The sequence below is a fragment of the Nicotiana tabacum genome, chromosome 18 (assembly GCF_000715075.1).
Source record: "Nicotiana tabacum cultivar K326 chromosome 18, ASM71507v2, whole genome shotgun sequence".
Taxonomy (NCBI): domain Eukaryota; kingdom Viridiplantae; phylum Streptophyta; class Magnoliopsida; order Solanales; family Solanaceae; genus Nicotiana; species Nicotiana tabacum.
The window spans coordinates 7,129,392-7,201,480 of record NC_134097.1 but is presented as its reverse complement, the minus strand read 5'-3'; the positions used below and the strand labels follow the sequence as shown (position 1 = coordinate 7,201,480).

The 72,089-nt window shown below is 37.6% G+C and overlaps 3 protein-coding genes across 3 annotated transcripts; 2 read left to right on the top strand and 1 right to left on the bottom strand.

The window, feature by feature from the left end:
- Positions 1-34,732: 34,732 nt before the first annotated feature.
- LOC107760978 (mediator of RNA polymerase II transcription subunit 10b-like) lies at positions 34,733-35,191 on the bottom strand. Its single transcript, XM_016579129.2, has one exon. It carries the CDS (start codon positions 35,189-35,191, stop codon positions 34,733-34,735), a length of 459 nt encoding a protein of 152 aa, XP_016434615.2.
- An 845-nt stretch (positions 35,192-36,036) lies between these two features.
- LOC107760979 (pentatricopeptide repeat-containing protein At1g50270-like) lies at positions 36,037-37,781 on the top strand. The gene has a single exon (XM_016579130.2). The coding sequence runs from the start codon at positions 36,181-36,183 to the stop codon at positions 37,600-37,602; it is 1,422 nt and encodes a 473-aa protein (XP_016434616.1). The 5' UTR covers positions 36,037-36,180; the 3' UTR covers positions 37,603-37,781.
- A 2,075-nt stretch (positions 37,782-39,856) lies between these two features.
- Positions 39,857-41,873, top strand: LOC142172404 (uncharacterized). Its single transcript, XM_075236010.1, has 3 exons — positions 39,857-39,946; positions 40,827-41,684; positions 41,820-41,873. The coding sequence occupies exons 1-3, from the start codon at positions 39,857-39,859 to the stop codon at positions 41,871-41,873; spliced, it is 1,002 nt and encodes a 333-aa protein (XP_075092111.1).
- The last annotated feature ends 30,216 nt before the right edge of the window (positions 41,874-72,089 follow it).

Below are 72,089 nucleotides of genomic sequence, written 5' to 3'. Positions count from 1 at the left end.
TCACTTCGACCCCGGCCAACTCAGCAAACTTGGTGAGCTGAGCAGGGCAAATGCCAAAGTAACGAAATAATTCCTCCGCCAACAGAAGGAGGAGAGAGAATAGCCGACTTAGAAGGGGTAGGCATAGAGGGCGCAATACCTAGGACAATGGACTTGCATTGTATCCCACCCGACCGGGATCAACTCGACGTGATTAGGAAGGCCAAATTTAGCCTTAAGCTCCGCCAATTCCTTCACCGTCATCACTGACTGAAAGGCTCCAAGTTCTGCATCTGGTGATTTGGTGAAATCGGATCTGGAGTCAGGGTTGTGTGAGATTATCTCTTCCACTAATGGGAGGTTTTATCTTCAATGGTGGCAGGAATACTTTCCTCATGGGAGGGGAAAACCAATACCAATGGAGCAATACAACTCCCCTCGCCAGCCTCAGAAGGTACGTTAGATATGATTCAATGTAATGGAGGAGGATAACAAGCAAAAAGGAATTACCAACAATGTAAGTCCCTTAAACAAGGAGTAAAAAGTGTTCTGCAGAGAAGATGAAGGAGAGACTATTGCTTAAAGAGAAGGAAGAATTTGGAAATGTTTCAAAACCAACAGACCTTCCCCTATTTATAAGGTTTGAGAGGCACCCGAATCGAAACGGCAGGTCATAATTGGCATGGAAATCGAAACGACAGAGCCAATCAAGGGTCACACCTAAACCGATGCAATACGTGGGGAAACGGCGTCAATATGACGCATGGTATCATAATGTCACTTCTTATCTTGGACTAGATGGCTCTAACAGACTTCCTGGGTAATTCAAAAAATTCAAAATATGCGGACCTCAGAAGGCCACGTAGCCATATCTCCACGACCATGACCTCAGCCAACTCTATAAAATCGAATTATGAACGACATTGTCCGTTCATCGACCTCGTCCGCAGGAATGACCTCGATAAGTGGAGGGACAAACTGTATGGGTTAAAATCTATCTTTAGTCGAAATGGTATTAGTAAAACGTTTCTGGGATGTCACGCGTTGAAGCAATCTAATAATCAGCGAAGGCCGCGGTCGAAGAGTCAGCAAGACCGAAGTCGAGGAGTTATCATCGAGGTCGAGGTCGAGCACCCTTAACAAAGTTGTAACTGCTAGTTTCGAGATAGGATACAAAAGAGAATATTCTAGTGAATTTCTCTACACTTGTAATGTTAGGGTTTTAGGAACATGTTCCCTATAAATAGAAAGAGACACAATGATAGGGGACATGTGATGTTCATTTGTAAAAATATACTTTGACTTGAGAAAGAGAATCGAATCTCCTGGCAAATATACAAATATTACATTTTCACTAAGATTCTTGCCAACACTTTTTCACTAGATTCGAGAATAACTCAAATATTCAAAATATTGTCCATCACTCATCATTGTCAGAAAAAACATTAACTAATTCCATTTTTTTTGGGATCACTCATTCGTTCTATTTATTTAAATATCATTTATTGTTATTCATTGATATTGAATATTACTTTATTGTCTTTGATTCCTAGAATATTTATTGCATACTACCACCGCTATCCGAATATATTTAAATAGTATTTGTGGCATTTTTAAGAACTCAGTCCTAGGAATATTATTGTTAGCTAAGATTAACCCTCATTTATATAAATTTAATTATTTGAACCAAGATCTATATTTTTTGGTCAAACATCTACTATGTTACAAACTTACTAGAAGTATTAAAAACATATGTGTGTATGAAAAAAAATATCTAACTCCATCATTTGTCATCTTTAGTCAATATGCTCCTCTTATGAGTGTGATTGTTACCGAATTTAGGCGTAACACCTTGATCTATTTAAAGGTGAAATTAGGATTTGAATCTTATAAGTTTAGATTTTTAATCAGTTTGAGCTATTGAATTCAAAATTAAGAATTTGTGTATATTAAATAATTTTTTTAGACAAATATAGGATTAAATATAGGATTTGAACCAAAACTACTGAATTCGGCTGAAGTCGCAATCGCAAGACTAGCTCCTCCTCTGGATCTACTTATATGTCTCACGACATTGAAATTTCCTAAAACTAAGATATTATGTTAGCTTCACTTTCTTTCGGAGATAGATCTAAAATTTATATTTGATGAATTCAATCTCACACATTGTAATCATTGTACTTTAAAAATTACGAATTTAAAACTCTATTTGTTAAAGAATTAGTATTTTCTTACATATAAATATTAAGTTTGATTGAACCCATAAACAATACACTATATTTGCTGCTGATTCTCTCGTTGAGAAAGAAAAATCACATTCTATTGGATGTTTTCAAATAAAAAATGAGACCGAGCACGAGATATCTTTTTGTCCACCTTTTTTTTTAAAATTAACTTTTATTCATATAGTTATTTATTTATAGAATTAACATTATTTATACACATTATTTAAAATTTAACTACGTAATTGTCTACTCTTAACCATAATTAAAAGTTTAGGGGATAGCCATTTGGAGATGGTAACATTATATTGAGCCTATAATTCTTTTTCCAAATAATATTTCTTTTGCCTCGAGTTTTGGCAGGTAAAATATAAATCATAAATTTTCATCTAGTTTAACTACTTTTGACTTTAACTTAGAAAGTATAGGTCCTCCACTTCTTTCCAATTCCTAATTTATTTATAATTGTTAATCAAAATTAATCATTAGTAGATCAAGACATGTGAAAGATCATGTGTGAACAAATTAAAAAGACCTTGGTGACTCCTCAGCACACACTGATAAAATAAAATTCATGTCGTTTTCTCTCCTCCATATGAAAATACCAAATGTCTTCCATATTATACCTAATTCATATGAATATACTATCATCAAAGGGATTGTGGTTTGTATATGACCCCTCTATTTGCTCATTATTAATTAAGGGGTCTTTTGGTCTGAAAATAAGTTATACTAGAATTAGTTATGATGAGATTAATTATATTAAAATTAATTATATTGGGATGAATTATTATGATTATTTTTCATTGACTGTTAGATATGTTTAATTAATCTTGCGATTGTCAATTTTACTAATTTATTTTGGTATTACTATTCCACCATCTGGCAGGTCCAGTAGTATATCTTATCATAGGATTAGTAACCAAACAAGGGATAAAGCGGTACTAAATTTTTATCGTGGTATTATTTTTGCTTATTCATCATACAAAATGACTCCTAACGGTTTCGAGTTTGAACTTTGAGAACCGCTATTTCTTTTAATAGATGTTACCCACTATGAGTTTGGATTAGTTGGGACTCCAATGTGGATAAGCGACAATGAATAGTAAACAAAAGAAAAAAACATATAGAATATACAAAAGGCGTTTACCGGACGGGTTGGATTGGGCTGGCCATGGAAAAAAACAACCCATTTGGTTAGTGGGACGGGCTGGTTAGTGGGCTGGGATATTCAGGGTTATGTTGGGCCCGTCCAGGTTCGGGTTTATCGGGTTCGGACCGGGCCGAGTTAATTATTAATTTTTTTAGTGTATTTATGTTTCCCTGTTCAATATAATTGATACTTAAGTATTTGCAAACTTTTAAATAATAAAATAAGTATTTTACGGCATAAAATTAAACTATTAAACTTTAAAGTTTTAAATTTGAAATTTAAAATTTAAAATTTAAAATTAAGTGGCTACATAAAGTTATTTAATAAGACCAATATGTTATGATCAAACTTCAAATGCTTTCATTTCATATTTTCATTGCATAATAATACTTCAAATTAACTAGTCTAATAAACTAACACATTAAGCTTAAATAATTCTAATAAATTCAAAATAACACAGATTGGCTCAAATGAACTTAAATACGAATTCCTAGAGGACAATCAGGACAACTCTTGATATGCCTCCTTAAACCAAATGTGCCCTCTCACTTTCGACGAATATTAAAGATTTGACCGTAGTTCTTGCAATCTACTTTGCGGACTTCTTCATTTTCTTCTACCATCTCAAAGTGTTTCCAAACATGTGAGCACACTCTAGAAGCACGAGGCATGATTTAACTTGAACCTAACAAAAATGGTAACCACACTTCACTTGATAATTGTAATTTTGTAGTGGCTATCATAAATAATTGATAAAACTTGAAATATTAATTACTTGAGAACTTGAGAGCAATAATCAAGAAGGAATTGAGACTTCAGAGAAAATTAGAGTAGAATAATAGAGCAAGTTGTGAGACAAAATGAAGAAGAGGAGTGGAGGGACTATTTTATTAACGGGGTAGGCCGAAATAGCTAAATTTGTAAAAATAAAATGGTTGTTGCCCAACGATCATTTTTGAATTGGACCGTTGGCAACAGTCAAAAAAAAAAATTCCAACAGAAACCGAGCTAGAACCTAGTAAAAACCCGTGAACGGGTTATCGAACTAGCCGGATTCTGGTGCATCGGTAGCCAAAAATAGCCCGACCCCGTCCGGCACAACCCCTACCCTAGCCAACCAGTACCCCCTTATCAGATTGGGCTGACGGGCTAAATCGGGTCGTGTCGTTAATGGGCTAGTCCGACCCTTTTAACACCCTTAGAAATTAGAATAGTACTAATTTCCAATTTAAGCAATAAAAAAGCTCCCATTACTTTTGCATTTTCTTAATTTAGAAGCAAAAAGCAGGATTTAAGAAATTTCCTATGCCAAGTGCCAACTCATTTCAGACATTGTTACAAAATATAAATGGTGGGCTCTTTTATTTCACCGAGTCATAATTTTCTCAACACAACTCCCCCCCCCCCCCCCCCCCAAAACCAATCCCCTACCCCCCAGAATGGACTCAAGATGTGCAATTCTATGTGAAGTTTTACTAGCAATCTTGCTTCCTCCTCTTGGTGTTTGCCTCCGCCATGGTTGCTGCACTGTAAGATCTCCCTTTTCTCTTCTATTTATCCAAAAAATTGCAAAAAGATTCAATTTTTTGTAATTTTTTTAAAATACTTTGATTTGGACGATTGTTATATAGAATGAACTGAAAAGGGTATTTGTGATTTGGTCAATTGTTTTAGGGGATTCAGTCATGTTTTTTTTAATTTTTTTTTTGCAATTTTATCCAAGTATGAAAAAAAATCATTTTTTTTGTATATTTTATTTAAAAACTTTGATTTGGTGATTGTTTTTGGGGATGAACTGAAAAGGGTGTTTGAGAAATGAGTCAATGATCTAGGGGATTTAGTGATTTTTTTTTTTTTGGTTGTAATTTATCTAAATTATGAAAAAGATTCCATCATTTTGCATTTTTTTTTAAAAACTTTGATTTGGGTGATTGATTTAGGGGATGAACTGAAAAGGGTATTTGAGAAATGTATCAATTATTTAGGGGATTTAGTGATTTTTTTTAATTTTTAATTTTGTAATTTTTTGCAGGTGGAGTTCTTGATTTGCTTGGTGTTGACCATATTGGGCTATGTTCCTGGAATTATCTATGCTCTCTATGCTATCCTTTGTGTTGACCGTGAACCACCATATGATCATTATCGCGATCTTGCTTAAAAAATTCTATTTTTCTAAATCTTTTTCATTTGCCTTGTTGAATACACCATTTCAGATTGTGTTGTTGTTGTCTTGTTTCAGCTTGTATTTTACTTCTTTGCTTGTAATTTAGACTTGAACTTTGGATGAATTGTACCCTATGTCACTTGTTCTGAAATCTGAATCAACTGTTGCAGTTTTAATTTATGGGTTAGTCCCCTTATTGCAGTTTCTTTCTTTCCTTGAGCCGAAGGTCTATCGGAAATAATGTCTTTAACTTCACAAGTAGGGGTACAAGTAGGGGTAAGGTGTGTGTACATACTACTCTAGATTTGTTGTTGTTGTTGGTCCCTTTATTGCCTTTTGTTTTGAGGTATTTGTTTGATTTCTCATTGTTTTGATCAGTTCTTAGTGTCAATCTGTTGGAATTAGGGGTACATAAAAGATTCTATTTTGGTTTGGAGAGAGATCAATGTCCTATTTAGATAAGCTCCTAATTATAGTAATTGATTTAGTTAGTTATTTGCTTTGTGATTTAGTGATCTCAAATTACGACTTTTAATACAATAGCAACAACAACAACAACCCAGTATAATCTCACTAGTGGGGTCTGGGGAGGGTAGTGTGTACGCAGACCTTACCCCTACCATGAGGTAGAGAGGCTGTTTCCAATAGACTCTCAGCATCCTTCCCTCCAAGAACTCCGCACCTTACTCTTAGGGTGACTCGAACTCACAACCTCTTGGTTGGAAGTGGAGGTTGCTTACCATCAGAGCAACCCCTCTTGTCTAAAATTGGTGGTGTCTCCTAAAAATGGAAATTATGAGCAGAAGTAGGGTACATAAATAGTTATGTATAAAGTAATTCTTGAAACTTCGATTAATTATAAAGGAAAAAGTGCAGTTTTGAGCAGAGTGTCTGCCGGAAACAACCTCTTTACCTTCACAAGGTAAGGGTAAAGTCTGCGAATATATTATCATACCACACTTGTGGGAATACACTAGGTATGTTGTTGTTGTCGAAGAAAAGATAGAGTTTTGACTAACCAAATATCCAATATAGAGCTATTTCAAACAAATTGAGTATATGAACTTTTTAGAGAAAGAATAATTCACTGATCAGCTAGACGTTGATGCGTCTAGATTCTGAGCCTTGACTCAGATATAGTGTGCTTTATAACTTCATAAAATTAGTCTACATTGATGATGATCACATGGTTTCTCTATTAGTTTTAATCTACTTCGCGCGGACTCTACAAATGCTATTCGCGCTCGTGTCGGGTCCTCCAAAAATAAACTATTTTTGGAGGATCCGACACGCACCCATCGATATTTTCGGAGAGTTTATGTTTATTCTTGAGGAGCCTAGTAAAATGTAATTTAAGCTCGTGCGTCCAGGATTGTCAATTTAAAGATTTAGCTAGAGTTTTAAGGAGTTTCATAACAGTTTAGGCTCAATATCAAATAGCATTGTGATTTGCAAGGATTGTCAATTTAAAGATTTAGCTAGAGTTTTAAGGAGTTTCATAACAGTTTAGGCTCGATATCAGATAGTATTGTGATTTGCAATTTAGGCTCATGCATTAAAGAATGTCAACTTGCATCTTTTTATTTAGATAGAGATTTGGTGAGCTCTTTATGAGCTATAATTTCACTCGTCACATATCATCTTCATCAACGTTGCAGCATGATTCCTAAAGTTTTGGATTAATTCCTCTCCCAAGATAGAACGATACATTTTTGTAATACTGACAATAAAAATTACAAAACTTTAATGAGCTCAACAAATAACAGCAAATCAACTGATACTTTTGTTATTCCCGGTCAATATTCCTGTATTTGTAAATATTAATTCTGCAAAATATAAGTTAACGTAATGAAACAATAATAATAAATTCGAGCCCACTGAATTCACAGTGTTTCCTTAAGGAATTTAATCCCCTCCTAGTACCCAAGGTAATGGATTATTTCCTCCCAGGATAGAACGAATAACACACTGGTGTAGCGGTACTTCAAACCCCAGTGTTTCGGCGAACACAAAGTTCGGTAGCAAATCACACTTACAGTTGCTTTGTTTGAAGTTAAAAACAATGCAGAACGAAGGAGTATATACTCAGAAAAACGTATGGAAGTTCTGAGAGGAAGGAATGCAATGTATAGCCAATTTGTTGAGCGAATTGTATGTTGAGTTTTTTGTATCTCTTCAACATTTGCTGCTCATATATATAGCAGCCAAGAAGGAGTGCAAGACCAAACGTCCACCCTTCATGGTGGAACAAGCATTACATGTTTGTGGAGCAAGCACTTCATGTTTGTGGAGCAAGCACTTCATGGTGGGAAGACCATTATCCGGCTGCCAAATTATCAATACACGGATTGGAAAATATCCGTTTACAAATACGGATAATCTTACGTTAATATTTACTATTAACAAATAAATTTGGTCCAAAAAATTAATCAATCAATCGATCATTTGACCAAATCCAAATCCAAATCCAAATCCGAAGCCGAAGCCGAAGCCGAAGCCGAAGCCGTAGCCATAGCCGAAGCCGAGCCGAGCGAGCGACGACGACGACGACGCGAGGCTTGCTTTCTTCTTAACTCTTTAAGAGCTACAAGAAAAGCAATTATATATATACCCACCAAAAATGTCTTCCACTTCCAATATGGGACAATGTCTCATTGTTAAGAGGGGAAACTTAAAATTTTACTCAAAATTTCATTTTCCCTCCATTTCCCATTCACCCTCATTTTAAGAATATTACATCTTAAAATAAAACCTCAACAATCCCCCACATGAATGGGGAATGGCTATATCACGGAAGTATGCATGAAAAACTGTGTGATTTACAAGCAAGGATTAATTGCATCTGGATAAGTAGGTTTCCCTTTGAACTTTCCGTAGTAAACTTATGTCGGATATACTCGGTCAATCGGTAGATTTGATATCTTTGAACCGTCGATCTTTGGTGTATACCTAGACAACCATAAGTCACACAATCAACCCTTAACCGTCTTTGGTTCTCATTGTTGTGTTCGTTTCAGCCATGAACACCGCCTGGTTTCATAAGTGCGTAGAAAACTGGCCTTACAAAGTTCTCCTTGAAGCGGCTCACACTTCACACTTAAATAGGTGATTCCTAAACGTGTCATCCTGTAGATACACTATTTGATATACCCCGTATCAAATTTAGAAATTATTAAAAAGCCTTAATGCTTTATCCTTGGTACTGAACATTGTCTCATCACGAGAATGGACTAAAATTTTATTTGACAATGTTGAACCGTCATTAATGACTTTGTTTGATCTCTTTGAACCTAGATCTTGGGATCTCCAGTCTTCTAGGTAGAGTTACCGCCACAATGACTTGTTCTCGGCCATAGCCCCATTCCCCTTGATGATTTCTCAACTACCTCTCTAGTTAGGCCTTTTGTAAGTGGATCCGACACATTATCACTTGACTTTACATAGTCAATTGTGATAATTCCTCTAGAGAGTAATTGCCTAACGGTTTTATGTCTTCGTCGTATATGACGAGATTTACCGCTATACATGACGCTCCCAGCCCTTCCAATTGCCGCTTGACTATCACAATGTATGCATATTGGTGCCAACGGTTTGGGCCAAAATGGAATGTCTTCCAAGAAATTCCGGAGCCATTCAGCTTCTTCACCGGCTTTATCTAAGGCTATGAATTCAGCCTCCATTGTAGAGCGGGCAATACATGTTTGTTTGGACGACTTCCAAGATACCGCTCCTCCACTAATAGTGAATACATATCCACTCGTGGACTTAGAATCAGTTGAACCGGTGATCCAATTTGCATCACAGTATCCCTCAATCACCGCAGGGAAATTACTGTAGTGCAATTCAAAGTTCTGGGTATGTTCTAAATATCCCAAAACTCGTTTCATTGCCATCCAATGAGATTGGCCTGGATTGCTCGTATATCGACTCAGTTTACTTATAGCACAAGCTATGTCTGGTCGTGTACAATTCATGATATACATTAAGCATCCCAATACACGAGCATAATCCAATTGTGATATGCTTTGGCCTTTGTTCTTTGCTAATGCAAGATTCACGTCAATTGGAGTCTTTGCAACTTTAAAGCCCAAGTGCTTGAATTTTTCAAGTACTGTCTTAATATAATGAGATTGTGACAATGCCAGACCTTGAGGAGTCTTATTGATCTTAATTCCCAGAATTAAATCAGCAACTCCCAAGTCTTTCATATCAAACTTGCTATTGAGCATACGCTTAGTAGCATTTATGTTGGCAATGTCATTACTCATTATCAACATATCATCCACATATAGGCAAACAATGACTATGTGATTTGGAACATTTTTTAATGTACACGCATTTATCACATTCATTTATCTTAAAACCATTTGACAATATTGTTTGGTCAAATTTCGCATGCCATTGTTTGGGTGCTTGTTTTAGACCGTAAAGAGACTTAACAAGTCTACATACCTTCTTTTCTTTACCTGGAACCACAAACCCTTCAGGTTGTTCCATGTAAATTTTTTCCTCCAACTCTCCATTTAAGAAGGCCGTCTTAACATCCATTTGATGAATTTCAAGACCATACACTGCAGCTAATGCTACTAACATCCGTATGGACGTAATTCTTGTAACTGGAGAGTATGTATCAAAGTAGTCTAGACCTTCTCGTTGTCTATACCCTTTGACTACGAGCCTTGCCTTGAATTTATCAATAGTGCCATCATCTTTGATTTTTCTCTTAAAAATCCATTTAGAACCCAAAGGTTTATTTCCAGGAGGAAGATCAACCAATTCCCATGTATGGTTGTTCAATATGGATTCTATTTCACTATTGACTGCCTCTTTCCAAAACAATGATTCCGAAGAAGTCATAGCTTCTTTAAATGTTTGAGGCTCATTCTCCAATAAGAAAGTCACAAAATCTGGTCCAAATGAAGTAGACGTTCTTTGACGTTTACTACGTCTTGGATTCTCCTGATTACATGTACTTTCTTTTGTTTCTTCCCGAGGTCGTTTAGATCCTTCACTAAACGACTCACATTCCTTTTTATACGGATATATATTTTCAAAAAACTCAGCATTATCTGATTCTATAACCGTATTATTATGAATGTCGGGATTTTCTGATTTATGAACCAGAAATCGATATGCTTTACTATTTGTCGCATATCCTATGAAAACACAATCAACGGTTTTCGGTCCTATCTTTACCCTTTTGGGTTTAGGAACTTGCACTTTTGCCAAACACCCCCACACTTTAAAATAATTCAAGTTGGGCTTCCTTCCTTTCCATTGTTCATAAGGAATGGATTGTGTTTTGCTATGGGGCACTCGATTTAATATTCGATTAGCCGTAAGAATGGCTTCCCCCCACAAGTTCTGTGGCAAACCAGAACTTATCAACAACGCATTCATCATCTCCTTTAATGTGCGATTCTTTCTTTCCGCAATCCCATTAGATTGGGGCGTGTAAGGGGCTGTTGTTTGATGAATAATTCCATATTCTAAACATATTTCTTCAAAAGGAGATTCATATTCACCACCCCTATCACTTCTTATCATTTTTACTTTCTTGTTAAGTTGCGTTTCAACTTCATTTTTGTATTGCCTGAATGCGTCTATTGCTTCATCTTTACTATTCAGTAAGTAAACATAGCAATATCGAGTACCATCGTCAATAAAAGTTATGAAATACTTCTTTCCACCGCGAGATGGTATTGACTTCATGTCACAAATATCTGTGTGAATTAAGTCTAAAGGATTTGAATTCCTTTCAACTGACTTATAAGGATGTTTAACATACTTACATTCCACACATATTTGACATTTTGATTTTTCGCATTCAAACTTGGGCAGTACTTCCAAGTTAATCATTTTCCGCAAGGTTTTATAATTGACATGACCCAAACGTACATGCCATAAATCATTTGACTCAAGTAAGTAAGAAGAAGCTGAAATATTATTATTATTTTCAACAACCATTACATTTAGGTTGAAAAGGCCCTCGGTGAGGTAACCTTTTCCCACAAATATTTCATTCTTACTAATTACAACCTTGTTGGATACAAAAATGCACTTAAAACCGTGCTTAACAAGAAGTCCAGTAGAGACTAAATTCTTTCTCATTTCGGGAACATGAAGGACATTGTTCAAAGTCATGACCTTGCCAGAAGTCATTTTTAGAAATACCTTCCCATATCCTTCAACTTTTGCTGTTGAAGCATTTCCCATATAAACTGTCTCTCCGGGTTCAGCAAGAGCATAGGTAGCAAAAGCCTCTCTAACTGCACAAACATGGCGAGTGGCTCCTGAATCAAACCACCACAGTTTAGGATTTCCCACCAAGTTACATTCAGAGAGCATGGCACACAAGTTATCAACATCATCATGGTTTACTACCATGTTTGCTTGACCCCTTTTCTTGTCTTTCTTCGGAGCACGACACTCCGTAGATTTGTATCCGGTTTTCCCACAGTTGTAGCAGTTTCCACTGAACCGCTTCTTGCTTGGGTTGTATTTCGGACCAGAAGCCTTCTTCCTCTTTTTGTTAGCTTCAACAATATTTGCTCCCATTATTGTTGAATTTTCACGGCCTCTCCTTTCAGCAGCTTTATTGTCCTCTTCGATTCTCAACCGAACAATGAGATCTTCAAGGGACATTTCCTTTCGTTTGTGTTTCAAATAATTTTTGAAGTCCTTCCACAACGGAGGCAACTTCTCAATCATTGCTGCTACTTGGAATGCTTCGTTGATTACAAGACCTTCAGCAAGTAGATCATGAATAATCACTTGCAATTCCTGGACTTGAGTAATAACAGACTTGCTATCTATCATTTTGTAGTCCAGAAATTTTGCGGCAACGAATTTCTTCATCCCGGCATCTTCAGTCTTATATTTCTTTTCAAGCGCATTCCACAATTCTTTGGATGTCTCCATGCTACTGTATACATTATACAGATTATCATCCAGTCCGCTAAGAATATAATTCTTGCATAAAAAATCAGAATGCTTCCACGCTTCAATCACGAGAAAGCGTTCATTATCTGGAGTTTTATCCGGCAGATCAGGAACATCTTCCTTGATGAACTTCTATAGACATAACGTAGTTAAGTAGAAGAACATCTTCTGCTGCCAGCGTTTGAAATCAATCCCGAAAAATTTTTCGGGTTTTTCTGCCGGTGCCAACGCCGGTGTTCGGCTTGTCGTTGCGTTGGCAGTCGCCATCGGAACAGCTTGGTTTTCGTTTTCAGTCATCATCTTTTTCAGAAAAGAATGACACAAACAAACGTTTAATACACGTTTTCAAACTGGAGTAAAAATCACGTAGATTTTAATATCCAACAAAACGCCACGAAGGCTTAACTCTCCAAAACGGGAGTACACAAACCACAAAGGTTTTAGTTTGCAGAATAATAAGAATAACACAAGTACAGAAATAAATATTAAATTTCTTAAGATTGTTATTCCCGGTCAATATTCCTGTATTTGTAAATATTAATTCTGCAAAATATAAGTTAACGTAATGAAACAATAATAATAAATTCGAGCCCACTGAATTCACAGTGTTTCCTTAAGGAATTTAATCTCCTTCTAGTACCCAAGGTAATGGATTATTTCCTCCCAGGATAGAACGAATAACACACTGGTGTAGCGGTACTTAAAACCCCAGTGTTTCGGCGAACACAAAGTTCGGTAGCAAATCACACTTACAGTTGCTTTGTTTGAAGTTAAAAACAATGCAGAACGAAGGAGTATATACTCAGAAAAACGTATGGAAGTTCTGAGAGGAAGGAATGCAATGTATAGCCAATTTGTTGAGCGAATTGTATGTTGAGTTTTTTGTATCTCTTCAACATTTGCTGCTCATATATATAGCAGCCAAGAAGGAGTGCAAGACCAAACGTCCACCCTTCATGGTGGAGCAAGCATTACATGTTTGTGGAGCAAGCACTTCATGTTTGTGGAGCAAGCACTTCATGGTGGGAAGACCATTATCCGGCTGCCAAATTATCAATACACGGATTGAAAAATATCCGTTTACAAATACGGATAATCTTACGTTAATATTTACTATTAACAAATAAATTTGGTCCAAAAAATTAATCAATCAATCGATCATTTGACCAAATCCAAATCCAAATCCAAATCCAAATCCAAATCCGAATTCGAATCCAAAGCCGAAGCCGAAGCCGTAGCCGAAGCCGAGCCGAGCGAGCGACGGCGACGACGGCGCGAGGCTTGCTTTCTTCTTAACTCTTTAAGAGCTACAAGAAAAGCAATTATATATATACCCACCAAAAATGTCTTCCACTTCCAATATGGGACAATGTCTCATTGTTAAGAGGGGGAAACTTAAAATTTTACTCAAAATTTCATTTTCCCTCCATTTCCCATTCACCCTCATTTTAAGAATATTATATCTTAAAATAAAACCTCAACCTTCCCCCACATGAATGGGGAATGGCTATATCACGGAAGTATGCATGAAAAACTGTGTGATTTACAAGCAAGGATTAATTGCATCTGGATAAGTAGGTTTCCCTTTGAACTTTCCGTAGTAAACTTATGTCGGATATACTCGGTCAATCGGTAGATTTGATATCTTTGAACCGTCGATCTTTGGTGTATACCTAGACAACCATAAGTCACACAATCAACCCTTAACCGTCTTTGGTTCTCATTGTTGTGTTCGTTTCAGCCATGAACACCGCCTGGTTTCATAAGTGCGTAGAAAACTGGCCTTACAAAGTTCTCCTTGAAGCGGCTCACACTTCACACTTAAATAGGCGATTCCTAAACGTGTCATCCTGTAGATACACTATTTGATATACCCCGTATCAAATTTAGAAATCATTAAAAAGCCTTAATGCTTTATCCTTGGTACTGAACATTGTCTCATCACGAGAATGGACTAAAATTTTATTTGACAATGTTGAACCGTCATTAATGACTTTGTTTGATCTCTTTGAACCTAGATCTTGGGATCTCCAGTCTTCTAGGTAGAGTTACCGCCACAATGACTTGTTCTCGGCCATAGCCCCATTCCCCTTGATGATTTCTCAACTACCTCTCTAGTTAGGCCTTTTGTAAGTGGATCCGACACATTATCACTTGACTTTACATAGTCAATTGTGATAATTCCTCTAGAGAGTAATTGCCTAACGGTTTTATGTCTTCGTCATATATGACGAGATTTACCGTTATACATGACGCTCCCAGCCTTCCAATTGCCGCTTGACTATCACAATGTATGCATATTGGTGCCAACGGTTTGGGCCAAAATGGAATGTCTTCCAAGAAATTCCGGAGCCATTCAGCTTCTTCACCGGCTTTATCTAAGGCTATGAATTCAGCCTCCATTGTAGAGCGGGCAATACATGTTTGTTTGGACGACTTCCAAGATACCGCTCCTCCACCAATAATGAATACATATCCACTCGTGGACTTAGAATCAGTTGAACCGGTGATCCAATTTGCATCACAGTATCCCTCAATCACCGCAGGGAAATTACTGTAGTGCAATTCAAAGTTCTGGGTATGTTCTAAATATCCCAAAACTCGTTTCATTGCCATCCAATGAGATTGGCCTGGATTGCTCGTATATCGACTCAGTTTACTTATAGCACAAGCTATGTCTGGTCATGTACAATTCATGATATACATTAAGCATCCCAATACACGAGCATAATCCAATTGTGATATGCTTTGGCCTTTGTTCTTTGCTAATGCAAGATTCACGTCAATTGGAGTCTTTGCAACTTTAAAGCCCAAGTGCTTGAATTTTTCAAGTACTGTCTTAATATAATGAGATTGTGACAATGCCAGACCTTGAGGAGTCTTATTGATCTTAATTCCCAGAATTAAATCAGCAACTCCCAAGTCTTTCATATCAAACTTGCTATTGAGCATACGCTTAGTAGCATTTATGTTGGCAATGTCATTACTCATTATCAACATATCATCCACATATAGGCAAACAATGACTATGTGATTTGGAATATTTTTTAATGTACACGCATTTATCACATTCATTTATCTTAAAACCATTTGACAACATTGTTTGGTCAAATTTCGCATGCCATTGTTTGGGTGCTTGTTTTAGTCCGTAAAGAGACTTAACAAGTCTACATACCTTCTTTTCTTTACCTGGAACCACAAACCCTTCAGGTTGTTCCATGTAAATTTCTTCCTCCAACTCTCCATTTAAGAAGGCCGTCTTAACATCCATTTGATGAATTTCAAGACCATACACTGCAGCTAATGCTACTAACATCCGTATGGACGTAATTCTTGTAACTGGAGAGTATGTATCAAAGTAGTCTAGACCTTCTCGTTGTCTATACCCTTTGACTAAGAGCCTTGCCTTGAATTTATCAATAGTGCCATCATCTTTGATTTTTCTCTTAAAAATCCATTTAGAACCCAAAGGTTTATTTCCAGGAGGAAGATCAACCAATTCCCATGTATGGTTGTTCAATATGGATTCTATTTCACTATTGACTGCCTCTTTCCAAAACAATGATTCCGAAGAAGTCATAGCTTCTTTAAATGTTTGAGGCTCATTCTCCAATAAGAAAGTCACAAAATCTGGTCCAAATGAAGTAGACGTTCTTTGACGTTTACTACGTCTTGGATTCTCCTGATTACATGTACTTTCTTTTGTTTCTTCCCGAGGTCGTTTAGATCCTTCACCAAACGACTCACATTCCTTTTTATACGGATATATATTTTCAAAAAACTCAGCATTATCTGATTCTATAACCGTATTATTATGAATGTCGGGATTTTCTGATTTATGAACCAGAAATTGATATGCTTTACTATTTGTCGCATATCCTATGAAAACACAATCAACGGTTTTCGGTCCTATCTTTACCCTTTTGGGTTTAGGAACTTGCACTTTTGCCAAACACCCCCACACTTTAAAATAATTCAAGTTGGGCTTCCTTCCTTTCCATTGTTCATAAGGAATGGATTGTGTTTTGCTATGGGGCACTCGATTTAATATTCGATTAGCCGTAAGAATGGCTTCCCCCACAAGTTCTGTGGCAAACCAGAACTTATCAACAACGCATTCATCATCTCCTTTAATGTGCGATTCTTTCTTTCCGCAATCCCATTAGATTGGGGCGTGTAAGGGGCTGTTGTTTGATGAATAATTCCATATTCTAAACATATTTCTTCAAAAGGAGATTCATATTCACCACCCCTATCACTTCTTATCATTTTTACTTTCTTGTTAAGTTGCGTTTCAACTTCATTTTTGTATTGCCTGAATGCGTCTATTGCTTCATCTTTACTATTCAGTAAGTAAACATAGCAATATCGAGTACCATCGTCAATAAAGGTTATGAAATACTTCTTTCCACCGCGAGATGGTATTGACTTCATGTCACAAATATCTGTGTGAATTAAGTCTAAAGGATTTGAATTCCTTTCAACTGACTTATAAGGATGTTTAACATACTTAGATTCCACACATATTTGACATTTTGATTTTTCGCATTCAAACTTGGGCAGTACTTCCAAGTTAATCATTTTCCGCAAGGTTTTATAATTGACATGACCCAAACGTACATGCCATAAATCATTTGACTCAAGTAAGTAAGAAGAAGCTGAAATATTATTATTATTTTCAACAACCATTACATTTAGGTTGAAAAGGCCCTCGGTGAGGTAACCTTTTCCCACAAATATTTAATTCTTACTAATTACAACCTTGTTGGATACAAAAATGCACTTAAAACCGTGCTTAACAAGAAGTCTAGTAGAGACTAAATTCTTTCTCATTTCGGGAACATGAAGGACATTGTTCAAAGTCATGACCTTGCCAGAAGTCATTTTTAGAAATACCTTCCCATATCCTTCAACTTTTGCTGTTGAAGCATTTCCCATATAAACTGTCTCTCCGGGTTCAGCAAGAGCATAGGTAGCAAAAGCCTCTCTAACTGCACAAACATGGCGAGTGGCTCCTGAATCAAACCACCACAGTTTAGGATTTCCCACCAAGTTACATTCAGAGAGCATGGCACACAAGTTATCAACATCATCATGGTTTACTACCATGTTTGCTTGACCCCTTTTCTTGTCTTTCTTCGGAGCACGACACTCCGTAGATTTGTGTCCGGTTTTCCCACAGTTGTAGCAGTTTCCACTGAACCGCTTCTTGCTTGGGTTGTATTTCGGACCAGAAGCCTTCTTCCTCTTTTTGTTAGCTTCAACAATATTTTCTCCCATTATTGTTGAATTTCCACGGCCTCTCCTTTCAGCAGCTTTATTGTCCTCTTTGATTCTCAACCGAACAATGAGATCTTCAAGGGACATTTCCTTTCGTTTGTGTTTCAAATAATTTTTGAAGTCCTTCCACAACGGAGGCAACTTCTCAATCATTGCTGCTACTTGGAATGCTTCGTTGATTACAAGACCTTCAGCAAGTAGATCATGAATAATCACTTGCAATTCCTGGACTTGAGTAATAACAGACTTGCTATCTATCATTTTGTAGTCCAGAAATTTTGCGGCAACAAATTTCTTCATCCCGGCATCTTCAGTCTTATATTTCTTTTCAAGCGCATTCCACAATTCTTTGGATGTCTCCATGCTACTGTATACATTATACAGATTATCATCCAGTCCGCTAAGAATATAATTCTTGCATAAAAAATCAGAATGCTTCCACGCTTCAATCACGAGAAAGCGTTCATTATCTGGAGTTTTATCCGGCAGATCAGGAACATCTTCCTTGATGAACTTCTGTAGACATAACGTAGTTAAGTAGAAGAACAGCTTCTGCTGCCAGCGTTTGAAATCAATCCCGAAAAATTTTCCGGGTTTTTCTGCCGGTGCCAACGCCGGTGTTCGGCTTGTCGTTGCGTTGGCAGTCGCCATCGGAACAGCTTGGTTTTCGTTTTCAGTCATCATCTTTTTCAGAAAAGAATGACACAAACAAACGTTTAATACACGTTTTCAAACTGGAGTAAAAATCATGTAGATTTTAATATCCAACAAAACGCCACGAAGGCTTAACTCTCCAAAACGGGAGTACACAAACCACAAAGGTTTTAGTTTGCAGAATAATAAGAATAACACAAGTACAGAAATAAATATTAAATTCCTTAAGATTGTTATTCCCGGTCAATATTCCTGTATTTGTAAATATTAATTCTGCAAAATATAAGTTAACGTAATGAAACAATAATAATAAATTCGAGCCCACTGAATTCACAGTGTTTCCTTAAGGAATTTAATCCCCTCCTAGTACCCAAGGTAATGGATTATTTCCTCCCAGGATAGAACGAATAACACACTGGTGTAGCGGTACTTCAAACCCCAGTGTTTCGGCGAACACAAAGTTCGGTAGCAAATCACACTTACAGTTGCTTTGTTTGAAGTTAAAAATAATGCAGAACGAAGGAGTATATACTCAGAAAAACGTATGGAAGTTCTGAGAGGAAGGAATGCAATGTATAGCCAATTTGTTGAGCGAATTGTATGTTGAGTTTTTTGTATCTCTTCAACATTTGCTGCTCATATATATAGCAGCCAAGAAGGAGTGCAAGACCAAACGTCCACCCTTCATGGTGGAGCAAGCATTACATGTTTGTGGAGCAAGCACTTCATGTTTGTGGAGCAAGCACTTCATGGTGGGAAGACCATTATCCGGCTGCCAAATTATCAATACACGGATTGGAAAATATCCGTTTACAAATACAGATAATCTTACGTTAATATTTACTATTAACAAATAAATTTGGTCCAAAAAATTAATCAATCAATCGATCATTTGACCAAATCCAAATCCAAATCCGAAGCCGAAGCCGTAGCCGAAGCCGAGCCGAGCGAGCGACGACGACGACGGCGCGAGGCTTGCTTTCTTCTTAACTCTTTAAGAGCTACAAGAAAAGCAATTATATATATACCCACCAAAAATGTCTTTCACTTCCAATATGGGACAATGTCTCATTGTTAAGAGGGGGAAACTTAAAATTTTACTCAAAATTTCATTTTCCCTCCATTTCCCATTCACCCTCATTTTACGAATATTACATCTTAAAATAAAACCTCAACAATCCCCCACATGAATGGGGAATGGCTATATCACGGAAGTATGCATGAAAAACTGTGTGATTTACAAGCAAGGATTAATTGCATCTGGATAAGTAGGTTTCCCTTTGAACTTTCCGTAGTAAACTTATGTCGGATATACTCGGTCAATCGGTAGATTTGATATCTTTGAACCGTCGATCTTTGGTGTATACCTAGACAACCATAAGTCACACAATCAACCCTTAACCGTCTTTGGTTCTCATTGTTGTGTTCGTTTCAGCCATGAACACCGCCTGGTTTCATAAGTGCGTAGAAAACTGGCCTTACAAAGTTCTCCTTGAAGCGGCTCACACTTCACACTTAAATAGGTGATTCCTAAACGTGTCATCCTGTAGATACACTATTTGATATACCCCGTATCAAATTTAGAAATTATTAAAAAGCCTTAATGCTTTATCCTTGGTACTGAACATTGTCTCATCACGAGAATGGACTAAAATTTTATTTGACAATGTTGAACCGTCATTAATGACTTTGTTTGATCTCTTTGAACCTAGATCTTGGGATCTCCAGTCTTCTAGGTAGAGTTACCGCCACAATGACTTGTTCTCGGCCATAGCCCCATTCCCCTTGATGATTTCTCAACTACCTCTCTAGTTAGGCCTTTTGTAAGTGGATCCGACACATTATCACTTGACTTTACATAGTCAATTGTGATAATTCCTCTAGAGAGTAATTGCCTAACGGTTTTATGTCTTCGTCGTATATGACGAGATTTACCGTTATACATGACGCTCCCAGCCCTTCCAATTGCCGCTTGACTATCACAATGTATGCATATTGGTGCCAACGGTTTGGGCCAAAATGGAATGTCTTCCAAGAAATTCCGGAGCCATTCAGCTTCTTCACCGGCTTTATCTAAGGCTATGAATTCAGCCTCCATTGTAGAGCGGGCAATACATGTTTGTTTGGACGACTTCCAAGATACCGCTCCTCCACCAATAGTGAATACATATCCACTCGTGGACTTAGAATCAGTTGAACCGGTGATCCAATTTGCATCACAGTATCCCTCAATCACCGCAGGGAAATTACTGTAGTGCAATTCAAAGTTCTGGGTATGTTCTAAATATCCCAAAACTCGTTTCATTGCCATCCAATGAGATTGGCCTGGATTGCTCGTATATCGACTCAGTTTACTTATAGCACAAGCTATGTCTGGTCGTGTACAATTCATGATATATATTAAGCATCCCAATACACGAGCATAATCCAATTGTGATATGCTTTGGCCTTTGTTCTTTGCTAATGCAAGATTCACGTCAATTGGAGTCTTTGCAACTTTAAAGCCCAAGTGCTTGAATTTTTCAAGTACTGTCTTAATATAATGAGATTGTGACAATGCCAGACCTTGAGGAGTCTTATTGATCTTAATTCCCAGAATTAAATCAGCAACTCCCAAGTCTTTCATATCCAACTTGCTATTGAGCATACGCTTAGTAGCATTTATGTTGGCAATGTCATTACTCATTATCAACATATCATCCACATATAGGCAAACAATGACTATGTGATTTGGAACATTTTTTAATGTACACGCATTTATCACATTCATTTATCTTAAAACCATTTGACAACATTGTTTGGTCAAATTTCGCATGCCATTGTTTGGGTGCTTGTTTTAGTCCGTAAAGAGACTTAACAAGTCTACATACCTTCTTTTCTTTACCTGGAACCACAAACCCTTCAGGTTGTTCCATGTAAATTTCTTCCTCCAACTCTCCATTTAAGAAGGCCGTCTTAACATCCATTTGATGAATTTCAAGACCATACTACTGCAGCTAATGCTACTAACATCCGTATGGACGTAATTCTTGTAACTGGAGAGTATGTATCAAAGTAGTCTAGACCTTCTCGTTGTCTATACCCTTTGACTACGAGCCTTGCCTTGAATTTATCAATAGTGCCATCATCTTTGATTTTTCTCTTAAAAATCCATTTAGAACCCAAAGGTTTATTTCCAGGAGGAAGATCAACCAATTCCCATGTATGGTTGTTCAATATGGATTCTATTTCACTATTGACTGCCTCTTTCCAAAACAATGATTCCGAAGAAGTCATAGCTTCTTTAAATGTTTGAGGCTCATTCTCCAATAAGAAAGTCACAAAATCTGGTCCAAATGAAGTAGACGTTCTTTGACGTTTACTACGTCTTGGATTCTCCTGATTACATGTACTTTCTTTTGTTTCTTCCCGAGGTTGTTTAGATCCTTCACCAAACGACTCACATTCCTTTTTATACGGATATATATTTTCAAAAAACTCAGCATTATCTGATTCTATAACCGTATTATTATGAATGTCGGGATTTTCTGATTTATGAACCAGAAATCGATATGCTTTACTATTTGTCGCATATCCTATGAAAACACAATCAACGGTTTTCGGTCCTATCTTTACCCTTTTGGGTTTAGGAACTTGCACTTTTGCCAAACACCCCCACACTTTAAAATAATTCAAGTTGGGCTTCCTTCCTTTCCATTGTTCATAAGGAATGGATTATGTTTTGCTATGGGGCACTCGATTTAATATTCGATTAGCCGTAAGAATGGCTTCCCCCACAAGTTCTGTGGCAAACCAGAACTTATCAACAACGCATTCATCATCTCCTTTAATGTGCGATTCTTTCTTTCCGCAATCCCATTAGATTGGGGCGTGTAAGAGGCTGTTGTTTGATGAATAATTCCATATTCTAAACATATTTCTTCAAAAGGAGATTCATATTCACCACCCCTATCACTTCTTATCATTTTTACTTTCTTGTTAAGTTGCGTTTCAACTTCATTTTTGTATTGCCTGAATGCGTCTATTGCTTCATCTTTACTATTCAGTAAGTAAACATAGCAATATCGAGTACCATCGTCAATAAAGGTTATGAAATACTTCTTTCCACCGCGAGATGGTATTGACTTCATGTCACAAATATCTGTGTGAATTAAGTCTAAAGGATTTGAATTCCTTTCAACTGACTTATAAGGATGTTTAACATACTTAGATTCCACACATATTTGACATTTTGATTTTTCGCATTCAAACTTGGGCAGTACTTCCAAGTTAATCATTTTCCGCAAGGTTTTATAATTGACATGACCCAAACGTACATGCCATAAATCATTTGACTCAAGTAAGTAAGAAGAAGCTGAAATATTATTATTATTTTCAACAACCATTACATTTAGGTTGAAAAGGCCCTCGGTGAGGTAACCTTTTCCCACAAATATTTAATTCTTACTAATTACAACCTTGTTGGATACAAAAATGCACTTAAAACCGTGCTTAACAAGAAGTCCAGTAGAGACTAAATTCTTTCTCATTTCGGGAACATGAAGGACATTGTTCAAAGTCATGACCTTGCCAGAAGTCATTTTTAGAAATACCTTCCCATATCCTTCAACTTTTGCTGTTGAAGCATTTCCCATATAAACTGTCTCTCCGGGTTCAGCAAGAGCATAGGTAGCAAAAGCCTCTCTAACTGCACAAACATGGCGAGTGGCTCCTGAATCAAACCACCACAGTTTAGGATTTCCCACCAAGTTACATTCAGAGAGCATGGCACACAAGTTATCAACATCATCATGGTTTACTACCATGTTTGCTTGACCCCTTTTCTTGTCTTTCTTCGGAGCACGACACTCCGTAGATTTGTGTCCGGTTTTCCCACAGTTGTAGCAGTTTCCACTGAACCGCTTCTTGCTTGGGTTGTATTTCGGACCAGAAGCCTTCTTCCTCTTTTTGTTAGCTTCAACAATATTTGCTCCCATTATTGTTGAATTTCCATGGCCTCTCCTTTCAGCAGCTTTATTGTCCTCTTCGATTCTCAACCGAACAATGAGATCTTCAAGGGACATTTCCTTTCGTTTGTGTTTCAAATAATTTTTGAAGTCCTTCCACAACGGAGGCAACTTCTCAATCATTGCTGCTACTTGGAATGCTTCGTTGATTACAAGACCTTCAGCAAGTAGATCATGAATAATCACTTGCAATTCCTGGACTTGAGTAATAACAGACTTGCTATCTATCATTTTGTAGTCCAGAAATTTTGCGGCAACGAATTTCTTCATCCCGGCATCTTCAGTCTTATATTTCTTTTCAAGCGCATTCCACAATTCTTTGGATGTCTCCATGCTACTGTATACATTATACAGATTATCATCCAGTCCGCTAAGAATATAATTCTTGCATAAAAAATCAGAATGCTTCCACGCTTCAATCACGAGAAAGCGTTCATTATCTGGAGTTTTATCCGGCAGATCAGGAACATCTTCCTTGATGAACTTCTATAGACATAACGTAGTTAAGTAGAAGAACATCTTCTGCTGCCAGCATTTGAAATCAATCCCGAAAAATTTTCCGGGTTTTTCTGCCGGTGCCAACGCCGGTGTTCGGCTTGTCGTTGCGTTGGCAGTCGCCATCGGAACAGCTTGGTTTTCGTTTTCAGTCATCATCTTTTTCAGAAAAGAATGACACAAACAAACGTTTAATACACGTTTTCAAACTGGAGTAAAAATCACGTAGATTTTAATATCCAACAAAACGCCACGAAGGCTTAACTCTCCAAAACGGGAGTACACAAACCACAAAGGTTTTAGTTTGCAGAATAATAAGAATAACACAAGTACAGAAATAAATATTAAATTCCTTAAGATTGTTATTCCCGGTCAATATTTCTGTATTTGTAAATATTAATTCTGCAAAATATAAGTTAACGTAATGAAACAATAATAATAAATTCGAGCCCACTGAATTCACAGTGTTTCCTTAAGGAATTTAATCCCCTCCTAGTACCCAAGGTAATGGATTATTTCCTCCCAGGATAGAACGAATAACACACTGGTGTAGCGGTACTTCAAACCCCAGTGTTTCGGCGAACACAAAGTTCGGTAGCAAATCACACTTACAGTTGCTTTGTTTGAAGTTAAAAACAATGCAGAACGAAGGAGTATATACTCAGAAAAACGTATGGAAGTTCTGAGAGGAAGGAATGCAATGTATAGCCAATTTGTTGAGCGAATTGTATGTTGAGTTTTTTGTATCTCTTCAACATTTGCTGCTCATATATATAGCAGCCAAGAAGGAGTGCAAGACCAAACGTCCACCCTTCATGGTGGAGCAAGCATTACATGTTTGTGGAGCAAGCACTTCATGTTTGTGGAGCAAGCACTTCATGGTGGGAAGACCATTATCCGGCTGCCAAATTATCAATACACGGATTGGAAAATATCCGTTTACAAATACGGATAATCTTACGTTAATATTTACTATTAACAAATAAATTTGGTCCAAAAAATTAATCAATCAATCGATCATTTGACCAAATCCAAATCCAAATCCAAATCCAAATCCGAAGCCGTAGCCGTAGCCGAAGCCGAGCCGAGCGAGCGACGACGACGACGGCGCGAGGCTTGCTTTCTTCTTAACTCTTTAAGAGCTACAAGAAAAGCAATTATATATATACCCACCAAAAATGTCTTCCACTTCCAATATGGGACAATGTCTCATTGTTAAGAGGGAGAAACTTAAAATTTTACTCAAAATTTTATTTTCCCTCCATTTCCCATTCACCCTCATTTTAAGAATATTACATCTTAAAATAAAACCTCAAAAATCCCCCACATAAATGGGAAATGGCTATATCACGGAAGTATGCATGAAAAACTGTGTGATTTACAAGCAAGGATTAATTGCATCTGGATAAGTAGGTTTCCCTTTGAACTTTCCGTAGTAAACTTATGTCGGATATACTCGGTCAATCGGTAGATTTGATATCTTTGAACCGTCGATCTTTGGTGTATACCTAGACAACCATAAGTCACACAATCAACCCTTAACCGTCTTTGGTTCTCATTGTTGTGTTCGTTTCAGCCATGAACACCGCCTGGTTTCATAAGTGCGTAGAAAACTGGCCTTACAAAGTTCTCCTTGAAGCGGCTCACACTTCACACTTAAATAGGTGATTCCTAAACGTGTCATCCTGTAGATACACTATTTGATATACCCCGTATCAAATTTAGAAATCATTAAAAAGCCTTAATGCTTTATCCTTGGTACTGAACATTGTCTCATCACGAGAACGGACTAAAATTTTATTTGACAATGTTGAACCGTCATTAATGACTTTGTTTGATCTCTTTGAACCTAGATCTTGGGATCTCCAGTCTTCTAGGTAGAGTTACCGCCACAATGACTTGTTCTCGGCCATAGCCCCATTCCCCTTGATGATTTCTCAACTACCTCTCTAGTTAGGCCTTTTGTAAGTGGATCCGACACATTATCACTTGACTTTACATAGTCAATTGTGATAATTCCTCTAGAGAGTAATTGCCTAACGGTTTTATGTCTTCGTCGTATATGACGAGATTTACCGTTATACATGACGCTCCCAGCCCTTCCAATTGCCGCTTGACTATCACAATGTATGCATATTGGTGCCAACGGTTTGGGCCAAAATGGAATGTCTTCCAAGAAATTCCGGAGCCATTCAGCTTCTTCACCGGCTTTATCTAAGGCTATGAATTCAGCCTCCATTGTAGAGCGGGCAATACATGTTTGTTTGGACGACTTCCAAGATACCGCTCCTCCACCAATAGTGAATACATATCCACTCGTGGACTTAGAATCAGTTGAACCGGTGATCCAATTTGCATCACAGTATCCCTCAATCACCGCAGGGAAATTACTGTAGTGCAATTCAAAGTTCTGGGTATGTTCTAAATATCCCAAAACTCGTTTCATTGCCATCCAATGAGATTGGCCTGGATTGCTCGTATATCGACTCAGTTTACTTATAGCACAAGCTATGTCTGGTCGTGTACAATTCATGATATACATTAAGCATCCCAATACACGAGCATAATCCAATTGTGATATGCTTTGGCCTTTGTTCTTTGCTAATGCAAGATTCACGTCAATTGGAGTCTTTGCAACTTTAAAGCCCAAGTGCTTGAATTTTTCAAGTACTGTCTTAATATAATGAGATTGTGACAATGCCAGACCTTGAGGAGTCTTATTGATCTTAATTCCCAGAATTAAATCAGCAACTCCCAAGTCTTTCATATCCAACTTGCTATTGAGCATACGCTTAGTAGCATTTATGTTGGCAATGTCATTACTCATTATCAACATATCATCCACATATAGGCAAACAATGACTATGTGATTTGGAACATTTTTTAATGTACACGCATTTATCACATTCATTTATCTTAAAACCATTTGACAACATTGTTTGGTCAAATTTCGCATGCCATTGTTTGGGTGCTTGTTTTAGTCCGTAAAGAGACTTAACAAGTCTACATACCTTCTTTTCTTTACCTGGAACCACAAACCCTTCAGGTTGTTCCATGTAAATTTCTTCCTCCAACTCTCCATTTAAGAAGGCCGTCTTAACATCCATTTGATGAATTTCAAGACCATACACTGCAGCTAATGCTACTAACATCCGTATGGACGTAATTCTTGTAACTGGAGAGTATGTATCAAAGTAGTCTAGACCTTCTCGTTGTCTATACCCTTTGACTACGAGCCTTGCCTTGAATTTATCAATAGTGCCATCATCTTTGATTTTTCTCTTAAAAATCCATTTAGAACCCAAAGGTTTATTTCCAGGAGGAAGATCAACCAATTCCCATGTATGGTTGTTCAATATGGATTCTATTTCACTATTGACTGCCTCTTTCCAAAACAATGATTCCGAAGAAGTCATAGCTTCTTTAAATGTTTGAGGCTCATTCTCCAATAAGAAAGTCACAAAATCTGGTCCAAATGAAGTAGACGTTCTTTGACGTTTACTACGTCTTGGATTCTCCTGATTACATGTACTTTCTTTTGTTTCTTCCCGAGGTCGTTTAGATCCTTCACCAAACGACTCACATTCCTTTTTATACGGATATATATTTTCAAAAAACTCAGCATTATCTGATTCTATAACCGTATTATTATGAATGTCGGGATTTTCTGATTTATGAACCAGAAATCGATATGCTTTACTATTTGTCGCATATCCTATGAAAACACAATCAACGGTTTTCGGTCCTATCTTTACCCTTTTGGGTTTAGGAACTTGCACTTTTGCCAAACACCCCCACACTTTAAAATAATTCAAGTTGGGCTTCCTTCCTTTCCATTGTTCATAAGGAATGGATTGTGTTTTGCTATGGGGCACTCGATTTAATATTCGATTAGCCGTAAGAATGGCTTCCCCCTACAAGTTCTGTGGCAAACCAGAACTTATCAACAACGCATTCATCATCTCCTTTAATGTGCGATTCTTTCTTTCCGCAATCCCATTAGATTGGGGCGTGTAAGGGGCTGTTGTTTGATGAATAATTCCATATTCTAAACATATTTCTTCAAAAGGAGATTCATATTCACCACCCCTATCACTTCTTATCATTTTTACTTTCTTGTTAAGTTGCGTTTCAACTTCATTTTTGTATTGCCTGAATGCGTCTATTGCTTCATCTTTACTATTCAGTAAGTAAACATAGCAATATCGAGTACCATCGTCAATAAAAGTTATGAAATACTTCTTTCCACCGCGAGATGGTATTGACTTCATGTCACAAATATCTGTGTGAATTAAGTCTAAAGGATTTGAATTCCTTTCAACTGACTTATAAGGATGTTTAACATACTTAGATTCCACACATATTTGACATTTTGATTTTTCGCATTCAAACTTGGGCAGTACTTCCAAGTTAATCATTTTCCGCAAGGTTTTATAATTGACATGACCCAAACGTACATGCCATAAATCATTTGACTCAAGTAAGTAAGAAGAAGCTGAAATATTATTATTATTTTCAACAACCATTACATTTAGGTTGAAAAGGCCCTCGGTGAGGTAACCTTTTCCCACAAATATTTCATTCTTACTAATTACAACCTTGTTGGATACAAAAATGCACTTAAAACCGTGCTTAACAAGAAGTCCAGTAGAGACTAAATTCTTTCTCATTTCGGGAACATGAAGGACATTGTTCAAAGTCATGACCTTGCCAGAAGTCATTTTTAGAAATACCTTCCCATATCCTTCAACTTTTGCTGTTGAAGCATTTCCCATATAAACTGTCTCTCCGGGTTCAGCAAGAGCATAGGTAGCAAAAGCCTCTCTAACTGCACAAACATGGCGAGTGGCTCCTGAATCAAACCACCACAGTTTAGGATTTCCCACCAAGTTACATTCAGAGAGCATGGCACACAAGTTATCAACATCATCATGGTTTACTACCATGTTTGCTTGACCCCTTTTCTTATCTTTCTTCGGAGCACGACACTCCGTAGATTTGTGTCCGGTTTTCCCACAGTTGTAGCAGTTTCCACTGAACCGCTTCTTGCTTGGGTTGTATTTCGGACCAGAAGCCTTCTTCCTCTTTTTGTTAGCTTCAACAATATTTGCTCCCATTATTGTTGAATTTCCACGGCCTCTCCTTTCAGCAGCTTTATTGTCCTCTTCGATTCTCAACCGAACAATGAGATCTTCAAGGGACATTTCCTTTCGTTTGTGTTTCAAATAATTTTTGAAGTCCTTCCACAACGGAGGCAACTTCTCAATCATTGCTGCTACTTGGAATGCTTCGTTGATTACAAGACCTTCAGCAAGTAGATCATGAATAATCACTTGCAATTCCTGGACTTGAGTAATAACAGACTTGCTATCTATCATTTTGTAGTCCAGAAATTTTGCGGCAACGAATTTCTTCATCCCGGCATCTTCAGTCTTATATTTCTTTTCAAGCGCATTCCACAATTCTTTGGATGTCTCCATGCTACTGTATACATTATATAGATTATCATCCAGTCCGCTAAGAATATAATTCTTGCATAAAAAATCAGAATGCTTCCACGCTTCAATCACGAGAAAGCGTTCATTATCTGGAGTTTTATCCGGCAGATCAGGAACATCTTCCTTGATGAACTTCTGTAGACATAACGTAGTTAAGTAGAAGAACATCTTCTGCTGCCAGCGTTTGAAATCAATCCCGAAAAATTTTTCGGGTTTTTCTGCCGGTGCCAACGCCGGTGTTCGGCTTGTCGTTGCGTTGGCAGTCGCCATCGGAACAGCTTGGTTTTCGTTTTCAGTCATCATCTTTTTCAGAAAAGAATGACACAAACAAACGTTTAATACACGTTTTCAAACTGGAGTAAAAATCACGTAGATTTTAATATCCAACAAAACGCCACGAAGGCTTAACTCTCCAAAACGGGAGTACACAAACCACAAAGGTTTTAGTTTGCAGAATAATAAGAATAACACAAGTACAGAAATAAATATTAAATTCCTTAAGATTGTTATTCCCGGTCAATATTCCTGTATTTGTAAATATTAATTCTGTAAAATATAAGTTAACGTAATGAAACAATAATAATAAATTCGAGCCCACTGAATTCACAGTGTTTCCTTAAGGAATTTAATCCCCTCCTAGTACCCAAGGTAATGGATTATTTCCTCCCAGGATAGAACGAATAACACACTGGTGTAGCGGTACTTCAAACCCCAGTGTTTCGGCGAACACAAAGTTCGGTAGCAAATCACACTTACAGTTGCTTTGTTTGAAGTTAAAAAACAATGCAGAACGAAGGAGTATATACTCAGAAAAACGTATGGAAGTTCTGAGAGGAAGGAATGCAATGTATAGCCAATTTGTTGAGTTCTTGTTTGTTGAGTTTTTCTCGGATTTTTCGGGTTTTTTTCGGGTAAAGTCTTCATAGCGTAAAATATGTAACTTGTGCTCCAAATATTTCTTAAGTCCTAATAAAATACAACTATATAATGTATTTTCCAAAAAACTAACACAATAATATAAGATAAGTCATAGCATTATACTAAAATATTCAATAACAAAGATAAAATAATAGAATTACATAAAACACCCATAATGAAAATTAACATAATCTAAAAATACTATATAGGTCATGCTAAAATAAGTATAGCTAATAAGTACTAATATTAATTACATAACTAAGCACTAAAGAAAAGATAAATTAAGTTATGCATTTTCATTATAAGCCAATGTAAAACTAAAATAATTATCCAACACTATCGTCATTCCTAGTATTGAATTGAATTTCTTTTGTTAGCATTAGTATTGATTTGAATTTTATTTGAGTTACTACATTTATGAGTTTTAAAATTTATTTATTATTCAAGAATGTTAAGTTTAAACTTGAAATAATACATTAAAAGATAAAATTATGAAAAAGTTTAAAAAATATTTATAAATTACATTACAATAAATATTTATATGTATAAAATATTTTTAAAGGTTATATAAATTTACTATCGGGTTTGGTTTGGTTTCGGTTTGACTTTTTTTAGTTAAAACCAAACCAAACTAATTATGGTCGGGTTTTATTTTTCAATACCAACCAAATTATATCGGGATTTTTTTTTCGATTTGACTCGCATTATCGATTTGATGCGATTTATCGATTTTGTCTGTATACCCTAGTCGTACCAAGTCAAACGGTGCCGGATAAATTGAAAGCGAGGAAGTAACAGGATTCAAGAAATATTCTAATTTCTACACCAAGAGACTCATTTAGATTTTGTATATAAATATCAGACAATCCTTGCCTTTGCATTTCACCAAGTCTAGTTGTGTACAACATTCCCCCCCCCCCCCCAAAAAAACTCCCCCCCCCCCCAAAAAACTCCCCCCCCCCCCAAAAAAAACCCCAACAATGGTCTCAAGATGTGCAATTGTCTGTGAAGTTCTACTCGCAATCTTGCTTCCTCCCCTTGGCGTTTGCCTTCGCCGTGGTTGCTGCACTGTAACATCCCTTTTTTCCCTATTTATATATAAAAGATCTCTATTTTTTTTTTGTAATTTCTTATATAGTTTCTTTGATTTGGGTGATTATTTTAGGGGATTTAGTGATATGGGGTTTTGTTTTTTTTGGTTATAAATTTTTGCAGGTGGAGTTCTTGATTTGCTTGGTGTTGACCATATTGGGCTATGTTCCTGGAATTATCTATGCTCTCTATATAATCCTCTTTGCTGAGACTGAACCACCAAGTGATCGTTATGACACTCTTGCTTGATCTTTGTGTGGTTGGTTTGACTTATTTTAGCTTATATTTTACTTGTGATTGCTTATAAATTGGACTTAAAATAATGGATGTATATTGTACCCTATGTCACTTGTTTTGAATCAACTCTTGTAGTGTCATTTTATGGATTGATCCTTTTTAGCCTTTTGTTTCTGAGGTGTTTATTTAATTTTTGAGTGTTTAATTAGATCTTAGTGCCAATATGATGATGAACTCTACAGTGAGATTAGGTAAATGGTGTTGGACTTGGAAGTAGGGGTACCCAGTAGCGGATCCAAGATTTTATGCAAGCGGGTTAAATCTTAGAAGTACACGACTTTAGTCGTAAAATAATAGTTGTCAAGTGAGTTCAAATAAAATATTTATACAAAATTTATGCAGTTTTAATCCTAATTTATACATATACACAGTATTATTTTTTTGATGAAATAAGCTTTTGCCCGGAAACAACCTTATTTTCTCTATCTGCTTCGTCGAAGTCGGAAGGAGATCCTTTTTTATCGGTATGCCATTACTGCTGGAATGAATACCTTCACTTCGGGTAGCTTTGCTTGACTAATCGATGGAAAACCTATCTTTCGACTCTTTCTTTCTCGTCTGAAGGCACTGGCAGGATCCTTTCCTACTTCCTTAGTGATTCCAAGAAGATACTTCAACCCTGTTAAGTTTTAGCTTGCTATCACTGTCCAATAAAGATTTTCAATTTTGATTTGGAATTGTTGAACAGTAGGTTAAAAATAACCTCCTTTGAAGTACCCTGTGTAATTGAACCAGCTTGCCACCACGTGCGTCCGCCACTGGGGATACCGATGTCCTAATTTATATGTCATACTTTTCGTTTTAGTGTGGTTTGATAAAAGTATCGTATCATGTCCTAATCCATAGAAAATATTTTTTCATTCATACCAAACATACCCTTATACCTTACTCCTTTTACGTTGTTATTTCTTTCTTTTTAATTTTTTTTTAAATTTAAAATAAGGCCCTTAGATCTTAGTTGTCTTCTATGGTTAGCTTAATTATATCGGGTGTAAACACCAGGTGGGAATAAATTTTTTAGTATTTGAGTATCGGTTAGCTAGTTGTACAAATGATTTGCTTGCTCCAAATTGTATTAAGTAATTTGCTTGGTCCAAATTCTCCAACAGTTCAACCACCCCAGCCCCCCCCCCCCCCCAAAAAAAAAAAAAGAGGAAGTAAAGGATACTGTTAAAGACATCCCTTTCCTCCTATATTTGATATCTATACTGGTGTTGAGCATGCTTTGATTATTATGGGGTGCAATATTTTTACCTTCAACTCTGGTGTTTGAGGTGATTTAGGTACTATTTTCTTGATCACAAGCCAATAATACTAACACACTTTGTATGATATGTACTAAAAAGTTGGAAATTAAATTTTTTAACCACATATACCAACTAGTAATTAAGAATTCGATACCAAAACAAACCAAACCAAATCGAATACTGTCGGATCTTTTAAATTTATCATCAAACCAACCTAAATAAAACTTAAGTTGATTTTTCTTTTTCGATTTGACTCGATTTATCGGTATAGTTCGGTTTTACGCCTTCATTTGAATATTTTTGTTTGACGCGAATCTGAATTAGTTGGACAAAAAATAACATGATTGGTCACTGGAATTTTTGTATATCTTTTTTGTACTTGAAGAGCTTTTTATTCTGAATTTCATCAACATGGAAGTAAATTGCTTTAGTCTAGCAAGGTATTTAGTAGGTCCACTGTGTAATCAAGGCACATTAGAGGACACACAATTATTGGAGCATACGTAGTTTCTTCTCATCAAAATATGAGAATTGTTTGGTGTATTATTATTTTTAGCTCGCGTCAAAAACTATTTATATTTGGTAGCTGAAAATTATATAAAATTTGTATAATTTTTGTATATAACATACAATATATATACTAAATATTTTTTTGACTATTATTTTGAGAGCGACTATACAAAGTCATTTCTCATTGATTTATATGGCAGGACTTCTAAAATCCTATATGTGACCATTAATTCTTTTGGAAGAAAAGGAAAGCAAATAGCACATAACAACTAGACGATAAGAAAAGGAAACTGCTGGAATCGATTTTTTTAATTAAAAAAGGAACCAAATTAAGCAATGTGCAGGAAACTTGAAATTACAGTACTATTTTACACTAACATCAGCACTTAAAAAAAAAATTCAAAAAAAATCGAGAAGTTTGGGAAAGTTATTTCGGCGGACGAATCCTTAACATTTTCTCCGATTTGATTAAATGGAACATAAATCGGATATCGGATGATTATACCGTACATAGATTAAATGCATTCTCTAACTCTGTTCATATTTGTGTTGTGACAATTTTATCTTGTTTTCGCATTTCGATGGTAATAGACTCTGTGCTTGGGCCAAAGCGTTTTAAATTTGCTACAAAATTAATACGATTTAGAATTTAAATTTAATGGGTTCATATTTTTAAGATTTTTAGCATTGATTTTATTGCAATGTTAAAATTATGGGTTCAAATTTAATACTTGTCAAGATTTTATTGGGGAAAAATAATAACTCTGCCCAGAAATAATATCCACGGAAAATAATAATAACACAAGAGAGTAATAACGACATCAACTCTTTTAACGTGGTAAATACAATACCCGAGCGAAGCAATATTACCACTATAATATTATAATTTAGTAGTGTCAAGAGACTACCACAATTTTAAAAGAAATAATATTCTTTATTTAAAATACGTCATTATAATATTACTGCTACTCACTATTTATTACACAAACAATAATTTGTGGATTACTCTCACTGCTTTCTGCTTAGCTTCTCCTTATTTTGGTGTATTTTAAACTGAAACTAAACACTTCAGCAAAGTTGCCTCCAAACATACCAATCAGATTTGCTCATACTTGGCAAATTGTTTAGCAGCCCACTTTTTTTTTGCAATTTTTTTCTACCATTTTCTTTATTTCCTTTATGGGTCCCACAGATTTCAACAAGTACATACACATCACTACTCTATGTCGAAAATTACGGATTCAGTTGAACACGATCCGGAATCTTCAAGTAAGATTACACTTCCTCGGGAAAAGCCTGTTCAAGCTCTTCCAAAAGATGCCGACGCAAACCCTTAAATGCATCTGTTTTCCCCTTAGTAATTTGGTTCTTGGCAATGCAACTGTTTAACACATCTCTCGTAAATTCATCTGGATTTTTCCCATTATCAATCAAGTTCAGGACCTCCATAGGCACTTGAATATTGCATTTTCCTCCGAATTTCACCATATTATCAAGCTCCAGCACAAGATTATTCAGGCATTGAAGAAGGAGAAGTTGAGAGGAAACGTTGTAAGAGGAAACAGTGAGATAAAGCTGGTGGAGAATTCCTAGGGTTTTTTCGATTGAATTTATGCTTTCATTGATATTTTGTTTCAAATCCTCGGCCGGTGAACCGGCGGTGGTAGCGGTGTCGTTGGCCGGTGATGCATCGTTGTATATACCAGCGGCGGAATTTTTCTTCGATGAGTCCATGCTTAGGTTTGGATTGTGAGTTATGGACCTTGTTTTGCTTTCATTCATTCATAACCTCATTATTTACCCATATTTATATTAGTATTAAACCCACTTTTAATAGGAATAGGAAACCTATTTAGATTATCATTATAATTTAATATTTATAATCTTAGCTACTTGATTTTCCTACTTCTTGAAATAGCTACCTAATTTTCTCTCTGTTAAAATTACTTAACGGTGAGTTATAATTTGTTGGGTAAAACATCTTATAGATAAAATATATTTTCAAATTAAACATACTATAAAGAATCATATCACGTGATAGTTGTAGAGTAAGGGGCATGTGCTTTATTGGATTAAGCCTAAATATCAAAACCGAACAAAACAACAACCAAAAAAAAAAAGAAAAGGAAAAAAGAGAAAAACAACTAGACCTCAACCACGAAGTAGCTGTAGCTAGTTATATAGGAGCTCAAAGATCAATTCGCTCTATTAAACAATGTTTCATTCTAAGACCAGAAGATAAAGAGACATGGCTCAAAAGTTATTTTATTGTGGCAGGATGAAAAATACTCTTTAATCTTTGGGTTCGAGGCTTGAATTCGAGTCACCTTTTTTGATAAGGAATACTTTATTCTCAAAGTGGACTTCCTGAAAGTGTCAATCCGAATTTGTTGAGTCTCAAACAGTTGTGTAAGGGTGCTAATTGACATCCTTTACTAAAATTATATTGTAAAAATTTATTTACGTATATATATATATATATATATATATATATATATATATATATATATATTGATTCACTCATAGATTTTCTTCTATATTAGCTAGAAATATGGAGGTAAAAAATTAATTTTTTGATTTCATCCCTAATCTCAAAGTGGATAGCCAAAGAAAAAGAAGAAGAAGGGATTTAAAAGATTGACTTTCCTACTTGAGCAGCCCACCTAAACACAATACATATTCAATGCTTCAAAGAAACAAATGGTAAAAGCTCAAATTTTCCAATGACATCAAAACAATATCAACAGCTCAATAATATAACAACAAAAATCCTCAATCTCCTGAACAAAACCTGTATTTCACCTGCTCATATCTCCCAAATCCAAACTCAACTCATCCTCCACAATCTCCATTTCAACACTACCATTGCCCATAACTTTATCTCAGCTTGCCAATCTTTAGGTCTCTTAAACTTTGCGTTCACCCTTTACACCAAACTTATCAAGAAGCCCCACGTTTTCATTTGCAACACTCTCATTCAAGCATTTTCACAAACAGAAGTTAAACTAAAACAAAAGTCCATTTCTATGTATGCCCACATGCATAAAGAACGTATTTTTCCGAATAATTACACGTACCCTTTTGTTCTCAAGTCTTTGTCTGATCTTAAGGAGCTAAAACTAGGCCAATCTGTACATACCCACATCATAAAATGGGGTCATGCGTGTGATATTTACGTTCACAACTCGTTATTGAACTTGTATGCTTCATGTGACAAGATTGATTTGTGTAAACAACTGTTCGACGAAATGCCTCAGAGGGATGTTGTTTCTTGGACAGTGATGATTATGGGTTATAGAGATTGTGGGAAGTATGATGATGCGCTTGTTGTGTTTGAGCAAATGAGAAATGCGGGTGTGGCACCTAATCGGGTGACAATGGTGAACGCATTATCTGCTTGTGCTAATTATGGTGCTTTGGATATGGGTATGTGGATACATGATTATATAAGGAGGAGTGGGTGGGAATTGGATGTGATATTAGGTACTTCATTGATAGATATGTATGGAAAATGTGGGAAAATTGAATATAGTTTTTGGGTATTTCAAGAAATGAAACACAAGAATGTGTATACTTGGAATGCTGTGATCAGAGGGTTGGCATTGGCTAAAATTGGGGAGGAGGCGGTGCAATGGTTCTTTATCATGGAGCGCGAAAATGTCAACCCGGATGAAGTGACATTAGTTGCTGTGCTTTGTGCGTGTGCATATTCCGGGATGGTTGAACATGGTAGAGAAATCTTTTCTTGGTTGATGAACGGGAAGTATGGATTTCCACCTGGTGTGAAACACTATGCATGTATGGTTGTTCTATTAGCGCGTTGTGGGCATTTAGAAGACGCATTTAGGATGATAAAAGAGATGCCAATGGAACCTACGAAGAGCGTTTGGGGTGCACTGCTTGCTGGCTGCAGACTTCATGGGAATCAAGAAATGAGTGAGTTTGCAGCTTGGAAACTTGTTGGATTGGCACCTAAGAATTCGGCCTATTACGTTGTCTTGGCTAATTTATACGGTGAAATGGGAAGGTGGAATGACGCGGAGAAAATTCGAGCTATGATGAAAGAGAGGGGACTATCAAAGGACTTGGGTAGTAGTTCAGTAGAAGTTGAGGATCAAAAGGATCTAGTAGAGTTGTTAAGGTAACAATGAGTGATATCATTTGCATATGATAGTTACATATTGCTGATTGTTCCAAGAGTTTAGACTAGTAAGGTTTCGGACTAGTTGTTCTCCATACTGCTTCCTATTCTGTTTTGAGTTCATTACCTTACAATACCTATTTGGTACAAGTCTTGGATGAGTTACCAGATACCTATGCTGGTGGGAGGTAACAGGTATGCAGTGAAATTAGCCGAGTTACACGCGAGCTGGCTCGGACATCACGGTAAAAAAAAAACAAAAAAAACACACAAGTAAAGTGTTAGAACCAGGATAATAAAATTAATTTTCAAAATGAGATATCTTTTGATTGTTACAACTCGATATAATAATAACTTCAATTCGCCAGAACCGGAGATAAAACATGTATTCAATTGTGACCAAAGCGTCTACAAAATTGTTAGTACTACAATAGTAATCTCGTCGTGCTTAGGGGCGCACGATAAAAAATAATCTCGTCTGTGACCATAACTAACAGCCTTTGACATGCATTCCTAAACCATTAGACCTTATTGAAGCCATCTATTAATGATTAATCATTTGTAAAATATGGCCCACGTGTGGCTTAAGAAATATTTTGGTTTAATAAATATATTTTGTTAAATTAGTATTTGGATAAAATTAAGGGAAGTAAATTATGGTTATAACTCCCCACTAACCCACTTTGATGGAAAGTGGGAATTAACCGATGATCCCTCTCTCCTATTAAAAGAAGAATAACTTAACTCCATCAAACTCTATTATGAAAAGAACACAGAAAAGGAAAAGAGAGAAAAATACTTATTTTTCAAGAACAACAACTCTAAAGAAGGCTTCCGCTCAATATCATCAAGAAAACATATCATGGATTCATGTAAGTTTTCTTAATTGAAATAATTGTATATGTATTTTATGTGAAAATCACATAGTTCCACGATTCTACATAATTGATAGAATTTTATATAGATTGTTTATGAACTAGAAGCAAACTTGACATCACCCCCTAAGCTATTTAGTCTTCTCTCTATCTCTCTCGAGAGATTGACCGAAAGGCCGAATGAGTGGTATGTGTCGCTTAAACAAATTTTATGTTCTTAGGACAATGAGAGAAAATCTTTAATGGATACTGTAGACATATAAAATTTATTGGGTCTAATCCATATAAAATTTGGATTAAATTCAATTGTGTCAAATAATTAATTTGGACTTTACAAATTAAATTAGTCTATTTTATTATTTTCAAGCCCAAGGTCCATTTCATAAAGCCCAGACTTATGTCATGTGTCAGGTGACATGTCATATCTAGTCAAACTGCAAGCCAACAAGATGACGCCACGTGTTAAATAATATGACAATCCAAGTCAAAAAGCAAGAACCAACCACAGGTCGCCAAGTGGCTAAAATGATATGTCTTAGCCAATCACAAGCAAGCTTATCACATAGCTTGTCAGATAAGTTTGATGACTCACATGAGCCAATCAGAATCAAACAAGAGAGTTCCTATGTAACTGGACTGTCCATCCTCTACAACTATAAATAGAGCGGTTACATAACTCTCCGGGGATATTCAGAGTTGTAGAAGAGCATTCCGCAATTGGTGAAGGCATCCACAAGAGAGATCAATCATCAAGTGCAAAGTTCTTCTACAAAGGAGTGATCAACAAAGTTCTTCCCGGAGATCAATCCAAAACAACAAAGTGCTGCTCGACGTTCTAGGTGATTAAATACATTTCAAGGAGGTCTATATCGTCCTACATTCGAGAAAGACGTTTATCAAGCCCTCGAATTACGGAGAATTTTATAAAGGAGAATCAAGGGATACAAAGAATTGTACTCACAAATATTTATCAATAAAATCTTTTTTTCTTCATATTATTTTTGTTGCATTTTATTTTTCTTACTACGAAAATTTATTGCGAACACATACGCTCTTGTAAATATTTTTCTTACTAAGAAAACTTGATAAACTTTGAGATTCTTCCAATAGGATACACAGAGATAAAAATTCAAAACTATCAACTTTAACTCGTTAAGTGCTATTTGTGTACTTCAGGTCTGCCAATTGTAATTGGGGTATTATCATTTTTAGCCCGCGCAAAAAATTACTATTGAATTTCCTCAACTTGACACACTAAAGGTGATAGGTTACAACTACCTTGCTTTATATTTTGATGATCTAACAAACTTACTGTCAAGAACCAGATAAGGAACCAGTTACATATCTTCAAGACCTTAAGATCGAAAGGTTCCAGCTTGGAATATGCTTCAACTCTTCAGAGTCAGAGGAACAACAGAGGGAACAGATAACTATCGTTTTCCGAGGAAACAGTACAAGTCAACTGCCCCAGCTGTAAAGTTGTTACCTGCACTCGCTACAGTGCAGAAACAGTGCAGCAGTCAACTTTATGGGGAATATCTTTTACCTACCTTGCTTACATCATCCCAAGTGATGTCACAAGTGTATTATTAATATCAAGGAAGGTAAAACAAATCACTTGAACATTTAGAGAATTCATTCAAGCTCCCACACGGTCATTGATCATCAAGCAATTAATTCTCAAGTGCATCAAGAACAAAGAACAACACTACTACAGACCAGTTCCCCACAACAAGTCATTGTATGTCCTTAGTTGAGTTGTAACTTTGTAATAGTTCTTCAATTGTAATTCCTACTTAGCTTGTTTAGAAGTATTCTGTAGGAAACCCTTTGTAAACTTTATACCTTTGTGTTTGAATCTTGGCTAGAGTTAGTCGAGTTGTAAAGTTTTTGTAATATAGTTATTACAAAGTGGCTTGTTATAGAGTATTACAAGTTAGTGAGGGATTAAGAGGTTAATTCCTAGGTTGCAGAGGTTGTAATCTAAAAGTTGCTCAGTAGTGAAGTTGAAATCCTATAAGGGTAGGTCGTGGTTTTTAATCCGGTTGAGCTGGGAATTTTCCACATAAAAATCCTCTTGTCATTCACTTACTGCAGTGTGCGTGTGTTCTAGTGGAACTGATAGAGAACCTGGTTCTCTATATAGTTTGGTGGACCCTTATATTCTATCAATTGGTATCAGAGCGGGTTCTTTCAATCAGGCTAACACCTAGAAAGGATCCTCATGCCTGCTCCACCAAACTTTGAAGAAGGTCAGTCTACCTACAGGCCACCAAGGTTCAATGGCCAGTACTATGGACAGTGGAAGACTAGGATGCATGACTTCATCATGGTTGAAGATTCATAGCTATAGGATGTTATCTGTGACGAACCCTTTGTTCCCACCAAGAATCTTGGTGACCCAGCTGTAGCCATTCCCAAGACGAGGAAGGAATTCAATGACGCTGATCGAAAGGCCATAGAAAAGAACTTTCGTGCAAAGAAAATTCTTGTTTGTGGCATTGGTCCTGATGAATATAATAGGATATCAACATGCCAATCAGCAAAAGAAATTTGGGAGGCTCTTCAGACAGCTCACGAAGGAACAATACAGGTTAAGCAATCCAAAATCGACATGCTCACAACTGAATACGATCTCTTCAGGATGAAAGATGATGAATCCATCCAAGATATGCACACTAGATTCACCTCCATCATTAATGAGCTTCACTCTCTTGGTGAAACTATTCCAAGAAACAAGCTTGTCAGGAAAATCCTTAGTGTTCTGCCCAGTTCTTGGGAAAGCAAAGTGAACGCCATTACAGAGGCGAAGGACTTGCAGAAACTGACCATAGATGAACTTGTTGGCAATCTGAAAACATATGAAATGAAGAAGAAGAAGAAGGACAATGAAAGAAGAGAACCCAAAAGGGAGAAGACCCTGGTCCTCAAGACATACATCAATGATTCAAGTGGTGAGGATGGTGATATGTCTTACTTGACAAGAAGATTCCAGAAAATGGTTCGCAGGAATGGAGGCATTCCAAAAAGGGAAAGTTCTATCAAGCCAAAAAATTATGATCTTTGTCATAAATGTGGCAAGCCAGGACACTTCATCAAGGAGTGCCCTCTCCTAAATCAAGATCAGTACAAAAACAACTTTGACAAAGCAGCCAAGAGGAACCCGGTTCCTGATAAATGCTTCAAGAGAAAGAATGTCGCTGACAATGTTGTAAAGCAAGCTCTTGCTGCATGGGGAGACTCCTCCAGCGAATCTGAAGAAGAAAATGATCATGGTGATAGTTCAATGATGGCAGTGGAAAGTGAAGCAACTGAGTATGACTCAATCTTTGCCTTGATGGCTCAGTCTGATGACGACGAAGATGACGACGATGATGAGTTAAATTTTCTGGATGTTTAGAGCAATCTGAAATCTTATTCTCCTAAAAAACTCATGTCTTTGGCAAATGTATTAATTGATGCTTATCACAGTCTTGTAAATGATAAAGATACTTTAACTGTGGAGTTAGGAGAAGCAGAACAAACCAGAGATGACTTAGTAATCGTTGTTGTTGATTTAAAGGAAACAATTGAGAACCTGAAGAAAGAGAAGGATGCCTTAGATGAAAAAATTGCACATATAGAACATGAAAGAAATGATCTAATGGTCGTTGTGGTAGACCTAAAAGAGACCTTTGAGTGTGTAAGAAAGGAAAAAGAAGTCTTAGCTGAGAGAGTTGCTAACATTGAGCATGAGAGAGATGACCTATTAGTGGTGGTAGTGGACTTGAAGGAAACAATCGGGGAACCTGAAATAAAGAGTAGGCCTGGAAATTCTCAAAAGGGAAATGAAGTTTCAAGTGAGGCACACATTAAGCTTGAAAGTGAGTTAAATTCAGTGAAGTCTAGTCTGTGTGCTGAGCTTGAGAAAAACTAACAACTTCATGAAGAACTAGGAAGAGTGAAGAGTGACCTTGAAAAATCACTGATGTTTGGCATATTTCGATATGTGTTGATGTTACTTTACCCATGTTTTAACCACTTCTTGATGTTATTTGATCTTTAAAATTCCCAACATGGTTTAATTATTGGTTTTATGACTAATTAAGTTATGTGTGACGATTTAAGGTATTTGGAGTGCAAAATATGAAGAAAAGGTGGTCTAGCCAGAGGAAGAAGGGTTGGATGCGTCGCATCCAACCTAGAAAAACTACATCTTTCGTGCACCCTTAGCAGTGAAGTCGGCCCATAGCGTCCGCCATAGCATCCGAGACTGGGAAGTAGAAGAGAAGGGTGGATGCGTCGCATCCACCCTCGCATGCAAAACTGGGAAGTAGAAGAGAAGGTGGATGCGTCGCGTCCACCCTCACATGCAAAGTTAAGAAATGGAGGACGAGGTGGATGCGTCGCATCCACCTTAGCATCAACCCCTGAAGCCGATTTGGACTAGGGTTAGGAGAACTCTAGCCCACGACTTTTGGACGCAATATATAAGCTTAAAAACGCTTTTTTAGGGGGGAGAGATCAGAGAAGGGGGAGAAGCTATAACCAAGTTCTAAAACCACGGAATTCGTCTTGAGTTCTTATTCTCTCTTTCTTTTATTGATTCTTATGCACTCTTATGAAATTTTGGATGATTGCCTGAATATGAGTGGCTAAGAACCCTATTGTTCTAGGGTCATGGGTATACATGAATGTTGATGTTTGAAGTTTAATTTGACGACGTTGGGTTTATCATATTGGGTTGTTTATTTAATTCTGTTTTTAATTATTTTGCTGAGTAGTTAACAGTGAAATACTATCTACGAATCTAGAGTTGAACTCGAAAGTGGGAACCCTAGATTGCATATAGAAGTAAATAGAGTAAGTTCTCAAACCCGGGCATCGGGGAACGGATTCGCGATTAGGATAGACATATACCTAATTGCCTTACTCGGTTGCAATACAGGAATTGTAAATGCGTTCTTGTTAAACTTAATTCCATAGACATATAGGTATTAAGTTAACTTGAATAGGCGAGTAAGAACTCGACAGATTCTTACGAGTGAAATTAACCCTGTGAATCAACAATTCAGATAAATCATTTAGTTATTTTAAACTAAGAATGCAACATGAATGTTAGATGACCCGTGACCCTGGAATATTATATCCTATTGATTGTTATTCAAAACTATTTAAGTGTTGTGTTTAATTCTTAGCAATTCATTATTTGATAGTCTTTAGGTAGTAATTTAGAAAATTATATATTTTGTTAGAAATATCTTGAATCAATAAGCTATTCGAGTTTGAATTAGTCAAAAGTTAATCATAAGTCTTCGTGGGAACGATACTTTATTCACTACTTTATTACTTGACGACCACGTATACTTGCGTGAGTGTGTTTGGACCCGACAAGTTTTTGGCGCCGTTGCCGGGGACTTAGAAATTAGCTACGTGACTAAGTTAAGCTTTTATTAGATATTTTTTCAAGTTTTAATTTTCAGTTTGCCTTGTTTGTGTCAACGCAGGATCTTCTCTCGAATGCAGAGGAGTAGAAGTGCAAACAACCTCATTCCTCTTGATCCAGAAATCGAACGAACACTACATAGAGTGAGAAGGGAACTCGAAGCTAGAACGACAATAGAAAGAGAGTTGGACATCGCAGTTCAACCACAGCCAATAGAGATGGCAGGCAATGAAGAGCGTCCGGTGATTGAAGCCGCAAGGCCCAATCTTGCGAATATGACTCAGGCTATTGTGAAGCCTGATATCACTAGGCATTTTGAACTCAAACAGTACATGGTACAGCTGATTCAGTCCACAGGACAATATGTGGGTCTATCTCATGAGGACCCGCAGAGGCATATTCAGAACTTCTTGGAAATTACGGACACTTACAATTATCCGAACGTTTCCAAGGACTATGTCAGGCTGACACTATTTCCTTTTTCACTGTTGGGGGAAGCTAAGGAATGGTTGCAAAAGGAGCCCGCGAACTCTATCCACACTTGGGATGATCTAGCAAGGAAATTCCTGATCAAGTTTTTCCCAACTAAGAAGACAAAGTCGCTGAGGAGCCAAATTCTTGGGTTCCAACAACGGGATGGCGAGACACTTCGTCAAGCTTGGGAAAGATACAAGAAGCTACTCAGAGACTGCCCGCATCATTGTCAAACTGATGAGGTATTGGGTCACACTTTTGTTGATGGGTTAGATGAAGCATCAAAGATGAATCTTGACTCAGCTTGTGAGGGTAGTTGCATGGCAAGGCCGTATAGTGAAATACAACTCTTGCTAAATAACTTCACTGCTAATGACCATAATTGGCAAGGAGAGGGGGATTCAAGAAGGGGAATTAAACAGAAGGCAGCCGGGTTGATTGAGCTTGATGACTTTTCCGCCATGAGAGCCGATATAGCAAAATTGGCAAATCAGATGAATAGAATGACAACACAACAAATGCAACATGTACAGCAGATGTCTATTTGTTGCGAACTATGCGGAGACAGTCATATGATTGACATGTGCCCCACGAATCCTGAATCTATATACTATGTGGGGCAACAAAACAGAGGTTCTATGAATCAACATGCACAATATGGGAACACTTACAACCCAAACTGGAGGAATCATCCTAACTTCTCATGGGGCGGAAATCAACAGAATCAGAATCAGTATAGGCCTCAAGGAAATTTTACTCAACCTCAGAAGCCACCCCAACAAATGGAAGAAAGTACGAATGACTTGCTGAAAAAGTTGTTGCTAGACAATCAACAGCTCAGGACCGATTTCAGAAATCTTGAGAGGCAAATGGGGCAGTTAGCAACAAACCAAAATACTAGACCTACAGGCTCACTTCCCAGTGATACAGAGAAGAACCCTCAAGTTAATGCAGTTACACTTACAAACGGGAGGGAACTAGAGGAAGTGCCAAAGAAGATAAAGGAAAAACCTATACCTGAGGGGGAGCTGACACCTAAGGCAATACAAGAGTCAAAGGAAAATGATGCAAGTTCAGAGCGAATGGAGGTTACAAGGCCACCACCACCTTTCCCCCAAAGATTGCAGAAAAAGAATGACGATCGCATGTTCAACAAATTTCTCTCTATGTTGAGTCAGGTTCAATTAAATATTCCATTAGTGGATGTACTTCGTGAAATTCCAAAGTATGCTAAGTACATAAAAGACATAGTGGCTCACAAGAGGAAATTGACTGAGTTCGAGACGGTTGCACTTACTGAGGAGTGCACATCAAGGGTCCAAAACAAGCTTCCCCAAAAGCTTAAGGATCCTGGCAGCTTCACCATTCCAGTGCGAATCGGTAATATTGACGTGGGACGTGCTCTTTGTGATTTGGGTGCAAGCATAAATCTGATGCCTTTATCCTTGTTTAAGCAATTGGGTCTGGGAGCTCCGAGACCAACCACTGTGATGTTGCAATTAGCTGATAGGTCCATAGCCTACCCCGAAGGAGTGATTGAAGATGTGCTGCTGCAAATTGGAAAATTCATCTTCCCAGCTGACTTCATTATTCTAGACTTCGAGGCTGATGAACATGTTCCAATCATATTGGGACGACCTCTCTTGGCTACTGGTGATGCAATAATTAAAGTGAGAGAAGGGAAAATGATTATGAGGGTGGATAACGATGAAGCAGTCTTCAATGTCTACAAAGCAATCCAACTTCCCCGCCACTATGAGGAGCTCTCTATGATATCTGTTGTGGAGGTGGATGAGAAACTTCTTGACACGAGTGTATATCTAGACGATTATCTAGAAAAAGCAATCATGATGTTTGATAGCTTGGAGATGGATGATGAGGTTGAGGAGATGATGCATATCCTAGATGCATCATGTGCTTACATGCAAGGAATAATCCCGTTTGAGCCCCTGAATAGGCCAAGTGGCCCCCCACCAAAGCCGTCAATTGAAAAAGCTCCAAAATTGGAACTTAAACCCCTACCCCCTCACCTTCAATATGCTTATTTGGGAAGTTCTGACACTTTACCTGTCATTATTTCTTCTCACTTGTCTAAATTATAGGAAGAAAAGCTATTAAGGGTGCTACGTGAGCACAAGCAAGCAATTGGGTGGACAATCTCTGACATTAAAGGCATTAGTCCAGCTTTCTGCATGCACAAAATCCTCATGGAGGACGGACACAAGCCAAGTGTAGAGCACCAACGCCGACTAAATCCAATCATGAAAGAAGTGGTAAGAAAAGAAGTGATTAAGTGGCTTGATGCAGGTATTGTATTTCCAATCTCTGATAGTAAATGGGTAAGCCCCGTTCAATGTGTGCCGAAGAAAGGGGGGATAACCGTAGTAGTTAATGAAAATAATGACTTAATTCCTACAAGAACTGTCACTGGATGGAGAATTTGCATAGATTATAGAAAACTGAACAATGCCACCCGGAAAGACCACTTTCCCCTTCCCTTTATTGACCAAATGCTTGATAGATTAGCTGGCCAGGAATACTACTGTTTCCTGGACGGTTATTCAGGGTATAATCAGATTGCTATAGCCCCAGAAGACCAAGAGAAAACTACATTTACATGTCCTTATGGCACGTATGCGTTCAAGAGAATGCCCTTCGGTCTTTGTAATGCACCTGCGACTTTTCAAAGGTGTATGATGGCTATTTTTACTGACATGGTTGAAAGATTTGTAGAAGTATTCATGGATGATTTTTCTGTGTTTGGATGTTCTTTTGATAGTTGTTTGATGAACCTTGATAAAGTGCTAGCTAGGTGTGAAGAGACGAATTTGGTGCTAAACTGGGAAAAGTGCCATTTCATGGTACGTGAAGGTATAGTTTTGGGGCACAAGGTTTCAAAAGATGGTCTACAGGTGGATAAAGCAAAGGTGGAGACGATTGAAAAATTGCCCCCACCGACATCCATCAAAGGCATTCGCAGTTTCTTGGGTCATGCAGGTTTTTATCGTCGTTTCATTAAAGATTTTTCGAAAATTTCTTCTCCTTTGTGCAGGCTTCTAGAGAAAGATGTTACCTTCAAGTTTGATAATGCATGTCTGAAAGCATTTGAGGAGCTGAAGGGAAGATTGGTGACTGCACCAATTATCATTGGCCCCGATTGGGCACAACCATTTGAGTTGATGTGCGATGCAAGTGACATAGCAATCGGAGCGGTGTTGGGGCAAAGGAGGGATAAAATCTTTCACTCCATTTATTATGCAAGAAAAACTATGAATCCAGCTCAGATGAATTATACAGTTACTGAAAAGGAGTTGCTTGCAGTGGTGTGGGCGTTTGACAAGTTCAGATCCTATCTAGTGGGAACTAAAGTCATCGTCTACATAGATCATTCAGCTATCAGATACTTATTTGAAAAGAAAGACGCCAAGCCGAGGCTGATTCGTTGGGTCCTCCTCTTGCAAGAATTTGACTTAGAGATCCGAGATCAAAAAGGGACAGAAAATCAAGTGGCCGATCATTTGTCCAGATTAGAAAGTCGGGACCATGTAGCTGAAGGAGGGTCAATTAAAAAAACATTTCCGGATGAGCAAATATTAGCAATCACCTCAGGTGAAGCCCCATGGTATGCAGATTATGTGAATTTTATCGCAAGTGGGGTGACGCCACTAGAATGGACACCTGACAATAGAAGAAGATTCTTACATGATGTAAGGTTCTACATATGGGATGAGCCATTCTTATATAGGCAGTGTGCACATCAGTGGGTGAGAAGGTGTGTTCCTGAGGAAGAGATGAAGGCTATACTGCATGACTACCATGCTTCGCCATATGGAGGTCATCACGGCGGGGATAGAACCGCTCAAAAAGTGCTACAATCAGGTTTTTATTGGCCAAAATTGTTTAAGGATGCACATGCCTTAGTTAAAAATTGTGATAGATGCCAAAGAACCGGAACTATCACGAGGAAGCACGAGATGCCCTTGCAAAATATTCTGGCAGTAGAACTTTTTGATGTTTGGGGGATTGATTTCATGGGACCATTCCCATATTCTAACGGGCACAGATACATCTTGGTGGCGGTCGACTATGTTTCTAAGTGGGTGGAGGCCATTGCTCTTCCTACTAATGACGCAAAGGTAGTGGTAAGCTTTGTAAAGAAGCACATCTTCACACGTTTTGGGACTCCAAGAGTGTTGATAAGCGACGGGGGAACTCACTTTTGTAACAAATTGCTGAATAATATTCTTGCAAAATACGAAGTTAAGCACAAAGTTTCCACTGCCTATCATCCCCAAACGAGTGGTCAAGTAGAAGTTTCCAACAGAGAGGTAAAGCAGATTTTGGAAAAGACAGTAAGTATGAATAGAAAGGACTGGGCCGGGAAGCTGGATGACGCATTATGGGCATATCGCACTGCATACAAGACCCCAATAGGTACTTCTCCGTACAGGTTGGTTTATGGGAAGGCCTGCCATCTGCCCGTCGAGCTTGAACACAAAGCATATTGGGCGATTAAAAAGCTAAATATGGAGATGGACTTGGCCGGTGAGAAGAGATTGCTACAACTCAACGAGCTTGATGAGTTTCGATTGCATGCGTATGAAAATGCCAAATTGTATAAAGAGAAGACCAAAAGATGGCATGATAAGCATATCCAACATCGTGAGTTTGAACTAGGTCAAGAAATTCTACTGTTTAATTCAAGGCTAAAGCTTTTTCCAGGAAAGCTTAAATCTTGAAGTGGTTAGTGTGAAACCTCATGGTGCGATAGAATTGTGTGATAAGGGGTCCAATGCGACATTCTTGGTAAATGGCCAAAGAGTAAAATACTATTGGGGTGGTGACATTGCACGTCACAAGACCACGATGGATTTAGTGGAGGCATGAAGAACATGTTGCGTCGTACCGCGACGTTAAATCAGGCGCTTCTTGGGAGGCCACCCAAGTTAGTTAGTTCATTGTTTTGTAGGAATTAGATCTTGTATGTATAAAAAAAAAAAAAAAAAACTTTGTCCAAATATGAGAAAACGAGGCGGATGCGTCGCATCCCCCTCAGCATGAAAAAAATTGACGGGCCAATTGCTCAAGGCAGTGAAGTCTGCCTATCGCGTCCGTGTCGCGTCCAACAAATTTTGAAGGAAGAAGAGGGGATGCGTCGCGTCTAAGCTCGCACGCACAGGTAAGTACTATATATTTTAACACATCTTAAGAAAAAAAAAGTCAGGCATACAAACGCATACAAATTCGTTAATCGAACTTGCGACGCATACAAACGCATACAAATCTCTTTAATTCAACTTGCGAAGCATACAAACGCGACAGGTACGCATCATCTTCTTCGTTCTTTCTTTGGCTTCTCTCCTAATTCTTCTCTCTTCCCTCTCTCAATGGTAGCAACAAGTAGGTTTTGCAATTTCAAATATCACACATGTAATTAAGAAAGGAACTGACAAAGCCTGGGGTTTAGGGCTGTCGTTCTTGGTAGTTGTAATGGTTGCGAGATGATAAACTATAATTCCCTTCATCTCGTCAAATTTTGGGAGGGTAGTCGCATTACCCAACTGATAGAATGAACTAGGCACACTTGTTGCATATCACATGTTCGACGAATTGTCCATGAGGAAAATTTAGGCGTCGGTGAAGTCTGAGTAACCGAGCAACATTGGTATATGCTTGAGAATAGGTGTGGGGTCGAGTGAGGTGCTATGTGAAATTGACCATGGTTAGTGAGCGTCGCTAGGATAGACCTCATGTTGGGCATAACGATATCTATATAGCGCAATGCTTATTTGTAAAAATTGAAGAGAGTTATCATATTCTTGCTGAAAGCCATGAGCTATAATTCCATAAAGTATTGAATGGCATGACTTTACGAATAATTGGAAGTGCAAGCTGTTGCAACTGCTTTAAAGCTGAACTTCGCTGTTTCATATGCTAATTGTTGATTTCTTTGCATTGCAGGTACTTAGATTCGTAAAATGACAGCAACGAGTAAACCGTCCAAGCAACAAGACAAAGATGGTAACAAGCAACCGCCCAAAAAGCCTACCGGAAGGGCAGCAGGCGGCCCAAATCCACAGAAAAAAAGGAAGCGGACGGAGAAGGAAATGGAACTGCTGCCTAGGCAGTTAAGTGATGATTCAGAGCAAGAGGAAGAGGAAACATTAGTCAGGAGGACAGTGAAGAAGGGTATTACACCAAGCAAAGGAATAGAGATAAGAGAGCCTGTGACATACCAAAGAAAAGCCTCCAAAAAGAGTGATCCGACTGATAAAGGGAAGGAGAAGATTACTACAGAATCTGAGTCCGAATCCGATTCGGATAATGACCTCCTACATGTCAACATGAGTGATGAAGATGAGGGTGAACCCATAGACCGAGTTGCTTGGGAGAAAAACTTTGTTAATGAGAAGGCATTCCGAGCCTATAAGAAGATACTGGTTTCAAAGAAGTATATTCCGGAAAAGCCGATCAACATCGGAACACTTAAGAAAAAGTACTCAGAGTTTCTAAAATCAATTCGAGAGGTGCAACAATGGGGACCCATCTTGAAAGGTCACGGCAAAGCCAACCTCACCATTGTTAGAGAGCTTTACGCCAATTGGCGTCACGCCAGGGGCAACATTGTGCGAGTAAGAGGGGTAGATATTAATGTGTCAGCTGAAGCTCTGAATAACTTCTTAAGGGTGCCACACACACTTACAGATAGGTTTGACTCCATATGCAAAACACCAGATTATGCACACATTAAGTCTGTCCTATGCCCTACCAGGAAGGATGCAGAATGGAAGTATACATGTATACGTGTCCAAACACACTCACGCAAAGTGGACCTGATCCTCGGATGCTATCACTGCCATGTACACCAACAATGGGGGAAACAGGCAGGGGATTGGGTTCCAAAGGGAAAAGATTCCCTACAACCCTCATAGCAAGTATGTTACTATACCTGATAATTGGCTTTGCACTCACTGTGGCAACACTGGGCACTTTAAATAAAACTGTAAGGCCAGATTTTAGTCACAGCAGAAAAACAAAGTTTTCACTGAAAAAGTAACTACTGGTAGAGAATCTGGTCCCTCATATAAAAAAAGGCATTATGTTTGCTTGGACCAGAAGATCCCTCATTCACCCCTTTCCTCATTACAAGGGACCCAAACTTGTTTGGGTTCCTAAGTCTAACTCCTGATTTTCTTGTGCAGGGAACAGTGAAAGGAAGCAGCCTACAATGGTACATGGATAGTGGCTGCTCAAAGCATATGACTAAAAGTACAAATGATTTCCTATCACTTAAAGCCCTGCAAGGAGGGAGTGTATCCTTTGGAAATGGCAAGAAAAGATACATTCTAGGAGTTGGAAGGATTGGGAAGTCTCTCTCACACTCAATCAAAAATGTGTACTACGTGAACGGGTTGAAATACAACTTGCTAAGTGTTTCCCAGATCTGTGACAAGGAAACAAGGTAGAATTTGTGTCAAAAATATGTACAGTCACAAACCTAGTGACTGGTAAGGTAGTGCTAGTAGCAAAAAGATACAAAAATATCTATGTTACTGATTTTGAGTCTCTGCAGAATGGTGATCTCAACTGTCTAAGTGCTATTAACGATGATGCTGAATTATGGCATAAGAGGCTGGGTCATGCAAGCTTCACGTTGCTGAACAAATTGGTCAGGAAGGACCTGGTTCGTGGTCCGCCCAAGTCAAGTTTCAAGGATCACAAAGTGTGTGATACATGTGTAAAAGGTAAGCAAGTCAGATCCTCATTCAAGCCCCAAAAGGAAGTTAGTACCTCAAGGACACTTGATCTTCTTCACATGGATCTATGTGGACCCATGAGGGTGGCAAGCAGGGGAGGAAAGAAATATATCTTCGTTATAGTTGAAGATTACTCCAGATTCACCTGGACTCTGTTTCTCAAAACCAGGGATGAAACCTTTGAAGTAGTTGTTTCCTTCGTCAAAAGGATTCAAGTGAAGATGGGTAATAATGTAGCTCGCATCAGGTTTGATCATGGGGCAGAGTTCGACAATGCCAAATTTGATGAGTTCTGTGCTGAAAATGGTATCACTCACAATTTTTTAGCTCCAAGAACACCTCAACAAAATGGTGTTGTGCAGAGGAAGAATAGAACTCTTGAAGACATGGCAAGGACAATATTGATTGACAGTGGGATCGCAAAGAATTTCTGGGCAGAAGCTGTCAATACTGCTTGCTACTTGGTGAAAAGGTGCATGATCAGGTCCCTTCTGAACAAGACTCCATATGAACTGTTGAATGGAAGGAAGCCTAAGCTGACACATCTAAACTTTAGGGTGTAAATGTTTTGTCCTCAACAATGGAAAGGAAGCTCTTGGAAAATTCGATGCCAAAAGTGATGAAGGAATCTTTCTGGGATACTCATACCAAAGCAAAGCTTACAAAGTATACAACAAAAGGACTCAATGTGTTGAAGAGAGTATACATGTGATCTTTGATGAATCTCACCTCTCTTGTGAGAAGGACAGATGTGTTGACCAAGATGGAGAACCTTTATCTATTCCAGGTGAAGTGACATGGCAAATGGAAAGGCAGACATGATGAGTCATGTCAAGGAATCCAGTGAAGATGATGCAAATACATCTCCATCCATTGGAGAGGAACCTAGTCCCACGATCACAATAACTGAAGCTGAAAATAGATTTGCCGATGCAGTCCAAGGTACTCCACTTGCTGAAGTAAGAAGCAACCAAGAACCTCAGTCAGATATACCTGGGTCCTCTACAAATGAGATTCAGGTACCAAATTGGAAGCATAAAAGCTCACATCCTCTTTACGACATAATCACCCCTCTTGACTCACGTGTTCAAACTAGATCAAAAGCCAGAAATTTACTTGCCTTTTCAGCCTTTCTTTCCCAAATAGAGCCCAAAAACATCAAAGAAGCATTGAAGGATGCAGATTGGATCACAGCCAAGCAAGAGGAGCTTCATCAATTTGAAAGAAACAAGGTATGGCACCTGGTTCCTCAACCCGCAGATCGAACTATCATAGGGACCAGATGGATATTCAGGAACAAACTTGATGAGTTTGGAAATACAACAAGAAACAAGGCAAGGCTTGTAGTTCAAGGCTACAATCAGGAAGAATGGATTGATTATGATGAAACATTTGCTCCAGTTGCTCGAATGGAAGCTATCAGAATTCTTATTGTCTTTGCATCTCTTATGGAATTCACATTGATCCAAATGGATGTCAAAAGTGCATTTTTGAATGGTTTTCTGAAAGAAGAAGTTTATGTCAAGCAACCTCCTGGATTTGAGTGTCATGAGCATCCTGAGCATATGTATAAGCTAGACAAGGCATTATATGGACTAAATCAGGCTCCCCGGGCTTGGTATGAAAGGTTGTCAAAATTCCTTCTAGAAAATGGATTTACAAGAGGGAAAATTGACAACACTCTTTTTCTGAAGAAACGAGGGAGGGACCTGCTCATTGTTCAGGTATACGTTGATGATATCATCTTTGGAGCCACAACTGACTCTCTTTGTGAAGAATTTGCAAAACTCATGGGGAGTGAGTTCGAGATGCGTATGATAGGAGAATTAAATTTATTCCTAGGACTTCAAGTGAAGCAATCTGAGAAGGGAACATTGATAAGTCAGCAGAAGTACATCAAGGAATTACTGAAAAGGTTTGACATGGAAGCATCAAAATTCATTGACACCCCTATTGCCACAGCTACCCGTCTAGACATGGATGAACCTGGTTCCCTTGTAAATCAGACCATGTATAGAGGGATCATAGGGTCACTCATGTATCTTACTGCAAGCTGACCAGACATCATTTTCAGCATAGGACTTTGTGCTAGATTTCAATCCAATCCAAAGGAATCTCATCTGAAGGCTGCCAAGAGAATATTGAGATATCTCAAGGGAACGCAGGACCTGGTTCTCTACTATCCCTCAGGTGACAGCTTTGATCTTATTGGGTATGCTGACGCTGATTATGCAGGATATCTGGTGGACAGGAAAAACACGTCTGGAATGGCACATTTCCTAGGTTCTTGCCTAATCTCATGGGGTACGCGAAAACAGAACTCGGTGGCACTCTCAACTGAAGAAGCAGAATATGTAGCAGCTGCCTCTTGCTGTGCTCAACTACTGTGGATCAAGCAGCAGTTGGAAGACTTTGGAGTGCTCTCAGATTGTGTGCCTCTCTTATGTGATAACACAAGTGCGCTCAATATAGCAAAAAATCCAGTTCAACATAAGAGGACTAAGCACATTGATGTACGTCATCATTTTCTCAGAGACAATGTTGAAAAAGGGTTTATATGTATGAAGTTCTGCAGTACTGAAGATCAAATTGTAGATATTTTCACCAAAGCTCTGAGCAGAGAACACTTTGAGAAAAATCGCCTGGCACTGGGGTTGATAAAACCCAATGGAGAACCTGGTCCCTCAATGATTGGCTATGAAAGAAATGTTCGAGTAAATTTAGCTAAAAAGTGTTTTCTGGCAAAGTCTAACTCACCTCTATACCGTTACAGGTATACACGCATAATGATTACTGAGCAAATAGGCAGTTGATGCAGTACGTGCTGGTAAAAAGGGCAAAGCTTACAGATACAAGATTAGTCAGGGAGCCTGGTTCTCCTGACACAAGTTAGTAGTTTCTTTGTTCTCTCATGCAGAATTTTGAACGGTTAAAATAAGTGCCATGTCATCGGTATGTCAGTTACTTTTTCCTTGCGTCCTTTGAACCCAAACGTCTCACCCATTGAGAACCGACCCAACTCCCAAAACTACCGCCTTTTCTTAACCGGTTCCTCATCTATCATAAATTCATCTATCACTGTCATAACTCCTCCCATCAAACTTCAAAACCCCATTCTTCTGCCTCTCCTCAAACTACCAAATTCCTTCTCTTCTTCTCACCATGGCTGAAATTCAAACAACCTCGAGTGTTCCAAGTGACATCCCTATTGAGTCCTCACCTGTTGAAACACCGATATTAGACTCCTCACCCAAGGTCAGTATTGATCCTGCTCCCTCCCCCCATTTCGATGCTGAGCCTTTGTCTGTGATTATTGTGAGCACCTAATTTTTTACTATATTTGAATTTTTATCACCTTCTACTATGTAAATATTTTTAGAAAATTAGTATATATTTTTAGCGTTGTTACATTTTTTATATAGGGTAAGAATTAAAAATAATTTAAAAGGTCAAATTATTAATACTAGTATTATTTTTATTTTTTATCTTTATTTTAAATAAAATAAATTAAAAAAACCGAAAAAATTAAATTGTTTTTAAAATTTTCGGATAAGAATAAAATAATAGGAAAATTAAAAGTATGGAATAAAAAAGTAAAAGTAAAAGTAGGTGAAAATTATTTAATAAAAAAGTAAAAGAAATTGGAAAATTAAAATAATAAAAGTACAAGAATGTGAAAATTTTAAAAAATGAAAAGTAAAAGAAAGTTGGAATTAAAACATAAAAGTAAAGGTAGGTGAAAATTTAAAAAGAAAAGTAAAAGAAAGTGAAAATTTAAAAAAAGGAGAGTAAAATAAGTGGAAAATAAAAAAAGAAAAGTAAAAAACAAAAGTGGGAAATTAAAAAATAAAAGTAAAGGAAAGTGGAGAATTATTTTTCTTTTAAAAAAAAAAGAAAAATGGGAAGTGGGGATTCTTTTTAATTAAAAAAAATAAAAAAAATAAAAATCTGAAAAAATTTCGAAATTGTTTTTCTATAAATAGAAGAGAAATGTGAAGAGAAAAGGGGGGAAGAAGGAGAAAAAAAAGAAGGGAGGAGGGAATTGAGAGAAATTATTTTTCTTCTTCTACGCTAAGGAAATTTCTACTCATGTCATTCTTTCTTCGTCTTTCTTTCAAAAAATCCAGCAAGTCATCACCCAAAACCCAACAAAAATACTTCATAAAATCCCTTTTTACACGTCAAAAAATGGAGTCAATAGTCGAGGTCGAAGATTTCGTTGGAGCTCCATTACTCGGTTTGATGATATTCGTCGCTTATGCTTGTTCGACGTTCGTTTGAGTTATTGTACCTGTGTTTGGAGACTCGTTTAATTGAAAATTTTGCATTAAAGGTTTATTCTTCCCTATGTTCTTTTTATCTTATTTCATGTGATTTTATTTATTTGCCTTTAAACTTTATAAATAATAATGTAAGTTAATCCTTAAATACTATATGCTTAATCATGTTTTTGAAAATATGGTATTCAAACTTGCTTTAAAGTTGGGAAGATTTGGACCCTAATGAGTTTGGTCTTCAATTGTTGGGTTGTAGGGTATTTGTATATGATGGTTTATTTATTCAAATATTTAAAATCATACACTTCTTCCGCAAGTAATTCCATAATTCATGGCATTCACAATAATCTCAAACTTAGGAAAGAAACAAATCATGAATACGCTAGAATGCTTTAGGCGTACTCTTAATTAATTGAATCATCATGATTATGTATACGTTTGCATGACATAATTACGATTTCTAAAACTAAAATCAAGGTATGCGTTCGCGCAACTTTGGGCGAAACAAAACAGATTCACACACGTGATTCGTTTCAAATATAATTTCATATTTTAATATAAAAACGGATATATAAAACATGAAAACCAATAAATCACAGTTTATCTAAAATTAATTCAAGTCAAGCTGTAGTCAATAAAGCGACAATGCTAGAACCACAGGACTCGGGGAATGCTTTACACCTTCTTCCCGGTCAACAGAATTCCTTACCCGTACTTTATTTTCGCAGACCAATAATAATAGAGTCTAACCTTCCTTTGACTAGGGATTCAAATAAAAGGTGACTTGGAACACCCAAAAAATCAATTCCAAGTGGCGCCTCTATAAATAAAATAATCCCTATTCAAATTTGTCACTTTAATTGGAAAAACTCTTTAACCCACAATAATCCATAACACATATATCTTTTGGGGCAGAAAGAGGTGTGACAGCTCTGGCGACTCCGCTGGGAAAAAAAACTCAGAATTTCTGGTTCAGGGTTCAGAATTCGAGCTTGTAATGTGATCTATACTTGCCTTTTTTTATTATTGATATTATTGTGTTTGTGAGCCTAATGTGCTAATTGCCGCTCATTTACCGCTTTGATATTATTTGAACTATATAAACTGCTTTCTTACGCCTCCTTTCTGAGTCTTCTGAATTTATGGTGCACACGTGCGCGTGGCCCACTTTTCTGTTAGAGGTCATACCAAATAGAACGAGGCTGGATCAGTAACTAGGCTGGGTAGACTTTCGTGCTTCTAGTACATTGCCCCCACCTTGGCTCGAGCTGTCCGCTTGGGAAAGCCAGGTCTAAAACATCCCCCCCCCCCCCCCCTCCAGGATTTTAAACCTAGAATAACATAGCCCCATACAAGATCCCTAATAGGAACATTTATTTGCATCACGTGCATTTGACTTTGGGGACTCAAAATAGTGGTTGGGTCCGTCTAGGACAGGTGTACTCGATAATTACAAGACCATCCTGATGCATCTTATGTGTTATATATACATTATGTTTGATTCAGTTTGTGCATGTTGACCTGATTCTAAAACATAAAAATAAGAATTGAGAGAAAACCAGAAGGAAAAAAATAGGAGAGAGAAAATTTACCCGGTTTTAAAAAAATCTCGGTATTTGAAAATCCAAAAACCCTATCAAAATTTTACCCCAAAACGATTATTACAAAATAAGATTGAATTTTTCCCAAAAATAAAAGTGTCATCCCATTCCTTAAATATTGATCGAACTACGCGGGTCTGATTCTCACCGGATGTGAGATACGTAGGCAAACCTCATCGGCCTCAATTTTCAAAAAAAAATAAAAAAAATTCAAAAATATTTTTCTTTTCCTTAATTCACTCTTTACAATTCTTTCCTTAGAAAATCCAAAAAAATAAATACTAAATCCAAAAATATTTTTATAGTCCCACAGTTTAGCTTCTATTTATTTATTTATTTTTATTCTTTTATAGAGTCAAAACCCGAGAAATCGAAATTTTTGTGTGTCAATAATATGTTTGATTTCTTTCAAAAATTATAAAATAAAAAACAAATCCAAAAATATTTTCTTTCGTGTTTAGTAGTCTTTCTTTCAAAAATTTTGAATAAAAAAAATAGAGAAATTCAAAATCCAAAATATTTTCCTTGTTAGGAGCTTTTGTTGTAATGACCCAACCGGTCATTTTAACTTTTAGAACCCCGTTCCCTAAAATAAAACTCCCCGAATATGCTTTTATTGATTTATGACTTGCGGGGATGGTTGGTTCGAAATTTGGAAGTGTTGGGGTTGAAAACGGAACACTTGGTTTCTTAAGTTAGCCTTAAAAGACCAAGTTTTACTTTGGTCAACATTTTGAACAAAAGGACTCGGATCAGTATTTTGACAGTTTCGGTAGATCCGTATCGTGATTTGGGACTTAGGCATATGTCCGGAATCAAATTCCGAGGTCCCTAGCCCGAGATATGAAATTTTGATGAAACAATTATAACATTTAAGTTCAAATAGTGACCGGATGTCGAATTATGTGCAAACGACCCCGGAATAGAATTTTGATGATTCCAATAGCTCCGTATGGTGATTTAGGACTTAAGAGCGTGATCGAAATTTTATTTGGAAGTCCGTAGTGAAATTAGGCTTGAAATGGCTAAAACAAGAATTTAAGTTTGAAATTTTGACCGGGGAGTTGACTTTTTGGTATCGGGGTCGGATTCCGATTCCGGAAGTTGGAGCAGGTCCAAAATGTCAATTATGACTTGTGTGCAAAATTTAAGGTTAATCGGACTTGATTTGATAGGTTTCAGCATCGGATGTGGGAGTTAGAAGTTTAATAGTTTATTAGGCTTGAATCGATGCACAATTCATGGTTTTGATATTGTTTGATGCGATTTGAGGCCTCGAGCGAGTTCGTGTTGTGTTTTGGGATAGGTTGGTATAATTGGATGGGGTCCCGTGGGCCTCGAATGTGTTTCGGGGTGGTTTCGGATCGAATTTGGATGAAAAACTATTGTTGGTTTGCTGGTTCTGATTTTGTTCTTTGCGAACGCGAAGGGAGTCCCGCGTCCGCGAAGAAGGAAAATGGTGGCTGCTATCTTGTGCTTCGCGAACGCGATCAGTGGGTCGCGAACGCGAAGAGGATTTTTAAGGCCGCTGGGTTTTGGCCTTCGCGAACGCGAGGTGTAGTTCGCGAACGCGAGGTGTAGTTCGCGAACGCGGAGGTATTGACTGAGGAAACTACGCGAACGCGAAGGGTCAATCGCGAACGCGTAGAAGAAAGGAGGAGACGGGCCTAAGGCTATTTGGCCTACGCGAACGCGATGGCTTGAACGCGAATGCGATGCCTTGCATGGACAGGCCTTCGCGAACGCGACACTGGTCACGCGAACACGAAGGGGAAATAATGGGGCAGGAACATTTGGCATTCGCGAACGCGAAGAAGAACAGTTCTGGGCAGTGTTCTGTTAAAAACGGGGGTTGGACGCATTTCCACTCCATTTCTTCATGGGAGCCGATTTTGGGGACGATTTTTGAGCACCCTTTTCCACCATCAACCATGAGGTAAGTGATTCCTACTAGTTGTGAGTTAAATACAAGGTTTATACATGGATTTAGACATGAAAATTTGTGAAAATTTGGAGTTTTGAAGAAAAACCTAGAAATTGATATTTTTTATTTTTCACCACGAAAATGGTTATGGAATTGGATAGAGATGATATATTTGATTTCTTGAGATTATGGGTAACGATTCCCTCCGAAAATTTTCGAAATCCGGGCAAGTGGGCCAAGGGTGAATTTTAGGAATATTATCATTTTGGGTTGGGTAATTGAATTAATAGCCTTATTTTGAATTATTGAACATGTATTAATTATTTTATATAATTTTTGGATAGTTTTAGATTTTTTGGCATCGAATTGAAGTTTTTACACGACATCGTGATCGGAAGTGGGCTTTGAGACAAGGTAAGTCTCTTGTCTAATCTTGTGAGGGGAAAATTAACCCATAGGGATTAAATTAAATAATTGTTGCTAATTGCAGGGGCTACGTATGCACGAGGTGACGAGAGTCCGTGCGTAACTACTATTAATGCTAAAGTCCGTGTAGTTTAGGACTCAAAGCATGAATTACTTGTGTAAATTGTATTCCTTGTGTAATTAATATTAATTGATATATATGAATATATTGTGAATAGTTAGATAAAGAGATTGAATGATGAAAATCTCATATGCTTGATTTTCTGTTTAAATTAATTAATTATTAAAAGAAATTGTTCTTCCTCCGAATTTATCTTATAATAAACATACTCTCATTCCCGGAGGTACATAAGAAAAATGTCCTCCTTTCTTGTGGAGCGGGCCGAACGTCTCGGCAGGATAGATACATCTATGGATTGTGTTGTATGTCCCTCGGCAGTGTACACGACACTCTGGATCGGGCCGTACGTCCTCGACAGAAATCGTGCTTAATAATAATAATTACACGATACCTTAATAGTTTATTTCAGCTTGCGAAGCTAATTGATAAATTGAAAATCTTTGGAATTTAATGAATTATTATTCCTGCTTGTTAAGGAATTATTGTTATTCTTGTAAATGAGACTAATTGATAAATTGAAAATTTATTGAAATTGAATTGTAGCTTGTAAAGCTATTTGATAAATTGGAAGTTTTATTAAAATTTCATGATTTAATTAATAAATTGGAAAATTGTTGCATTTGAAGGATTTTTATTATTTCTGCTAATGGAATAAAATTATTGTTAACTCTGTGAACCATGTTGATTTGAATAATTATAATTTATTTTAATTATTATTATTGACCCATAGTGAGTGTCAAAGTCGGCAATCTCGTGTCTACCACTTCGAGATTAGACTTGATACTTATTAGGTACATGTTGTTTTCGTACTCATATTGCACTTGCTGCACATTTTATTGTGCAGGTACATATATGTATAGCGGCCTTGTGGGCGCAGAGGTGTGGTTAATAATTGTGGGGACATAGGTGAGCTGCATTCTATATTACGATCCACAGCTAACAGAGTCTCCTTTAGAGTTATTATATTTTTCTGTCTAATTTGTATTCTGGAGAGATGCTGTATTTTATTTTAAATTTCCTAGTAAATGCTCATGCACTTGTGACATCGGATTTTGGGAATGGTTGTGAATTATTTAGAAATTTAGTTGCTAAATTTTTTTATCATTTACTCTATGAGTTTTATCTTTACTATTCCATTGAAGAAATTTTTATTTCAAAAATACTAAAAATGGGTAATTAAGTTATTTGAATTATGGTTGGCTTGCCTGACAGTGGTGTCCGGCGCCATCACGGCCTTAATGGATTTTGGGTCGTGACATTTGTGGTATGATTTTCAAAAAAAAAAATGATAAATTAATTAAAAAAAAGAGTTAGCTTATTTACTTTATTTCTGATATTCCTGAACTACGTAATGATCTGATTCATGCGGTGTCATAATATGTAGGCAATCCCCATCAGATTCGATCATAACCATAAACAAATTGAGTGAAAAAATAAACCGAAAATAAAAAGAGAAAAAAAATTGAGTGAAAAAAAGAAAGAAAATAGTGACAAAAAAATAACGGAGAAAAACAAAGAGCGAAAAATAACAAAAAGAGAAAGAAAAAAGCAATCAAGATATGAAAAAAAATCAAAAAGAAAAAGAAAAAGAAGAAGAAGAAGAAGAAGAGAGCCTCCCAGAGGGAATCAGTTCACCCCGATCGATGAATCATACTCGAGCATGTTCCAAAAGCTAGTCAGGCTAGGTCTACTGCATCTAGTAACCCCGAACCGGCCAAACCCTGAGTCCCCCTCGCACCGGGCTAATGCTAGATGTGAATACCACTCTGGAGCAGTGGGACATGATACGGAAGACTGTTGGATTCTTAAGAGAGTAGTGGAAGACCTCATCGAGGTCAAGGCAATAGTGCTCAGGGATGAAGAGGCCCCTAATATGATGAACAATCCTCTGCCTACTCACACCAATGGACCAGTAGTCGGAATGATCTGTGAAGATGAGGAATTTGATCAAGCACTGAAAGCCACAGTAGCCATTGCCGCGGTAGAAGAGAAACCTAAAAATGGGCACCAAACCTGAAAAGTTCTCTGTCAGGTGGGAGTCTCGGTAGCCAGTCTAGCTATATTTTCTGCATCTAGATTATTTCAGGGTGTAATCCGGACGTTTTACTTTTATTGTCTTACTTTCTGATGTAAATGCTTCTATCTTTAAAAATTAAGAAAAACAAAATCAAATCAAATGAAATTAATATTTCATTGTACAGGAATGTCTTTTTTCTTAATCTTGTCACACTCCTTATTCTCTTTAAAGTTCTGTTAATGCAGATTTTAATAACATGATATGCTTGCAGACTTCATTCCTAGATCCTAAAAAGCTGCTAGACCTCGAAATAATGAATCAAGAAGCAGAATGTGTTGAAGATAAGGATTGTGAGAAAATAAACAAAGAATTGGAACAGTAGGCCTAGGCCAAGTCCGAATGAAATAAGAAGAAGTTGAAATTCCCTCTCTTCGGATCAATGTTAAAGCCGAGATTGAGGATAAAGATTAGGTCAAGAATCGATTGGAACAATTGACACTGATTGATGAAAAGCGATTGGCCACAGTTTGTCACGGGCAGTTGTACCAACAAAGAATGGCCAGTGCCTACAACAAAAAAATGCGGCCCAGGAAATTTGAAGTGGTGCAACTCGTTCTGAGATGTATCCTCCTGCATCATTAAGAAGCTAAAGGAAATTAGCTCCAAATTGATGCAGTCAAAAAGGTACTATGTTTGACCCTTCAGGCACCTTTAATGCTCTTTGATTGGGATGATGAAGGCTTTCATTCTCGCTACCCAAACACCATTAACCCTTTTTGCCAACCCTTTGAGCCGGTTACTTTTCTTTGATTACCCTCTTTGGAACCTGAAGGAGTTATTGAAAAAAAAAACAAGAAAGAAAAAAAAGAAGAAAAAAAGGAAAAGGAAAAGGAAAGAGAAAGAAAACAAAACAGACAGAAAGACAAAAGAAAAAAAAATAGTTCATGTTACCTTGAACTACGTTCGACTTGATTCCGAAAGGATACGTAGGCAGCCTCTCTCTGAGGTTCAGTCACACCAACATAAAAATCCGCATTCCCAAAAAAAAAAAAAATTAAAACTGGGGCAGATGTTATAATTGGTCGGCGATGGTTTCATCTGAAAGGTTCCAAAGTTGTAATTCAATTCAAATCCTTTTTACCCAAATCCTTTTCAAGTCCTTTTGATCAATCAACGAGAATGTTCAAGAATTGGAGGATACAATTACTTGGATCTGATACAACCAAATGAGAGAAATAAAATAAGAGAGTCTTATTGGTGAAAACCCTCACGGGCACCGTAGGGCGATGGCGAGCAGCGAAAATAAAAATGAGAGAGTCTTGTTAGTGAAAACCTGCAAAGGGCACTATAAGGCGATGGTGAGAAGAGAAATAAGGGAGGACAGTTGGTGAAAACCCGCAAAAAGCACTACTGATCGAAAAGGGGATCTTCACATCTATTGGAATCGATACAGTCCTAGGCAAGGTTTCTTGGTTTCGAGGGAAAAGTTGTGATGAATTGCTAAGAGTCGGACGATTTACACAAATCAGGCATCCAGTCCAAAAGGCATGCCATGTTCATTGAAGTCCGCATGTACTCCTAGATAAGTCCTTCTTTAATTTTTGTTCCCCGAAAAGCACACCTCTTGTTTAAACTCATTCTCCATTCCATTGTTGTTTTTCTTTGAATCTCTTTCGGTATAACTTCGTGTCAAAATAAAGGCAAAGAAAGGATGGTAAGACCGATTACAGGGCTCTCGTTTGAAGCGTACAGATACTTTGAAAAGGCACCCAACCTCGGAAAGGGAATCAAGGCCGCAAATTGACCACCACATTGAACACTCGTGATTTTCCTTTATTTGCAGTAGGAACAAAGCAGTGCAGAATGGAAATTCCTAAAGGATGAATGTCACCAAAGGTAAGTTTCCTCAAAATCTCCACTTTCCTTTATTTTTTAGCATGTATCACTACTGCTCATACCTCTCATTTTCGTAGCTTAACCGAGGTAGAACCTTTTCGCCTAGGGGGATCCAGCTCATAGTTCCGAGTAGAAGTACTCTTCGCTTAGGTTGTTTTACGTAGCTTAACCCAGGTAGAACCTTTTCGCCTAGAGGGATCCAGCTCATAGTTCCGGGTAGAAGTACTCTTCGCTTAGGCTGTTTTACGTAGCTTAACCCAGGTAGAACCTTTTCGCCTAGAGGGATCCAGGTCATAGTTCCGGGTAGAAGTACTCTTCGCCCAGGCTGTTTTACGTCGTTTAACCCAGGTAGAACCTTTTTGCCTAGGGGGATCCAGCTCATAGTTTCGGGTAGAAGTACTTTTTGCCCAGGCTATTTTCCGTAGCTTAACCCAGGTAGAACCTTTTCACCTAGGGGGATCCAGCTCATAGTTTCTGGGTAAAAGTACTCTTCGCTCTGGTTGTTTTACGTAGCTTAACCCAGGTAGAACCTTTTCGCCTAGGGGGATCCAGCTAATAGTTCCGGGTAGAAGTACTCTTCGCCCAGACTGTTTTTCATAGCTTAACCCAGGTTAAACCTTTCCCCCTAGGGGGATCCAGTTCATAGTTTCCAGGTAGAAGTACTCTTCGCTCAGGTTGTTTTACGTAGCTTAACCCATGTAGAACCTTTTCGCCTACGGGGATCCAACTCATAGTTCCGGGTAGAAATACTCTTCGCTCATGATATTTTACGTAGCTTAACCCAGGTAGAACCTTTTCTCCTATGGGGATCTAACTTATAGTTCCGGGTAGAAGTACTCTTCACCCAGGCTATTTTTCGTAGCTTAACCCAGGTAGAACCTTTTCGCCTAGGGGGATCCAGCTCATAGTTTACGGGTAGAAGTACTCTTCGCTCAGGTTGTTTTACGTAGCTTAACCCAGGTAGAAACTTTTCGCCTAGGAGGATCCAACTCATAGTTCCGGGTAGAAGTACTCTTCGCTCAGGATGTTTTACGTAGCTTAACCCAGGTAGAACCTATTCGCCTAGGGGGATCCAGCTCATAGTTTCGGGTAGAGGTACTATTCGCCCAAGCTGTTTTTCGTAGCTTAACCCAGGTAGAACCTTTTCGCCTAGAGGGATCCAGCTTATAGCTCCGGGTAGAAGTACTCTTCGCTCCGGTTGTTTTTCGTAGCTTAACCCAGGTAGAACCTTTTCGCCTAGGGGGATCTAGCTCATAGTTCCGAGTTAAAGTACTCTTCGCTCAGGTTGTTTTATGCAGCTTAACCCAGGTAGAACCTTTTCACCTAGGGGGATCCAGCTCATAGTTCCGGGTAGAAGTACTCTTCGCCCAAGTTGTTTTACAGTATCTTAACTCAGGTAGAACCATTTCGCCTAGGGGGATCCAGCTCATAGTTCCGGGTAGAAGTACTCTTCGCCCATGCTTGTTTTTCATAGCTTAACCTAGGTAGAACCTTTTTGCCTAGGGGGATCCAGCTCATAGTTCCGGTAGAAGTACTCTTCGCCCAGGTTGTTTTTTGTTGCTTAACCCGGGTAGAACCTTTTTTGCCTAGGGGGATCCAGCTCATAGTTCCAGGTAGAAGTACTCTTCGTTCAGGTTGTTTTACGTAGCTTAACCCAGGTAGAACCCTTTCGCCTAGGGGAATCCAGTTCATAGTTCCGGGTAGAAGTACTCTTCGCCTAGGCTCGCTTTTCACAGTTTAACCTAGGTAGAAATTTTTCGCCCAGGGGATTCATTTTCATTTCAGTAATACAGGGCACCATCCCCTGGTTACATTTCTTTTCCGTAATACAGGTTGCCATCCCCTGGTTATATTTTCTTTCAATAATACAGGATGTCATCCCATGGCTATATTCTTTTCAGTAATACAGTGTACCAACCCCTGATTACATTTCCTTTCAGTAATACAGGACGCCATCCCATGGCTACATTCTTTTCAGTAATACAGGGTACCAACCCTTGATTACATTCTTTTTCCGTAATACAGGGTACCAACCCTTGATTACATTCTTTTTCCATAATACATGGTATCAACCACTGGTTATATTTCCTTACCAGTATCAGGGTACACCAATCCCTAGTCATTTTTCCAAGATAGGGTCTTCACTCCCTAGTATCTTTCATTTTCGACATAGGGTCTCCATTTTCTAGTCTCTATTTTTTTTTTCGGGGTACACCATTCTCGACCTTTTATTGCTTTCAATAAAGAAGTAGTTTAGAATTTTGTTATAATAACTCACGAAATTTTCCTAGTGCAAACTGGGGCAGAAAAATTTTGCTTGTTTGTTTGTTTTGGTGTCTGAGTAGGTTTTACCTCGAGGCACAGTGTTCGAGATGGCCAAAAGAAGAAGTCTCAATTCAGAATAAAAGAAAAGAAAAAATAGGTGAATCCAAAATGCAAAAGTAGTTGAAAAGATGTGGAATGCTCAAGACATGACTGAAGCCACGAGCATTGGAGTCCCGTTTTGATTAGAAGAAGCTATAGAATAATGAACTAGCATCTAAAGCTAGCGGGTATCAAGGTTTAGATCAGAGTCTGCATGAAGAACCAGTCAAGACTCAAGATCAAGTTTCAGAAGACTCATAGATAGGAATATTGTAACTCATAGTTGATAGGCTTGTTTAGTTACTTTTTTATAATAGCAGGACCGCGGACCGGAACCTCACTCAACTCCTCAACTCATTATTCCACCATTCTCCTTGAACTACACGTGACCTGATTCCCCTATAACCTAGGATATGTAGGTTGTCCAAAATCAGGACTCGGTTGCACCCTATCTTTTATTTATTTTCCTTTTGAATAACAGTTTGGTCAAACATTAGTCACATAGCTCACCTAGTCTTTGCCTGAAAACTCTTCGTGTTTCCAAACAAAGAGGGGCAGCTGTGAGCATCTAATTTTTGACTATATTTGAATTTTTATCACTTCTACTATGTAAATATTTTTAGAAAATTAGTATATATTTTTAGCTTTGTTACATTTTTTTTTATATAGGGTAAGAATTAAAAATAATTTAAAAGGTCAAATTATTACTATTAGTATTATTTTTATTTTTTATCTTTATTTTAAAATAAATTAAATTAAAAAGAAAACCGAAAAAATTAAATATTTTTTTTTAATTTTCGGATGGGAATAAAATAATAGGAAAATTAAAAGTATGGAATAAAAAAGTAAAAGTAGGTGGAAATTATTTAATAAAAAAAGTAAAAGAAAGTAGAAAATTAAAAAAATAAAAGTAAAATAATGTGGAAATTTTTAAAAATAAAAAGTAAAAGAAAGTTGGAATTAAAAAATAAAAGTAAAGGAAGGTGAAAATTTAAAAAGAAAAGTAAAAGAAAATGAAAATTAAAAAAAAAAGTAAAACAAGTGGAAAATAAAAAAAGAAAAGTAAAAAAAAGTGAGAAATTAAAAATTAAAAGTAAAGGAAAGTGGGGAATTATTTTATTTTTAAAAAATAAAAATAAAAATGGGAATGGGAATTCTTTTTAATTAAAAAATAAAAAAATATCTGAAAAAATTCTGATTTGTTTTTTCCTATAAATAGAAGAGAAATGTGAGGAGAAAAGGGGGGAAGAAGGAGAAAAAAAGAAGGGAGGAGGGAATTGAGAGATATTGTTTTTCTTCTTCTACGCTAAGGGAATTTCTACTCGTATCATTCTTTCTTCGTCTTTCTTTCAAAAAATCCAGCAAGTCATCACCCAAAACCCAACAAAAATACTTCATAACATCCCTGTTTACACGCCAAAAAGTGGAGTCAATAGTTGAGGTCGAGGATTCCGTTGGAGCTCCGTTCACTAGGTTTGATGATATTCGTCGCTTATGCTTGTTCGACATTCGTCTGAGTTATTGTACCTGTTTTTGGAGACTCATTTAATTGGAAATTTTGCATTAAAGGTTTATTCTTCTCTCTGTTCTTTTTATCTTATTTTATGTGATTTTATTTATTTTTCTTTAAACTTTATAAATAATAATGTATGTTTGTCCTTAAATGCTATATGCTTAATCATATTTTTGAAAATATGGTATTCAAACTTGCTTTAAAGTTGGGAAGATTTGGACCCTAATGAGTTTGGGCTTCAATTGTTGGGTTGTAGGATATTGGTATATGATGGTTTATTTATTCAAATATCTAAAATCATACACTTCTTCTACAAGTAATTTCATAATTCATGGCCTTCACAATAATCTCAAACTTAGGAAAGAAACAAATCATGAATACGCTAGAATGCTTTAGGCATACTCTTAATTAAATGAATCATCGTGATTATGTATACGTTCGCGTGATATAATTACGATTCCCAAAACTAAAATCAAGGTATGCGTTCGCGCAACTTTGGGCGAAACAACCTTAAATATAATAAAAATGCTATTAATTATGTGCACGTACACGTGACATGATTTTGGCACAATAAACAAAACGGATTCACACACATGATTCGTTTCAAAGATAATTCCATATTTTAATATAAAATCGGATATATAAAACATGAAAACCAATAAATCACAGTTTATCTAAAATTAATTCAAGCCAAGTTGTAGTCAATAAAGAGACCGTGCTAGTACCACGGGACTCAGGTAATGCCTTACACCTTCTCCCCTGTCAACAGAATTTCTTACCCGGACTTTGTTTTTGCAGACCAATAATAATCGAGTCAAACCTTCCTTTGACTAGGGATTCAAATAAAAGGTGACTTGGAACACCCAAAAAATCAATTCCAAGTGGCGACTCTGTAAATAAAATAATCTCTATTCAAATTTGTCACTTTAATTGGAAAAACTCTTTAACCCACAACAATCCATAACACATATATCTTTTGGGGCAAAAAGAGATGTGACAATTGTGCCTGAGATGAGATCTGATTCTAAAGAAGTAGTTTGGGAAAGTGAAGAGGATTCTGATGACATGCCAATTGCTAGCTTGACTAGGCGTAGACCAATGGTTGCTCAAGAGTCTACTCCTAAGCGACCTACTACAAGGTTGCAAAGGAAGGAGGCTCTTGAGTCTGCGCTTAAGAACATCCAAGCTAAGTCAAGGAGAAGAAAATTAGTGAAAGATGGGAAATTTGTGAGCGAGAAGACAGTGCCAGTTGTGTATGTGGATGATGAAATATAAGAGGAACCTGGTTCCTTGACTAGAAAGTGCTCACAGAAGTATGGTCTCCTCAAGCTTAAAAGGGGATCTTCTGTGTCTGTTGAAAGTCTGAAAAAGTCTGATGATGCTGTTGCTAATGAAAATGTGGTGAAAGAATCTGGTGATAAGTTGGTGGAAGAGTCTACTGCCAGGATGATGGAAGAATTGGGTGAAAAGTTTGTGAAGTCTGATGAAAAAGGAAAGAATGTTTGCAAGTCTGCTAAGAGAAAAGCTGATACGGATGAGGAACCTAGTTCTTCAAAGAAGGCCAGAGTGGGTAATCGAAGGAGTGCTGGGAAAGAGAGGTTAAGAAGTCAAAAGGTGCTATGGGGCAGTACATTTTCCCCTAATATCTTGGAGGAGGTTGGTATGAGACAGCTGGTTGAAATTTGTGAGTTTCAACAGTGGACACATTTGTTCACAAGTGATGCTCCAAAGGTGTATAAGGAGGAAGTTCAAAGTTTCTATGCCGACCTCTTCAAAATTGAGGATGATCACATCTGCGTGGTAGTGAATGGAGTTAACATGGTAATGGACTCTGCTTTGTTGGGATCTATTCTGGGTGTGCCTGCTGAAGGGCTGTCTAGTGTTAAGGGATCTTGTTCTCAAAATTTCAGAAACGCCATCTTGAAGGACATAGCAGTTCAGCAAGGGGAACGGGTACATAAGAAGGCCCTCCTTCCAGTGTACCAACTGTTATTTGAGATGGTGAACAAAGTCTTGCTCCCTCGCGCTGAGAGAAGATCTACCACTTCTCGTGCAGACCTGTTCCTCATGGAAGCACTGGACAACTTCACTACCATCAACCTGCCTCGGATCATGATAGAGCATATGTAGAAAGTGGAAGATTTTAAAGATGGTAATCATGGGCTTCCTTATGGGTTCCTTCTCACCAAAGTCTTTGAGTACTTCAAGGTTCCTCTGGGACAAGCTAAAGTGGGCACTAAGAAGCAAACTTTCTCCAAATCCACTCTGGAAGAATGTGAGTACATTGATAGGGTTGGAGGAGTTGGAAGCACTTCTACCATTTCTCAATTGATCAACGCTCAGAACAGTGCTACTGCTGAGATAAGGCAGTTGAAAGCAAGGAATGCTATTCTTGAGAGTCAGTTGAGTCAGCTTCAGGAGGCACCTGGTTCTAGTATCTCTCAAAGTGAAGAGGTTGCCCGTCTCACCAAGGAGAATACTGTGCTCAAGAAACAGGTGGAGGACCTGAAAGAGAAACTGCTCAATGAGCAAATGTCGGCGAATGCTCGAATGGATCTCATCCTCCAAACCCTTGCCTCTGCCTCTAAGCCCTCTCCTTCCAGTGCTCCCTAAATAGTTTCCCCTCAGTGTCAAGTCTTAAGTATTAGTTTCCTATGATTAGTTTTTTTTTTGATGTTTGTGGTATTTGACAAGAGTGGGTTGCTCTAGTGGTAAGCACCCTCCACTTCCAACCAAGAGGTTGTGAGTTCGAGTCACCCCAAGAGCAAGATGGGGAGTTGTTGGAGGGAGGGAGCCGAGGGTCTATCGGAAACAATCTCTCTACCCAGGGTAGGGGTAAGGTCTGCGTACATACTACCCTCCCCAGACCCCACTAGTGGGATTATACTGGGTTGTTGTTGTTGTTGATGATGATGTTTGTGGTATTTGTTTTTGTTGTTATGAATTGTGGATGGTTGTTAGTAACATTGACTATGCTCCCTCTTTTCAAATCTAAATTATTTAATGGAAGCTTTTCCCTTTTTGTTGTATATGCCTTGTCTTTATGCTCTATTTTTAGTCATGTTGTGTGCACACAAGTGGTATGAGTTAACTCAAGCTAGACTTCTTTTTGCTATATACTTGTTACTATTCTTTTTATGATGCCAAAAAGAGGAAGATCAATGTGCATAATTGATTAATGAGCATTGATTACGGGGCAATACAGACTCAGGGGGAAACTTAAGGCTTTTCTAGTTCACTGGAGGTTCTGTGCGTTTTTTGTTTTCTGGGATGTTCAATTATAAGTTTGTCATCATCAAAAAGGGGGAAATTGATAGGTTACATCTACCTTGCTTTATGTTTTGATGATTAAACGAACTTACTGTGAAGAACCAGTTAAGGAACCAGTTACATATCCTCAAGACCTTAAGATCGAAAGGTTCCAGCTTGAAATATGCTTCAACTCTTCAGAGTCAGAGGAACAACAGAGGGAATAAATAATTATCGTTTCCCGAGGAAACAGTACAAGTCAACTGCCCCAGCTGTAAAGTTGCTGCCTGCACACGCTACAGTGCAGAAACAGTGCAGCAGTCAACTTTATGGGGAGTGTCTTTTACCTACCTTACTTACATCATTCCAAGTGATGTCACAAGTGTATTATTAACATCAAGGAAGGTAAAACAAATCACTTGAACATTTAGAGAATATATTCAAGCTCCCACACGGTCATTGATCATTAAGCAATTAATTCTCAAGTGCATCAAGAACAAAGAACAACACTACTACGGACCAGTTCCCCACAACAAGTCATTGTATGTCTTTAGTTGAGTTGTAACTTTGTA

What these genes read in the sequence shown, in the direction of transcription:
- LOC107760978 (XM_016579129.2), bottom strand. Translation starts at nt 35,191, where the DNA reads ATGGACTCATCGAAGAAAAATTCCGCCGCTGGTATATACAACGATGCA.
- LOC107760979 (XM_016579130.2), top strand. Translation starts at nt 36,181, where the DNA reads ATGACATCAAAACAATATCAACAGCTCAATAATATAACAACAAAAATC.
- LOC142172404 (XM_075236010.1), top strand. Translation starts at nt 39,857, where the DNA reads ATGCTTCAACTCTTCAGAGTCAGAGGAACAACAGAGGGAACAGATAAC. An exon ending in ACAAGTCAACTGCCCCAGCT is followed by an intron (nt 39,947 to 40,826) that starts GTAAAGTTGTTA and finishes TCATAGCTATAG; the next exon opens with GATGTTATCTGTGACGAACC. An exon ending in AGAATGTCGCTGACAATGTT is followed by an intron (nt 41,685 to 41,819) that starts GTAAAGCAAGCT and finishes TTGATGGCTCAG; the next exon opens with TCTGATGACGACGAAGATGA.